At 41.4% G+C, this 62,154-nt stretch overlaps 1 protein-coding gene across 1 annotated transcript; it reads right to left on the bottom strand.

Annotated features, from left to right (window-relative positions):
- Positions 1-1,669: 1,669 nt before the first annotated feature.
- LOC129708039 (mucin-2-like) lies at positions 1,670-42,450 on the bottom strand. The gene is made up of 25 exons (XM_055653580.1): positions 42,349-42,450; positions 39,127-39,162; positions 37,647-37,721; positions 37,322-37,550; positions 35,250-35,367; positions 32,969-33,068; positions 25,963-26,060; positions 21,345-21,522; positions 21,073-21,195; positions 17,533-17,653; positions 17,307-17,445; positions 17,103-17,204; positions 16,953-17,025; positions 16,733-16,870; positions 14,654-14,812; positions 13,719-13,810; positions 12,979-13,105; positions 6,540-6,774; positions 6,395-6,456; positions 6,212-6,304; positions 4,331-4,442; positions 4,101-4,239; positions 2,310-2,498; positions 1,910-1,961; positions 1,670-1,698 (listed from the first exon to the last, which is right to left on the bottom strand). The coding sequence occupies exons 1-25, from the start codon at positions 42,395-42,397 to the stop codon at positions 1,670-1,672; spliced, it is 2,868 nt and encodes a 955-aa protein (XP_055509555.1). The 5' UTR covers positions 42,398-42,450.
- Positions 42,451-62,154: the final 19,704 nt, after the last annotated feature.

Here is a 62,154-nt window from a genome sequence, read left to right as displayed (position 1 = left end):
TCCTATACGACACACACTCGATGACTCAGCACTGGGAGACTGGGCATTATAATCTCTGCATGCGCATCCAGATTCTCCAAACACACAACAGTACGCCTAAGGGGCCTTACACTGTTCCCCTCCACTGCTGGGGGGAGCCGTTACATCGATTATCAAGTACCTTTCACAACACTCTCACAGAGTGCGCATGAATCGCAAGGCTTGGCAGTCACGCCGACGTAGTTGGACCGATGGAATCCCGACACTAACCATGCGGCGCATATACGTGTGGGTATTATATTGTGAAGGGTAACAATCACCTCTTGGGCCTTCATCGGCAGTCTGACCTCAACCCAATGCTCACCACTCGCACTCAATCCGGCCTAGAGTGGCAGCTCTTTTCATCCTATTGAGATCCACAGCGTACGGATTAGGCCCTCTCAATTGGGCGCCACGACCGGGCTCGCCCCCGTGATCTACTAGATTCACAAGCCACAGGTCTAGCAGTTGGGAGATCCGTGTTGATCCCACGTGTGTTGTATCCGTGAAGGCACCGTACAAAGGGCGCTTTACGATGATCCAACTTAACCAACTGAACCACCGCAGGCGCATTTCTTTGAGCACTATGGGACGAGAACACCCCACTACCAGCGGTTCACTCCGCACTGGTCACGCATCAACATCACCCGCAACAACCTCCAGTCTGTAAAACACGCATACAACTCGCGCGACAGAGTCAGCACCCATGGATCAGATTGAAGACCGGTGGTCATCCCTAGCGCTGCGCGCTGGAACACTTCTTACAAAAACTGCACTAGCCGCCTGTCGAACGATCATTGTGTAAATTAACTGGAAATCGTGCTGGGGGTGGCAAAAACACATTCTTTCCACGCTCTGAGGTTTGCAGGACTAAACTAATTACCATACCAGCCACCTCCGATCCACCTGGGGCCTTTTCCACCTCCATCCACACTGGGGACGACACAGCTCCATCGCACACAGGGAATTCCCACCTCGCATGTCCGCACAGGGGACATCCGCCATCAGGATCGGTCCCGCACTGAGTGGCGCTATCCAGCTCTAATATCCTACTATCCGCACTGGGCCTATCCACACTCAAATACGCACTGGGGAAATCCCCGTGCTCAGCACTGAGGCCTACCCCCACTAACGCGCACTGGGGCCTTCCACCGGCAATCGCACTGGGGCCTGTCCACGCTCCATACACACTGGACCTTCCACACGAAGCACCTCCCGAATGCCAACTTGTACTGAAAAACAACCACGAGTAATCTACCTCCTATCCATACACACCGCACTTATTTTTGCTACTTCTCTAAATATCTGAACACTGTGATGGATTAAAACATTTTGACCAGGGGCGGCCCAGTGGTGCAGGCCGTAGAGTGCGGCCTTGAAGTGTCCAGAGACCGGCGTTCGATCCTCCGACGCATTTGTGCTATCTGGACCGGAGTTGAACACACTTCTCTCTGATAGGCCATTGCGAGCTTGACAGACTAAATGTTTTGGTTGGCATGTTAGGCTTATTGGCCCACTGCCTCAGAAACAGTTCAGACCACTGTCGATTGAGTTGATTAATAATTTCTGTACTCATAGAGTACTAGTGTTTAGAATTCTGTGAAACGTTGGGGTCTATGTCTCCTTACACATGCTTAACTCTATGTCGTATTCACAATGTTTCACTGTTCTGATCAGTGGCTAAAGCACAGAGCAAAGTACATAAAATCAGAAATTCTTACACCACCCACCATTACAGAGCTTGTTAGATGTCAAAGACACAGTTTGTAGGCCATCTCCCCTGAACTCTTTGCAAATGGCTCAGCATAGCATAAACATCTTACGTGAGGAGTTGTGGTGATTTTATGCACTCATCAAATATTAATCCAATACTAACCTACCACTCACTTACTTTTCTCCAGATGTATTATTTTTCCATTGATGGCCCGGAAGTTGTAAAGGATCTAAGGGAAATTCATAGGGCATTGAGAAATTGATGTAGAAAATTCATATGTGACATTTTCACCATGTGATCCATATTGATGCATATTTGCTGATTATCCATCTTTCTTCTCAGCCAATATCATCTACGAGGTGTGTTTTGGTTCAGAGAATAATGCTTTATTTTGCTCATAATAGCCTCATCTAATCAAGGCATTTTTCTCCAGGGCATCACATTGCTGACAACTTGTCTGATCGATCTTCATATTATACTCTTCTGTAAGCTTCCAGATTCTCAACTTCCATTTGTCTGGATTGAGGAAAAAGATTCACAAACAAAACAAAATGCTTAAATTCAAAACGTCACCCACCTTCCAGCGTTGATCAAGTGTGACTGAGAACCTTGTGTGCTTGTCCCAAATCATAGTAATACCATTGGAAAATGTCAGGCTTAAATAAAGCCCAATAGTGTGAAGTGAATAAGCATCAACTGTACAACTTGAATTAGAATTTTCATCAGACTCTTTTACTTTCCCATCTTCCAAAATTATTTCTTTTCCCTAAAAGACAAATAAACTCTTGCAAATTAATGGTTAATGATGAGATTGATCATTAATATTCAAAATCAAAAATCTGCATTTTGACAACATTTTTTATCTTTGCCTTAATAGATCAGACAATGGAGTTTAAGAGTCATGGCATCACGTTGCGGTTCTATAGGACGTTGGAGTATTATGTGTGGTTCTGCTTGCTCCACTACAGGAAAGATGAGGAAGCTTTAGAGAGGGTGCAGAGAAGGTTTACCAGAATTCTGTGGGGATTAGAGGGTATTAACTATACAGAGAGATTGGACAAATTTGATTTTTTTTTCCATCTGGAACGTTAGACGTTGAGGGAACACCCTGTTAGAAGTATATAAAAGAAGTAAATGGGGAATAGGTAAAGTAAATATTCAGAACCTTTTTTCTCAGAATTGAAATTTCAAGGACTAGATTTAAGGTCATGGATTTAAGTTGAGGGTTTACAAAGTATAAAGGAGATGTGTGAGGCATGTTTTTTTGACACCGAGTTTGATGTGTGCCTAGAACACGCTTGCCAAGAGTGATGGTGGAGGCAGATATTATAGTGGCATTTAGGTGGTTTTTAGATAGTCACATTCAATATGCAAGAATGGAGGGATATGGATCACAGGCAGGCAGAGGAGATTAGTTTAATTTGGGATCTTTGGCAGACATTGTGGGCCAAAGGGCCTATTCTTGTGCTGTACTCTTCTATGTTTAAGTTATTTTAAGAAAGTAGCAGCAGAAACCAGGAGGAAGGAATCAGCAATGATGGATGAGATGGGCGAGGAGCTAGGCCAGTAGGAGGGGAGAGGGAACTGGGGTCTGGCCTACCATGCCCTTGTGATTTCCTGTGAGGGGAACTCCCTGGGACGGACGAGGAGAAGGACTTGGCATCCAAGGAAGGAGATGATAGGAGACCCGCAACAGCCTGGGACTTGCCAGGAAAAGGCACCACTCATAAGAACTGGAGCATGGACTTTGAAAATGACACCTAAACATAGCGCCTCTTGCATTGCGGGCTTATTAGACTATTTATGTAAACTTCCTAACCATGGATCAGGGGCATGGCAATATTCTACTGGACCATTAGTACGAAAAATAATTTCACTGTGTTAGCACTTCACACAATGTGGCAATAAAAGGCACCATTGGACCATAGAATATAGCTAGTAATAATTGTAAATTAGTAGATACCTCAAAAATAATCTTAATATTTCTTGAACATGTCACTCCATTTTCACAGCAAGGAACATTTTCTATGAGCACTTGAAATGTACCACGTTCTCCTTTGCAATGGTCCTGAATAAAAGATTGTTTTAAATAAATTAATGGAGTGCAGTTTATATTCCTGTAAACAGTTTAGTAATCAACACCAATCTGCATATCAATATAACGAAAAAAATGTACAAAACAATTTTACTCGTAAACAATTAATGTGATTAATGATATAGTCAGGTTGAAGAGGAACTTTAAATGAACTATGTTGTCATTTAGATATTGGTAGAGTATTGTTATATATTTAAATCTTTGTTTAATGTTAAGCAGATTAGATACAAATATATGAATCATTTTCTCTTAAAATAGGTAATTGCAATTTACCTGAACAAATATATATTCACAATTACCCTCGTATGTGAATCGAAAATCATCAAATGTTATGTAATGACCTTCACCATAAACTTGACAGGTCTTTGTGCATGGCTTATCAGTGCAGCTCCATGAACCACCTTGGCATTCGCTGCAATATAAGGAACAGTGAAATTTCTCTCTTTATATCAAGCACCTTTTAATATTTCAGATTTATCAGTTTTACATTTGCTGGGCCTCACCACTGGCTGCAATCAAGTTGGATTTCTGTTCCTATGGCATAACTACTCCCTTCGTATAAACAAGGACAATTTTCAGTCAAAACGCAATTTCCACTGTCATCCTCAGCTTTACCTTCAGGACAAAAACATCCAGGTACACATTCGTTTGGCTGTTGTGCAAAAGAAAAATTAAAATTATTTCTGCAAAATGTTTGTGTCACGATGTCAAAAGATATAAAAGAGCTCTATGAATATATGAAATTATAAAAATTACACAATTGCAACATTGTTTCCCAACGCTTAGAAATAAATCTGAAGAAGTAACCCGATCCAAAACATTGTCTATCCATTTAGTTCTGCAGATGCTGCCCGACCTACTGAATTCTTCTATCACTTGATTTATTGCTCAGAAGTGGAAGGCTCATTGCAGAGAATGAGAAAAAAGCAGAGCTATTAAACAAGTGCATTGGCTCTGTATCACAGAAGGCGAATACTGGTAATTTTCCTGAACTGTCAAGACATCAATAGTTAAAGAACAATTACAGTAATAATGGATACATCAGTTGCATTTTCAAGAATTCTATAAATCATGGAGTCGGTTCTGCTAATTGGATGGCAACTGTAATCCTGCCATTTAAAAAGGGGAGAGAAAACAAAAGAAACTGCAGACGTTACCTGATCATCAATAGAAGGGAAATGTCTAGAGCCTATTACAGAGGATGAGTTAACAGGAAACAACAACAAAAAATGTTCAAATTACATTGTCAACATAAATTTCTATGAAGGATATAGTGTTTTACAAACCTACTGTTTTTTAAAAATATAATTGGTAAGGTGGACAAGGAATAAGCAGTGATGTAAAGTGATTGCATTTTCAAAGGTTTTATAAAAGTCTGACAAAAAAGGATAGCATGCAAAATTGCCACTTTCATTTCACTGCACATCTCGTATGTGTATGTGACAAATAAACTTGACTTGACTTGACTGAATTGTAGTTTTTGGAAGTGACGGACAGGAAATAAGGAAATTGAATAAATAAACACTTTTTGGGGTGACGGGTGATAAAGTGATAAAATCCAACAGGATTATTTGAATTTTTGCTATTCATATATAATTTGGATGAGGGAATAAAATAAAATATTTTGAAGTTTGCGAATGACATTAAGCTGGGTTAAATTGTGAATTGTGAGGAGGATGACTGAGACTGAGTGAGCAGGATTTAGATACATGACACGTACAATATTGTGTGGGCTATCAACTTCACTGGGAAAACTAAAAAGCACAGTATATAATTTAAATAATGTGAGATACTCCAGATGTTTGTTTCTATCTTCCGTATAAACCAGCATCTGCAGTTCCTTCTTACAGAAAGCAAATAGTATGCTGGTTTTCATAGCAAGAACACATAAGTAGAGGAATGATTTGTTGCAATGATGCAGTGTCTTGATGAACTCACATTTGGAATATCGTGCTGTAATCTACTCTTGACTGAAAGGGAGTGAGACAAAGATTGACTACACTGATTCACTCACATTTCTGTGGGTCAGGAATCACAGGAAGTACATTGGATTTCCTTCTATACCTTTGACCAAATGTTGTGACAATTTATTGTCCAATACTGAAATAAGGTTCTTGTTCTGCCTCTGTCTTTGATCATTACTCCAAGCCGCCACATTAATATTACAGTAATGTAACCAATAATTTACAATATCTTGATTGGAAAGGTATGTTTAATTATATTTTGTACAATGATATTGTGTTATGTTGTGTTATAATTAGATTATATTATGTTATAATTATATTTTTGTTTAAATTGAGATAGACAATTTTGTGCTATGGTTCAGTTCTTTCCAGGTATGCAATGTACAATTTGAATCGCTTGTTATATTGGACATCACTTACACAGTTTAATTGCCAGGTTACTGCATTTCTTTCCACAGTGAATCTGATTTTCAGTAGGGGAACAACGAATAAGTTCCTTTTCGCCTGTGCATACTAATGAATTAAACAAAATCTGAAAATTATTTCATGGATATTTCGATGCAGGCCTCTGATTATGACAGCATGTAAAGATACTAAATTTACCTGTGGGTGTAGTCGTGGCTTTAGTAACTGGATTGCAATCAATTGATCCCCCTTGGCAATAGCTGAAGGGACAAAAAAGAAGTTAACTATCTAGTTTCACTTGGTTCATGATTACACTTGAATAGACTTTAACAGGTATGTTTACCAATCATCAACTTTCTCTCCGGGTTGAATATAAATCCCCTTGTGGTAACACGAGCAGTCTTCAGCATTAACACAGGCTCCATTTTCATTCATATATTTGCCCTCTGGGCAGCCACAGCCATAAACTGGAGTATCCTTCACGCCACAGGTGAAATCAGTGTTGGGTAATAATTTACAGTTCCGGTTACAGGTTGTCATTTCATTGTCAAAAATTTGGTTGTTCTTACAGGTTGTATCTGCAAAAAATAAAATAAGAGCAGAGCTGAGAACCAATGAAAGCCACACATCGAGCACTCATAATTATCTTCAGAAAGACGTTTCATGTCAGAAAATCCACCTTGAACAAGACAGGTATAACAGGCCACCAATGCCAAATTCCAGCTGATTTTCTTCACTCTACATAATATCTAAAAAGTGGCTGAGTGTGAACGGTGACAATTGATGCAGAAGATCAGTGTCGTATTGATACCGTTCCTGGCTGTTCAAAAAATGTCTTTGACAGTAGATCTTTCTGATAATGAGGAAGTATGTTAGGGGGACAAAAAGCTGGATTAACTCAGCGGTCAGACAGTTTCTCTAGAGAAAAGGAATTGGTGACGTTTCGGGTCGAGACCTTTCTTCATGTCCTATCGACAAAAAACAGACCAAATCCATTTTGTCCGATTACTGTTCAGTCAGTTTACTTTCAATTGCCAGCAAATTTATGGAAGCTGTTCCTGATAGAGTTGTTTGTCGCTTTGTCATGATCAGCCTATTGATCAATATTCATCTATGGTTCCATCAGACACACCCCACACCTGACCTTCTCCACACATGTATAAATAATAGTAAGAACATTTTATGAGGAGTTACGTCGAGGGATTAGGTGAAGACCCCGCCAGCACGCATGTACGTCAATCTTCAAAGCAGCGGTGTGAAATCACAGACAACAGTAGATGCAATAAACATAGTAAGATAAGAGAACTAGAACTAGAATACCAGTTGACCTTTATGATAAAGGGTGGGCGTGGAGGGCACGTAATCAGTCGACGTAACTCCTCATAAAATAAAGATCAAACTTCAAACTTGTATGTTCTCGTTTAATCTTACTATTTTACTTCAGAGTCATATGAGTGACTACGTGAAGATTTTAAAGATCTGTGATTTCATGCCGTGGAACGAGTCCATGCCTCACACACTGCCGTAGTTGACCAAAGGAGGAAGTATGTTATCGTATTCAGACATGAATCAGAAATTCAAAACAATAGTGAATTTATTTTAACAAAGAATAATAATGATCCCTTCTATTCGGGATAAATCATAATTCAGAACTTAAAATTGATTCTGCAAATACCGCAGGTTTGGTAATCGGCTTATTATAAAATTGCTGGAAGGTCCTCTCCCTAGACCATCCTGCTGTAGCCAGGATGTGGTCCATTGGCACTTTCATTTCCCTTGCTGCCGATGTCGCTGCAGCCCTGGTGGAATGAGATTTGAAAGTGTCAGTATCCACCCCTGCAGCTCCCAAAACCTGTCTGAGCCACCTAGATATGGTTTGCGCCAATACCCTATTATGAGGCTGTTTATGGCTAATCAATAACCCCATTTCGTTGCCTTTAAGATTTTTAGTGGTCATCTATATATTGTAACAGATGTGTCATGGGTTCAGATGCCTGCAACTATGTACCCCCAGATAGAACTGTTTACTGCAGGAACATTCAGTGAGACCCAGTTCTCTGGTGCCATATATTTGGCTGTTGTTTCATTCAACACTTGTTCCTGCAGCTTGTTGAATGAAAGGTATTCAATGCTTGCTGCCAGCTTTGGCTGTAACGGCTGTCCCGTTTGCGCTGGCATCGCAAACGTTGAGACCACCCCGAGCAGCTTTTGTGGATCCTGTACCCCTAGCACACGTGCGGTGTCTTCAGCCAATCCCCTGTCTTTGGGGCCAGCCCAGCCATGGCCCGTAATGCTCCCCTCTGTCGAGGGAGATGCATTATGCAGCCCTTGGTAAGGTGCTGCCATGGGTGTCCCAGGACCCCCATGGTGACAACACTCCATATCGCAGAGCATGTCACGTTGGAGCATCTGCTCCATCAACCGCTCCATGTGGGATATGCGGTCACCTCCGCTGCTCGCCAGCAGCAAGTCTTCCTGGCCCGACTCGTCCGAGTCAGCCGGCCTGGCCGACTTTTGTTTGGCCTTTCCCCCAGTCCCGCGGCGCTGGTTCGGACTGTGCAGGTGCCATGTCAGTCTAGATGCGACCCATTTGGACTTCTTTCCCTTGTCCATTGCTCTCCTTATGTACCGCAGAAACAGAGCACAAAACACAACCTCAGATTAACAAACTTACCTGTAGGTCCCGTTTTTAAATCTTACCGCTGCGGGGGAACGCTTCACCCCGCCAGTCACTGCGCAATGCGTTAGACGCTATGACGCGCATGTGTGCTGGCGGTGTTTTCATGTAGTCACTCACGTGACTCCGAAGTAAAATTTAAATTTCAGCTATGATGTGATTGAGTGCACTTGAGTCAATTGTTGGGGTCATGCATTGCATGTCAGACCTAGGAACAAAGTTGAAGAAATTCCTTCGGGCAATGTCCAAAACCCAAGCTTCTGCAGCTACTTCATCAGGAATAATTTTTCCATCATGTCAGAAGTGAGAATGTTCAATGAAAATTCAAAACCACAGATGCTAGAAATCTGAAATAAGATGCTGGAAACTCAGCAGATCAGTCAGCATCTGTGGAAAGTTAAAGACACTTTATTGAGACATTCGGTTAAGGGTAAATTGGTAGAGGTTAAAGCACATCTCCTTAAAGAGAAAGATGTTCTCTTTAAGGAGATGCACATTAGAACCCGAGAAGATAGGTGCAGGTGTAGGCCATTCGGCCATTCGAACCAGCACCGGCATTCAATATGAGCATGGCTGATCATGCAAAATCAGTACCCCGTTCTTGCTTTCTCCTCATATCCCTTGATTCCGTTAGCTCTAAGAGCTATATCTAACTCTCTCTTGAAAACATCCAGTGAATTGGCCTCCACTCCCCTCTGTGACAAAGAATTCCACAGATTCACAAATCTCTGGGTGAAAAAGCTTTTCCTCATCCCAGTCCTAAATGGCCTACTCTTTATTCTTAAACTGTGACCCCTGGTTCTGGGCTCCCCTAACATCAAGAACATTTTTCCTGCTTCTAGCCTGTCCAATCCCTTAAGAATGTTATATGTTTCTATAAGATCACCTCTCCCTTCTAAATTCCAGTGAATATAAACCCAGTCAATTCATTGTCCTCCCTGTGTAGTGGGGAACTATCCTCATTATTGGATCTATCCAATTCTGGAACTATCCAATATATCCAATTTTAAATACCCGATTTCATCATTATTGAACATTCTCTCACAATAGGTCAGAAAGCATCTTTAAAGAGAGATACATGGTTAACCTATACAGAGTTAATCTACACCAAACTTCTGTATTAAACTCAAATCTTTACGCAGATGCAGTCTGATATTCAATGTTACTGTAATAATTTCTCTCACTTTCAGGATTGTGGATGTCACAAAATTATTTTGATGTTATGAGCAGAAAAATGATTGGTTGTGATTTGTAGTGAGTGGTTCACCTCCTGGCTCATTAAAGTCTTGCACCAACTATAAGGAATCAGTCAGGTACCATGGCTTAGTTAGCGAACTTCACAAACTCATGGTCTCCACTATTTGAAATCAACATTTGGAAACACCAGTGCCCCCACAAGTTGCTCACATCTTAAACTGGAATTACATTAGTGTACTTTCATTGTCATTGCATCAAATTCCTGCAAGCCTAAGCATAACAAGGCAGGCGATGGTTTGGTTCAGGACCCTTCATCAGTCAAAAGAAGGGTTCCAACTCAAAATGCCATCAGTTCATTTCTTTCCATAGAGTTGCCTGACCACAGAGTTTACCCAGCAATTTATTTTTTGCTCAAGGTTCGATCATCAGCAGTCTCTTGTGTCTCCAAAGCAAGGCAGATTATTGAAATGAACATAAGAACTAGCAGCACGGTATACCATTTAATATCATGGCAGAACTGAATGTGAACACAAGTCCACTTCCCATCTATCTGCAGTAACACATGAAAAGTGCTGAGCTGCAGAGAAAAAAATGATAATGTAGTGTACTCTCGATCCATGGCTACTCCAGGATATTATCTTAGGTGATACCATAGCAGCAGAAAAAAGGTACATAATTTCAAGGATGTGAAGAGCAAATTTAGAATAACGTCAGTATACATGTTTTTCAAAGAGGAGTAATTACTGTTGAAATCGAATGTCAGGAAAGACTTCATAAGTCACAATGCTGTATTTGTTTAAGAATCAGCTTCTAATTGCAATGGAAAGTTAGTACAGGTGCACAACCTTTCATCCGAAGATCCAAATAACGAAAACCTCCGAATAGCGACATTTTTTCAGTCCTTGAAAAAAGGTCCTTGAAAACGTTCACCGAGGGCGGCCCGCAGAGGTGACAGAGGAACCTCCGGTCGGTCCTCGAAGAAAGGGGAACTAAATCCCCATCCATAAAAGAGAAGGTGAGGGTATATTGCGCGGGAGGGTTAATAATTGACAATATGCTGCTGTCTGCCCGCTGAGTTAAAAAAGTTCCCACGGTAGACTCACGATACACAGTGTATCGTGAGTCTTGCGTGGGAACTTTTTTAACTCAGCGGGCAGGGAGCTGCAGATTGTCGCTCCCTTCAGTTTCACCCCACCTACACCCTCTGCTTCCCGGCCATGTGTGTGACCCCTTCCCTCCCCTCTCCAGCTCCCCGTGCATTGCACCGGCGTAGGGGTTTGCACTGTCTTCACGTCGGCAATGCCAGTCACCGGAGACGTCAAGACCAACGGAACACCGACCCGCAGGCCCACTGCAAGCACGGAGATCCCAGAGACCCACAGCCAGCAGCAGCCCAGCCCCCGTTCCAACTCCAGAGGAATACTGCAAACTAGCGGGAGACATCAGGACCACCAGAAGCCGCTCCCCGGTGGGCGCTACGGCGACAAGTGGCAGTTCGCTCACAGCCCGAGCTGTGCCAGTCACCGGAGACGTCAGGACCAACAGGACACCGACCCCCAGGCCCACTGCAAGCACGGAGATCCCAGAGATCCACAGCCAGCAGCAGCCCAGCCCCGTTCCAACTCCAGAGGCAAACTGCAAACTAGCGGGAGGCATCGGGACCACCAGGAGCCACTCCCCGATGGGCCGCTACGGCGACAAGTGGCAGTTCGCCCACAGCCCGAGCTGTGCCCCCTCATCGGGACACCGACCCCCAGGCCCACTGCAAGCACGGAGATCCCAGATCAGCAACTCCAGCCCAGCCCCGCTCCAACTCCAGAGGGGCAGAAACTGATGGTGCGCAAGGTGCGTCTTGTTCTTGAGGTCGCGCAGCTCGGGCTGTGGGCGAACTGCCACTTGTCGCCGTAGCGGCCCATCGGGGAGCGGATTCCTCTGGAGTTGGTGGTGGGGGGGGGGGGAGGGGGGTATTGTGCTGTTTTATCGCCCCCTGCTATCCCAGGGACAGGGAGACAGGACGTTCACCGCGGGCGGCCCGCAGAGGTGACAGCGGAACCTCCGGTCGGTCCTCGACGAAAGGGGAACTAAATCCCCATTCATAAAAGAGAAGGTGAGGGTATATTGCGCGGGAGAGTAGGAAGACAAGACAAAGACAAGACCCAAGACAAAGTTGAGTGAGCGTTCACCGAGGGTGGCCCGCAGAGGTGACAGCGGAACCTCGGGTCGGTCCTGGAAGAAAGGGGAACTAAAAAGAGAAGTGGAGGGTATATTGCGCGGGAGGGTATATCGCCTACCTGGAAGAAACCAGACATTTTTTCCAGGATGTCGTCTGCACACCAAAGCTCACGTTTGGCGTCTCTGCTGCACACGGATATAAGAGTGTGAAAATGTCGCCTTAGGCCGCCTAAGGGCACGTAGCCCCGCTAGGGTGACATGAGTGCGGGAGGTGATTCAATGCTGCGGTCACATTTACAAATTCAGGAATTCATTCAACACACTGCATTTCATACAGACATTTATTCTGCAAGAAAAAAACTACACTGAAGACTCAAACTCGCCACCGAGGAACTGCCGGGATCAAGGCGCAAACTCGCGACCTTGCGGATATGAGCCGAGCACTCTACCACTGAGTCAGCCATTAAAATCTACGCTAAAAAATGTCCATTCCGAAGACCGACAAATTCCAAATTACGAAAAGTGTCTGGTCCCAAGGCTGTCGGATAAAAGGTTGTGCACCTGTATAGTTAATATATTGAAAGGGAAAAAAATCAAAATAGAAACAATGTTCACATGGTACTGGGCTCAGATCTCTACGTATCAATAAACTGTAAGTGTTATCCAATGTCATAAACTGCTTTTCGTTAGCAGGAAAGGAGATGAATTTCTATGAAATTTAAAGACCTCAACTTACTGCAAATTGTTCCACTCCAACCCTTCAGTATGACACCTCTTGCAGCACATGCATGAACATAAGCCCCCAGTGCAGCACAGATGCAATGATCAAGATTCTCGCAGTTGCATATGGAAATCTTGCACATCTTTAAAAAAAATGCAAATATAATAATCACTTGTTCATTTAACATTATTAAATTCATGTCAACTGGAATCTAGAGATGACAATACGAAAATACAAGCCATTATACCACTTAAAAACAAAATGGGATCTTATTTAACTAGCAGTAAACATGATTTTTGAGACCTCTTACATCCAAGATTGTGATAAGAGCCGGCCGCCATCAAATCCAATTTACAAGATGCCTCAAAAAAAGGCAGATGACCTTTTTCAGAATGACATTACAGATTTCATCAAGGCAGTAATCATCTTCCGTTGCTTCATCGATGACCTTCCAGCTTAACATCAGAAGTTGCAGGTTATTGCCATTTACCAGCATGGGCTGATAAGTGGTAATTAACATTCATGTGCAGAAATGCCATGCAATGAGAATCTTCGGCAAGAGAGTGGTTAACCATCCTTGCAAGGTAATTTAAGAGATTATGCATGGGACAATAGGACAGGTTATAGTCAGTTTAACTTTTGCCTCTTTTACTGTTTCTTTGCCGCAGATGTTGAATACGGCTGTGTGACTTTTCATTTTACTTACGGAAGGAAAAGTTTCTATTTGTACATATTTACATAATGCTTGTCCGTACCTGATAATATTGAATGTAATCCACTGTGGAATGACATCGAGCAAAAACACCATTTTTTTTCAGTAGAGCACAACGTTCCTTTGCATAGAATTCTACAAAAGAAGTTGGATAAGGTATGGTTGAATGTAGTCTGTGAATATCTTGAATTCAGATATTAGAATCAAACGTAATTTAATACAGATATAGTGAAATAAATTATGCTGGGTCAATGGAGCTGCATGACGTTGCTAGAACGTTGGTTCAGTATGAAACGCAGGTTTTTGGATTTGTGCTCTGCTGTGGACTGTCAACCCCCAGCTTGAAATGAAGTGATTGATCAATGCGGTATCCAATTGAGAAGGGAGCATCCTAAAGTATGTTGGAGTTCAGTGGGGAGGTTATTCATTTTCAGGTTTGGTGGGTCTGACCCTAGGCCTCTTCATGGACTTTGGAGATCTGTTGAGAGAGGAACAGTGAAGATAGACACAAAATGCTGGAGTAACTCGGGGGGGCAGGCAGCATCTCTGGATAGAAGGAATGGGTGACATTTTGGGTTGAGACCCTTCTTCAGCGTTGAAATTGGAAGCTTGGAGTTGTTCCATCATTGAAAACTGTGTAGGCCTGAGAACATAGAGCAGTACAACACAGGAACAGACCCATCAAGCATGACATCAAGACCAATTCTTATCTGCAGGCGCATAATTCATATCCCTCCTTTCCCTACATATCCATGTGTTGATCGAAAAGTATCTTAAATGCCACTATCTTATTAACTTAGGTTTTAAATAGCATCATTGAATTATGTTTGGCCTTCTCTGTTTTCTCATGTGACTCAAACAATCCACTTTTTTTGTGCCAAAATTAACATGGCCATCTAAGTGACCCATGTCAAAAGTATGCCGTTTCAGACTAAATACTTATTGCAGCAAAAAATTGGGGTGAAAACAGTACATTACCTTTTTCTGAACTGACACAAGTTGGACTTTCCTTTTCAGGAGGGCTGCATTTAACGTCAGCAACCCATGAATGAGCAAAATTGACATGTGATGGTTCCACCACATTCTGTACAGAGGTGAAGTCATCAATAGCCTTGCCATTAAAATTGCCACACAAGCCTAGAATGCAAAAAATAGAAAAACTTTGGGAAAATGAATGTATTTAATTCTATTGAGCAGTTGTTTGAATTGAAAAAGATCATAAAATAAGAGCCTGTTTCTTTGAACAGCTTTACAGTATTGCTCAAACACTGAACAATATACCTTCAAACATGTAATCTTTTTCATTGTTAATGCATATCTTGAATTCATTTTTTTCAGTCACTAGTTAACTAGTGCTCCATAATTTTTTTTTATTTCATTGTGATTGTGAATTAATACGTATCAAAATCAAAAATCTTCCTCTTTATAATTGTGATACCTTTTCTCTTTTTGTCCGGTTCAACTTCCCTGCAAATGTTGACAGTCTCTCATAATGTCACCCAACAGAGCTTCAGATTTAGTGTAACCTCTCTTGTTGGCTCTAAAATGAACTGTTGCCACGGTTATCCCTTTTATTGGTTTACTAGTTTTCCCTGCACCATCACCTCCAGATGTCTACAAGGATAATTCCTCCCACTCATTCTGAAGTAAATTTATTTCCTACAGGTTTTTGCAAGCATAGAGTTGGCTTCCAAAGACACATTCACATTTATCTTTCTTCCATTTCAGTTCTAGTTGCCATAAACCTCACTGGCATCCAGATGCTACAATTCTGCACTTCCGTCTGAGTGCAGCCATTCTTATCTAATACTGCACAGGTTTACTCACATTCAACCATCACCTCTTCCAACAACCTCAATATGAACAAGGATAACAAAGATAAGGGTGTCCTTCACAAACTGCGACGTCAACAAACTCTGCAGTAACTCATATAAAATGTCATTCCACTTGGTTATTACTGATCATCAGATTCTTTGTCCATGAACAATTTGATTGGCTTTATTTTGATGCTTGAAGCTGGGCCACAGAACCAAGATAATTTGCCAGGACACAGTGGCTAGATGTCTACGTTACGTATGCCTAAGAATCTAATGCAACAACACCTTTTCATCAGGAGATTACACAGTTGCCCATTTCAGGATAAGATTATCTCAATCAAAAAATTGGATTGGCGTCTAAAGCTTATACAGCATTAGATGTATATGAAATTACAATGCATCGTCTAATGCTGCAGTTTTCAGCCCTATTTTACTAAAACGAGGTAACCCAGATCAGCATAACAAATATCATTTCATAATCACAAAAATAAAGGAGCATCACATGCCAAAATGTTCAAATGAAGATAATTCAATGATCAACATTCCAACCTTAGTGTTTGACAACTTTTTCACATTGTATGAACAACCAGCCTGAGGAGGTAGTTGAGGCTGGGATTATCCCATCGTTTAAGAAACAGTTGGACAAGTACACGGATAGGATTATGCGCCAAGCGCAGGCAAGTGGGACTAGGGTAACCGGAACATTGTTGGCTGGTGTGGGCGAGTTGGGCCGAAGGGCCTGTTTCCACAATCTATGACTACAACTTTACCACAATATCTGATGTACTCAAAATATGCAGACATTTTCTTTACTCCATCATCATTCACAACTTTTTGGCTTTGTTGATCTTTCCGCAGCTCACAGTAATATGGAGCCAATATGGGAATTCAACACAGTTTTGGAGTGCAAGGAAGATGGCCACACACATTAAAGGTTTCAGTGCCTTCAATGCCTCAGCAATGTTTTGAACAGTTGGTGTATTGCTGCATCGTCAATGTGATCTCTCAGTTTTGGCAAATTTCCTCACACACTACTGGACAAACCCTTGACAATAGCCATGAATTTCTACAGCTCCCTCTGGGAAATGGGTACTTTGTTTTTACTTCAGTTCAAAAAAATCGCAATGTCAATTTGAATTGCAATGACTGTTATGATTAGTTGGGGTTATATGAAGTAGTGCTTCTATTCAACTCGAGGAGATTGAATCTTGTCCACTTCTAAGTAGTAATTTAACCTTACCTCCTAAACTTTGTTTATTACCATCCAACAACGAAACGTAAAGCTGCATAATGGGAGAAATCTGTATCTGCATTTTCAACCCGTGTGTTGTTTCAAGTTGAATAAAATGTGAAGATGGTTTAAATATTATAATTCCATCTATGAAATAAAAAAATATTAATTTAATATAATTATAACTTCATCCTTAAGGGAACTTAATTTCCTTTAATTTTGTTCATACCCCTTTGCAATGGAAGTACAACAATTTCTCCATTCAAGGTAACGTCACCATTATTATTGAATTCATATTTGGTCTATAAAAAAAAAAGATTTGTTTCAAATATCATTCAAAATCATAACAAAAGTATTACAGCAACTGATAAACTCCTACCTCGCCTGAGGAAAATATAATACGGCGTAAGCAAATATGTTTAGTTGCTTTGTGACATTCACGCATCTCAATGATCACTTTCCAGAGATCCTCCTCAAGAGTCTACAAAAAAAGGACATTAAAGTTTAGAACTATTAGCTTAACTTCAATGGTTAATATCAGTGACCATCTAAACTGCGAGTTGCAGCAAAATGTCTCACTTACTGAAACTGCAATGTATGTGCAATCTCCTCTCAAATTATAGTATTTCCCATCAAATGTTGTAATATGTGTTCCTTCTTCCACTTTGCAACTTCTGGAACAATTATGATGAGAACATTCCCATAGTCCTCCTTTGCAAACACTGAGAAAAAGAAGACCAATATTGTTAGTAAAGTATTTGATGAGAGTGGATGAATGATCCACAATAGGATGAATTAGAAGCTGTTACCATGTTTCACATGAAGTGTTCCTTTTGCCTCCTGCATCATAAATGGTTCCACTGTATTCACAAGGACACTCTGATTTTCTGATGCATTTGTTCTCATGTCTTATGTTATCAAGAAGAGTGCCTGAAGTTGAACAGAACACCTGCTTCAGTGTATTGTTTCATGAACAGGATTATGTTTAAGATTTTCACAATTGAAGAATTTACCAGAACATTCTTGTCTGGTATTTTGAACTCATTAAACAAAGGGAATTACCATTCATGGAAAATAAGTTGTTTCTGAGTTAGATGGCAATGAAGGAAAGCAAAAATATAACATTTGAAGATGGAATTGTGCTTTGCATTCATCATGACTGCTCCATTATTCAATAACGTTAAGGCCGACAACTTACTTTGATGCCTAAGAAGCTCAGAGGCTGGCAGCATTACTGGAGAACATGGATAGTTGATAATTCGGATTGGGACCCTTCTTCAGAATGTTGGGGGTGGAGGTGGAGAAAGAAAGCTGAAGGAGAGGTGGGCAGGATAAAGCCTGGCAAGGAATAGGTGGATACGGGTGAGGGGGTGGGAACATAGATGATAGGCAAGTGGTTGGACAATGGCCAGAGATGAAAAAACAGAGGTGTGGGACAAAAGGATTAAAGAGTTGTGAATTGTGAAGCTAGAGGACGGTATGCAGGTGGAAAGGAAGGTGGTAGGGCAAAAAATATGTGTCCAAGTGGGGGCACAGGAGGGAAATGGGGCAGGAAAAGAAATGGGGGGTGGGAAGAAGGGAAGGGCATGAGTTCATAGCCTTGTTGTATGCTACTGTATCTAAGTGGAATATGTTGCTCCTCCAATTTGTGTGTACCCTCACTCTGGCAATGGAGGAAGCACAGGGCAGAGAGGTCAGTATGAGAATGGAAGAGGACTTAAAAGGGTTAGCAACTGGATGATCCAATAGGCATTGTCTATCCTGATCTCACCAATGGACAGGAGGCTGCATCGAGAACATCGGCTGTAGTAGATGAGGTTGGAGGAGGTGCACCAGGATCTCTGTTTCACCTGGAAGACTGTCTGGATGAAAGTAAGGGAAGAGGTACAAGGACAGGTGTTACATCTCCTGTCCCTGTGGAAAGTATCTGAAGAGTTGTGGAGGGAGCAGTTTGTGGAAAATGTGGAAAGCCGTGGGGATGGGAAGATCTGACTCGTGGTGGGATCGCGTTGGAGGTGACAGAAATGACAGAGGATGATGTGTTGGATACGGAGGCTGGTGGGGTGAAAGGTGAAGACCATGGGAACTCTATCGTTATTCCATCTGTGGGAGAGAGGGAGAGCAAAACTATGGGACGCAGAGGATGATACATCTATGACTACAGAAGGGAAATTTTTAACGTCTGGTTTTCGAGAAAATACGTTTCAAAGACAAAATCTCTCTGTCACACACACACACATGATATGATGATAATATATAATAGATGCCCCTATGCAACTAAATAAGCACTTTATTTTGCCATAAACATTTGTGCAAACAATGAAGATATTCATCTAGATTGATCCTCACAGTCTGATGTGATCTATATCAGATTATTGAGAAAGACAAGAGGGGAGATCATAGAAGCCTTGATGAAGATCTTTGTGTCTTTAGTCACAGACAGGATCCCGGCTGATTACAGAGTATCTAATGTTAGTCCTTTGTTTAAGAAGAGAAGTAGAGAGAATCCACGGAATTATAGGCCGGTGAGCCTCATGTCAGTGATGATGAAGCTATTAGGGAGGATTATTCGAGATAAGATATATTCCCATTTGGAAGAGACTGGTTTAATTAGGGATAGTCAGTATGGTTTTGTGTGTGGCAGGTCATGTCTTAGTAACTTGATTGAGTTTTTTGAGGAGGTGATGAAAGCGATCAATGACGATTGATGTCTACGTGTATTTCTGTATGGCATTTGACAAAGTCCCCTGTTGTAGGCAGGTCCAGAATATTAAGATGCTCGTGATTCACAGCAATATGGTTTATATGGAGGAAGGCTGTCAAAAAAATGACAGATTGAGTTTAATACCTGCAAGTGTGAGATGTTGCACTTTGGGGGGGGGGGTTAAGTGAAAGGGGAAAATATATAACTAATGTTGACCCTTAACATCATTGATATATAGAGTAGGTATGTTACAAAACTTACCTTCAGCGGCACTGCAGTTCTGCCACTGGCCATATGCGCGACTTTGGCGCCTTTGACGGGGGGGGTTAAAATGCGATTTTCTCCTGCCCATCCGAGATATATTTTCTCGGGCTGCTAGCTGATGCTGAAGAATTGTTCCGTCTGCCATTCTGTGATTTTTTTTTAAACCGCGGACAATTTCAGCTGGAGTAAAATAAAAATCCGCTTCTAATGCCGTCAACGCCGACAACGGGATGGATCTCCCGTACGGGACTGCTAAAGGTAAGCTGTTTATTTTACATATAAACGTGCTTCTTAGGATTACCTTAATCCAAATTTTACGTTGCGGAAAGGTGATTTAGACCCCATACGAACTGGCAGTGTTTTTACTGCTGATATGGGGTTTAAATTCACCGCAAACCTCAACGTTCCAATCGATCACATTCCACAAAATCTCACTCGCAAGATGATTTAAATGGCCATTAATTTACGGGAAATAAACACTAAATTCCTTCCATTTTGCCTATAAATTCATAACAATGAGATTTTAAAATCATGTTATGTTGTGAATTCTTGTGTGAATGTTATTTGGACACTTAGGCTATTTGAAAATGTTAATCTTTTCTTAAGAAATGGATAGGTGTTTAGATCTAGTAATTGAATTTTGAAATTAGCTACAAGTAGGTAACTAACTAATTAGATGCTTTAATCTCAGGTCCTCCAAGTATGATTGTTTCTTATTTGTTTCAGAATGCTTCAATCTACAACTGAACATTTATTTCAGTTCTTTTAATTTTTAAGAAAGTTATGGGCCTTTGTCCTCGATCACAGCTTTTGTGTTAAGTCAATCGAAAAGCAATAGGGAACAAGATGCTAATTTCCGAGTATGAAAATGGTCATAACGTTTTTAATACTGAAGATATGAAAGTGAATTAGGCGTCAAATTAAACTTCTTTTTATGCTTTATCTGACGGGATAAATTGCAGACTTGATTTTTTAAATCTCAAAATTTTGTAACATTGCTATATAGAGTCATCTCGCAGCTCCAAATTTCAAGAAAAAAATTGAAAACATACTAAGCTATTGCCAGTTAATTAAGAATGTAAATATAGTGAAATAAAGAAAAGATTAGGAAAAAAAAAATTACAGAAACCTACATTTCTAATTAAAGTTGCCAGACATAAAATGTATCCAGTCACTCAGCCAACCAATTCCAGGGGTAAATTTGAACATGGAATTGAATGAAAGGTCAGATGCAATAGCACATTATAAACATCTGCATTGCAGCCTATAGTTATTGACTCTGGAATGCAATGTAGCAGTCCTCGAGAGACGTGCTGGTTACCCATCAGCATATTCTCCAAGTTCAACATAATGAATCTATCTTAGTTAAAAGTATTGTTACCTTTTGGACATTCACAAGTATTTTCAAGAGCATCTTTCTGTTGAGGATCTGGATCAGTACAAGTTGGAATAAATGATTGACCAAAATCACTGTAGATCTGATTCCTAGGGCATTCAGGTTTCTCTAAAATAAGAAAATTAATGCATTTCACATTATCAGTTATTATTAAGTTCAAAGGCACAACTGTGTTTTGTGTTATTTCTGAATGAAAATATTTGGTAGCTCTAAACTTAAACTGTTTATTTATTTTCTCTATGTGGAGAAAATCGTACCGCATCCTGAGATCTTTCTCCAATCGTCCTGAATTTGGCAATGTCGTGCAAATTCTTTTATACTCGGGCAGTGACCTTGATTTTTATTGGGGAAAGCACTGGTGTCCATTACACACAATTTAAAGAAGGTGTCAGCACACGTAGAACCCAAAAGTGGTGAGAAGGTCTCTGTGCAAGCCTAATAAGTAAAACATAAACAGCAAAATCACAGTTATTAAACATGTGGATGAACATGAAATCTACTCTAAAAATTAAAAGTTTCAAATTAGGCCCTTACACTTGCTGTAATTTTAAGCAATTATATTTAACAAGTTATTATGTTTTCTAAAGAAAGGCATTACACTTCTAAAGGCATTACACTTCCTTCGCTCCATAGATGCTGCCTCATCCGTTGAGTTTCCCCAGCATTTTTGTCTACCTTTGATTTTTCCAGCATCTGCAGTTCTTTCTTTAACACTTCTAAAGGAGAGCATTTTTATCCATTGTTAGATCTATGTAGCTGAACTTCTAAAGCATGGAAGAAATGGATCAAATCTTTACCATTTTTTAATTTAATGTCTGATAACTGGTTACAAATGTGAAACAGAATAGATGGGAAGTTTGAGATTAAATGTTTAGCTTGCCAGCTGCACCTTGCAGAATTTATCATAGTTTATCATATTTTTGTTGAAATTAAATTTTTTTTTTTTAAAAATAGGATTTTAAATCGTATAACAACAATGACTGATCAATCTGCAGAAAATACTCATGAAAAGACATCAAACTGAAATGTTAACTCTGATTTTCTCTTCGCAAGTACTGACAGACCTGTTGAATATTTCTAGTATTTTGATGAATCTGAAATGGTATCATTTCATGCTGGCTGTAATAAATTAATCAAAAAGTCTGTTCCATTTATTTATGTCATAAAAATGTAGAGGCTTAGCACTAAGTTCTGTGGAAACCTCCTGTAAGTAAAATTATTTTTGTCTGTTTCACCCTGTTTTCTATCACTGAACCAGTTTCACTTGGATGAAAGATCATTACAGGCTTGATAAGTCTACTATATAATACTTTGCACAAAGATCTACCCTCCTCAACACACATTGCCCAAACAATTTAATAGCTAGACATGACATTCCCTTAAGGGCCTGTCCCACTTGGCTGTCATTTGCGCGTAATTTATGCGACATCATTTACGTGTCTTGACACACGACGAGCGCATCGTGACACGCGCGTGATTTGCACATAGTGCGCATTACGCGTGCATGGTGCCTTAGGCAATGACGTGCGGTCGCACGTGGCATCCCAGGATTTTGGGATGTACAAAATCTTTGTGCACCATCTGCGTGACGCGCAAATGACGGCCAAGTGGAACAGGCCTTTTAACAAATCCACACTAATAGCTTTTGATCAATCTTTGCCTCACAAAGATTTGATCAATCTTTGCCATCCTTCACAGCTTATACAACAATTTTCTACCATTAATTTCAGGCTTACAGGCCGACAGATACAAGAGGCTGCAGATGCTGGAAGCTTGAGTAAAATAAATGTTGGAGCTCAGCAGATCATTCAGCATCTGTAGAAGGAAATGGACAGGTGATACTTTGGGTCGGGGTCCTTCTTCTGATACATATGGACAAATAATTTTGAATCAGACGAATAGTCCCAACCCAAAATGTCTCCATTTCTCTCCATAAATGCTGCCTGACCTGATGAGTTGCTCCAGAACTTTCTTACTAGCCTGCAGTGTGTTCGCTTTCCACCATTTAAAATAACAATATCTTATTGGTAAGTTTCCAGCCCTGTCCATAACCAAACAACATTAGAAAATGAAAATATGTGTCTTAGACTTTATTAAGCGCATGGAATACATTTTGTTCATTTTAAAAAATGGCAACACATTAATATGTACCCACATTCTACGTTTATCACTTACAATAATTCATATCTCTTCCTTAATGACAATGGCTAAACCATTCCCGACTTCCATGTGCAGATACAAAGAATGCAATCTGAATTTTATAAATCCTCCAACTTCACAGGAAGACTGCCAATTTGGTTTTTCAAGGGAGTAATCCTTTATCCTTAGCATTTTTCCAGAACACATTTTGGTTTTCAATCCGTTTACCTACCACATTATTTTCATACCACCCTCTTTGGTATCCTAAGTGTGATGACAAGAGCTCAGGTCATGTTATAGTAGTGGCCACAGGATCTGGGGTTCGGAGGAACTGAAGAAAATCCACATTAGGTAGGAAATGGTGTTGAGTAGACTGATGGGACTGAAGGCTGATAAATCCCCACGGCCTGATGGTCTGCATCCCATGGTACTTAAGGAAGTGGCTCTAGAAATCATGGATGCATTGGTGATAATTTTCCAATGTTCCATAGATTCAGGATCAGTTCCTCTGGATTGGAGGGTAGCTAATGTTATCCCACTTTTTAAGATGCTGGAATCAATTATAAAAGATGAAATAGCCGCACATTTGGATAGCAGTAAATGGATCGGTCCGAGTCAACATGGATTTACGATGGGGAAATCATGCTTGACTAATCTTGTGAAATTTTTTGAAGATGTAACTAGGAAAATGGTCAAGGGAGAGCCAGTGGATGTAGTGTACCTGGACTTTCAGAAAACATTTGATAAGGTCCCACATAGGAGAATAGTGGGGAAAATTAGGGCACATGGTAATGAGGGTAGAGTGCTGACATGGATAGAAAATTGGTTGGCAGACAGGAAACAAAGAGTAGGGATTAACGGGTCCCTTTCAGAATGGCAGGCAGTGACTAGCGGAGTACCGCAAGGCTCGGTGCTGGGACCGCAGCTATTTACAATATACATCAATGATTTGGATGAAGGGATTCAAAGTAACATTAGCAAATTTGCAGTTGACACAAACCTGGGTGGATAAAGCTAATGTGGATAGACGTGAGGTTATCCACTTTGGTATAAAAAACAGGAAGGCAGATTACTATCAAGTTGGGAAAAGGGGAAGTACAACGGGATCTGGGGGTCCTTGTTCATCAGTCTATGAAAGTAAGTATGCAGGTACAGCAGGCAGTGAAGAAAACGAATGGCATGTTGGCCTTTATAACAAGAGTAGTCGAGTATAGGAGCAAATAGGTCCTTCTGCAGTTGTACAGGGCCCTAGTGAGACCACACCTGGAGTATTGTGTGCAGTTTTGGTCGCCTAATTTGAGGAAGGACATTCTTGCTATTGAGGGAGTGCAGCGTAGGTTTACAAGGTAAATTCCCGCGATGGCTGGAATGTCATATGCTGAGAGAATGGAGCGGCTGGGCTTGTACACTCTGGAGTTTAGAAGGATGAGGGGATCTTATTGAGCCATATAAGATTGTTAAGGGTTTAGACACGCTAGAGGCAGGAAACATGTTCCCTATGTTGGGGGAGTCCAGAACCAGGGGCCACAGTTTCAGAATAAGGAGTAAGCCATTCAGAACGGAGATGGGAAAACACTTTTACTCACAGAGAGTTGTGAGTCTGTGGAATTCTCTGCCTCAGATGGCAGTGGAGGCCAGTTCTTTGGATACTTTCAAGAGAGAGCTAGATAGGGCTCTTAAAGATAGCGGAGTCAGGGGAAATTGGGGGAAGGCAGGAACGAGGTACTGATTGGGGATGATCAGCCATGATCACATTGAATGGCCATGCTGGCTCGAAGGGCTGAATAGTCTACTCCTGTACCTATTGTCTTTTGTCTATTGTCATGCATGTTCCTGGTGGACCAAAGAACAAGGCAGGTGGGAGTAAGGATGCTTGGTTGATGAGGGAAATTAAAGCACCAGTCAAGAAAAAGAAGACAAAGGACAGATATAGGTAGGTGGGATCAAGTGTATCCCTGGAGGAGTTTGGGGAACTGAGAAGCATACTTAAGAAGGAAATCAAGAGGGAAAAAAGTGAGATGGAGGTAGCTCTGGCTATTTCCAATCCTTGCCCTATCCTAACCCAGAATATTCTTCAACAGCCAAGGATGTCCCAAATTGGGAGCTTCCCCTTTTCTTCCAATGACCATGTGCCTGTTCTGATCCCTCAGTCTTCAGCTCACATTCGCAACACTTAGGACAGAGATGAGAAGGAAATTATTCTTTCAGTATTTCTGATTTTTTTAAAAACTTTTTACCCTTGAGAGCTGTGTTTGCCTAGTTATAGATTGTCAATATTAACATATATAGGGAACCAAGGGATAAGGATTAAAAGTAAATTTTACGTGAATGTTCAGCCTTGATCTTATTGAATGATGCATTCTCATGTTCCTTATGTTCTTCTAACAGAATTGTGAAATTGAACAGAACTCAGGCATATTATATGCAAAATCTGATGGTTTCGGCCCGAAACATTGCCTATTTCCTTCGCTCCATAGATGCTGCTGCACCCGCTGAGCTTTTCCAGCATTTTTGTGTACCTTCGATTTTCCAGCATCTGCAGTTCCTTCTTAATTTATTTGTTGCTGATTTAGCTTAACATTGTCTTCACTGGCACATATTAATAAGCATGTATTCCTGGTTAGAAGTTTGATTATAATTGTATTTAAATGAAATATTAATATTTAATATTAATTAATATTTATTATTGCAATATGGTTGGAGTAATATGAAATTGTGTAGAAATGCAAAACTTACCTGGAATAATTGGATATTCGTTAATTGGTCAGCTGCAGGTACGCTGATTGGACAATTACCAGGTGTAATAGAGTTACCACGAAGAGAGATAGGTGTCACTAGAAAGGAGTGAGAAAGTAACATTGCATTTTGAAATGCAGCTAATTTTATAGTTGCAGCAATTCTTGTGTCCAGTTCACATTTCTATTCCTTCATTTGCCAATTTATCTTTATAGTGCATTCTGATTTCTATACATGATTCATGTGGATTAGAAGGTGAATTAGGTCCCAAAATAGTGCAGACAATCATAGTCATACAGCATGGAAACAGGCCTTTCGGACCTAGATACCCCTATGCCTCTACGCTAGTCCCACCTGCCTCAGTTTGGCCCATATCCCTCTATATCTTTCCTATCCTTGTACCAGTCCAAATGTATTTTAAGTGGTGTTATAATACCTGCCTCAAATGCCTCCTGTGGCAGTACATTCTATGTACCCACCATCATCTGTGTGAACTAATTTCCCCTCAGGTTTCCATTAAATCTGTCTCCCCTCATCTCAAATCTATCTCTAGTTCTTGATTTCCGTACTCTGGGTAAAAGGCTCTGTTCATCTACCCTATCTATTCCCCTCGTGATCTTATACACCACTGTAATATCACCCCTCATCCTCCTGCGCTTCAAGGATTAAAGTCTTTGCCTGCCCAATCGCATCCTATAGCTCAGGCCCTCATGTTGCGGCAACATCCTCATAAATATCTACTCTTTCCAGCTTAACAATACATTTCCTGTAGCAGGGTGACTAAAACTGAACACAATACTCCAAATGTGGCCTCACCAACATCGTGTACAACTATAATATAGCATCACAACTTCTATACTCAAAATCCTGACTGCTGAAGGCCAATGTAACAAAAGCTTACATTACATCTCTATCTACCTGTGGCGCCACTTTCACAGAACAATGTACCTGCACTCCTAGATCCCTCTATTCCACAACACTCTCCAGAGACATGCCATTCACTGTGAAGGTCCTGTTCTGGTTTGACATCCCAAAATGCAGCAGCTTACTCTAATCTGTATTAAACTCCATTAACTATTCCTTGGCCCACTTGCACAACTACTAAAGATCCTGCTGGAATCATTTATGTCGAGTGAATGTCAGCCATGGAAACATTTTGTGAGATTCAACCAGAACAGCTATGTCTGTTGAAAGATAGACACAAAGAGCTGGAGTAACTCATCGGGTCGGGCAACATCTCTGGAAGGAAAAGGTAACGTTTCAGGTCGAGACCCTTCTTCAGACTGAGAGTTAGGGGAAAGGGATACAAGAGATATAGACGGTTATATAGAGTATGCAAAAAGAGAGATATAGAATAAATTAATTCTATTATTGGTCTGGGGAACTGTCTATAATGTACTGATGTAATTATTAGGTTTGATTGGATTGTAAAGAGACCACCCCATTGTAGTTCAGCCCCTCAAGGTTCAGGGACCTATAAAAGGCAGCCCCCACGAGGTCCTTTGTCGATCTTCTGGAAGAGCGCTTGGGACTGCGTGACCTAAGGGCTTGGCCAGGCAGATACAAGGATCGGACCCGCGGTGGTTTAGGTATCTAGGGGAATTCGTTGTCCAATCCAAAAATAAAGATTAGTTGTTCCAGTGCTTGACTCAGGGCTTTTTTGACTGAACTAGACTGGTGGGAAGCTTAGAAGAGATTATTTTCAGAACCGCAATTACTTCGCGGCATTTACCACATCAGCACATCCCAAAGTCCTATACAACCAATAATTGGTGTTTTAAACTGCAGTAATTTCTACATTGCAGAAAACAAGACAATCAGTTAACATGTTAGTGCCGACGGGCGAAATAATCCATCTTTAGTGCTGCTGACTGATGGATATGTATTTGTCAATATTCTGTGAATAAAATTGGTACCATGCCAATTTGTAGCACTGATTCCTAGCCACGTACACAGATTTTGTAACTCAACATCCCAATTCATCCTCTCCCAGATTTTGTGTAGACATTGAATTTCACTTTTCTAGTGTACTACAAAATTAGCTACACACATGTATGCAGAAGTATGAATGGCATTTCCACCGAAAAGGATATGCTACATGGCAATCTGCATGGATACTGGATATGAAATTCTCCATTTTTTGCAGATGCCAGCAATTTACCATGAATTCCTCACAATAGCACACTGTCCCCCCGTGATGCAGCATTTTATATTGTAGAAAGCTGAAGAAAGTTGAAAGAGACACAGAAAGATCACCAAGATCTCCAAGAGAGACATTGAGATGCTGCTGGATGTAATACATGACCAAAATGAGAATCTACGAGGCAATGCCAATAAAGGATCTCCATTAGGGCAGATATTATCAGGAGGCATGAATGAGGTTATCTGAACTGAACAGGTGTTTCCTTGTGCCCAGACCAACACCATGCTGAAGGAAAGCATTATTCTCATAGTCATAAAGCATGGAAATGGCTCTTCAGCCCAACTCAACCATGGCAACCGAGATACCCCATCTAGGCTAGTCCCATTTGTATTTGTTTAGACCATACCACTCTAAGCCTTTCCCGTGTATGTATCTTTCCTGATGTATTTTAAATAATATTCCGCTTGGGTAGTTTACAATCCAATAGTACGAACATTGAATTCACCAATTTTAGATAATATTGAAGTATCCCTCCAAGCCCCATCTGCTTTTATCCCCCCCCCCCCCCCCATCCCTGTGCCCCACCTGGACGTGTGCCTTTTTCTCTCCCCCCCCTCCTGCTACTTTGCCTTCACAATCCGCAAGTCTTCAATCCTGTTTCGCACCTTCTGCTTTTACCTCTGACCTTTGTTCCAAACATCTGCCTATCAAACCCCCTCTTGCCTGTGTCCACCTATTACCTGCCACACTTTGTCCTGCATCTCATCTTTTCCAGCTTCCCAACCCCCACAATCAATCTGAAGAAGAGTGTCGATCCCAAACCTCACCTACCCATGTTCTCCAGATCTCAGTTTTCTCCAAGATCTTCGGTTTCCTCCCACACTCCAAAGACTTACAGTTTTGTAGGTTAATTGGCTTGGTGAATGTAAACATTTTCCATAGTGGGTGTGTAGGATCGTATTAATGTGTGGGGATTGCTGGTTGGCTCAAGGGCCTGTTTCCACGCTGTATCTCTAAACTCAACTAAACTACCAGACCTGCTGAGTTACTCCAGCACTTTGTCTCCTTTTGTATCTTTTAAATGTTATTAGTGTACATGCCCCAACAACTTCCTCTGGCAGCTCGTTCCATATACCCACTACACAAAAGGACTGCATTCACCCTATCTATTCCCCTTATGGCTTTTTATACCTCTGTAAGAGCACCCCTCAGCCTCCTAAGCTCCAAGGAATAAATTCCTCAAGTTTTAGCCTGCCCAACCTCTCCCTTTTGCTCAGACCCATGGTTACATCTTGTAAACTTTGTAAAACATTTCTGCACCCTTTCCAGATCAATGGCATCATTCCTATAGCAGAGCTGAACACAATATACCAAGTGTAGCCTCACCAATGCCTTGCACAACTGAAACATAACGTCCCAATTTCTATACTCAATTTCCTGACTAATGAAGGGCAGCATGGCAAACGTTTTTTTCCCTATCCACCTGTGACGTCATAGTCAGGGAAATATGTACTTCTACTCCTAGATCCTTCTGCTCTTCAACACTCACCAGGGCCCCACTGTTCACTGTGAAGGTCCTGTCCTGGTTTGACTTTTCAAAATGCAACATCTCACATTTATCTGAATTATACTCCATTAGCCATTCCTTAGACCACTTGCCCAGTTGATCAAATTCTCTATGTAATTCTTGATAACCATCTTCACTGTCCATGATACCACCTATTTTAGTGTAATGTGCAAACTTAAGGGCCTGTCCCACGAGCATGTGACTCCATGCGGCAAGCGTGATTAAAAGGGCCTGTCCCAGGAGCATGCGACTGCATGTGGCAAGCGCAACCAAACCAGAAGTGGGGGCCGCGCGGAGATCGAGTGAGTGACATGAAGCTCAAGCAAAGTCCGCGGGAAGTTTGCACGTGATGTACGGCATCAAGGCGGAGCGTACGGCTTCGTGGCGGCTGCGGGCCGATAGGCCGTTGCCGCGCGGAATTTTTGAACATGGTCTGTTTTTCGGAGCCCCGCGCAATGTCGGGACCAGCTTCGCACAACTCCATACGACTCCGGCGATCGAAGTGGGACCGGCCCCACGAGCTGTACGGCTCAAGCGACCACATTAGGTCGTGCTTGCTGCATGGAGTCGCATGCTCGTGGGACAGGCCCTTTACGTCGTGCTTGCCGCATGGAGTAACATGGTCGTGGGACAGGCCCTTTACTAATAACGCCTTGTACATTCTCACCCAAATTGTTGATGTAAACCACAAACAACAATGGGCCCAGCACATCACTAAGGCACACCAGTGGTCCCAAACCTCCAGCCTGACAAAAATCCTTATATCTCCACACTCTGCTTTCTCCAATTAAGTCAATCCTTTATTCCGTTAGCTAGCTCTCCTTGGATTTCATGCAATTCAATCTTCCGTGGAAGCCTATCATGCGGAACCTTGTCAAAGGCCTTGCAGAAAACCATATAGCCTATGTACATGATGCTGCCCCCATCAACTTTCTTAGTTACTTCAAAAAGATCAATCAAATTCATGAGACACAATCTACCATGCACAAAATCATGTTGCCTCTCCCTAATTAACCCTTGTATTTCACAAATTCCCATATCTCTTAATCCTTAGAATCCTCTCCAGAAACTTTCTTATCATGGATGTTAGGCTTACAGTTTCTATGGTCACAGGGGTTAATTTTTTCAAGAAGCACACTTTTCTAGTTTGAGCAAAGTATCGTCACCCTGGCAGATATTTAGAGCTGTCTGATCCAATGTCCTGTTACATAGAAACATAGAAACATAGAAAATAGGTGCAGGAGTAGGCCATTCGTCCCTTCGAGCTTGCACCGCCATTCAATATGATCATGGCTGATCATCCAACTCAGTATCCTGTTCCTGCCTTCTCTCCATACCCCCTGATCCCTTTAGCCACAAGGGCCACATCTAAATCCCTCTTAAATATAGCCAATGAACTGGCCTCAACTACCTTCTGTGGCAGAGAATTCCAGAGATTCACCACTCTCTGTGTGAAAAACGTTTTCCTCATCTCGGTCCTAAAAGATTTCCCCCTTTTCCTTAAACTGTGACCCCTTGTTCTGGACTTCCCCAACATCGAGAACAATCTTCCTGCATCTAGCCTGTCCAACCCCTTAAGAATTTTGTAAGTTTCTATAAGATCCCCCCTCAATCTTCTAAAATCTAGCGAGTACAAACTGAGTCTATCCAGTCTTTCTTCATATGAAAGTCCTGACATCACAGGAATCAGTCTGGTGAACCTTCTCTATACTCCCTCTATGGCAAGAATGTCTTTCCTCAGATTTGGAGACCAAAACTGTACTCAATACTCCAGGTGTGGTCTCACCAAGACCCTGTACAAATGCAGTAGAACCTCCCTGCTCCTATATTCAAATCCGTTTGCTATGAAAGCCTTTTGCTGTTGTGAGCATAATAAAACTTTAAATAATATCTGCACATTAAAGTCAATAGATTGGGATTGCTTAGTCTAGCAACTGGATTTCACTGTATTTTTGCTGAGCTGAGGCACCATTGCCAAATCAGGTACCTCATAAGAGTAATCACAAATTGGACTGCAAAAGGATTGGAAGACAATTAGGGTGTGGAAGTATTCATTTAAGATCTGCCCATGAACCAATAAAAGGATGTCAGCTGTTAAGGATACTTCACCCCCACAGGCACACAAAGACCAAAAACATTGTAGTAAACGTCCGTCTCAGTGAGCTGCATGGATGAGCACCAAAGTTTCAAAGAGAAACGTTAAAATGTTGGTGAATGAAATACAATGGAGCCATACAGGTGCATCTCCACAGCATCAAAATTGTGCTTTAGGATCCGTGTACACACATGTACTCACATATAGCCTATTCTCCTGCACACACCACAGTCAGTTCTCCAACAAATGTGCAATGAGATGTTTATTTAAATCAAATAAACTGTCAGGAATAGTAGGGAATCTACCCGAATAGGTCTTAGAGCCCTCCTTTGTGTGGGCAGTGGGATCATTGAGGCACTTATCAGCAAATAACTTTGCCAGTAGATCATTAAAATGCACTGCCCATGAGTTTGATCACATTGTATACTTTGGGAGGTTCGTGAACAGTCTTTAGTGATACTTGTAGTGGCTTTGTGGAGTGCCTGTTGTAAGCCGAGTGTCACTTTAAATAGTGTGTAGATGTTGAATTCTATGCATTTTGCAATACCATAGTTCTTTGCGAGACCTAGTTGCTCCACTGTATGAGAGGAACGTTGCAAACAAAAAGGAGGGCTGTAAGACCAATTCGGGTGGATTCCCTACTCTTCCTGACAGTTTATTTGATTTAAATAACCATCTTATGCAATGCATGGCAACTGATATCTGAGTATGTGTATAGCAGTGGGATAACATTAATAGACTAAAGCAGATCTCATCAGGGAGTGTCTATCCTAAAATTGGATAAGATCACTTCTGGATTGAAGTGATCCTATCCAGAAATATTCCTTCATGCCTTGTACTCCCAGTGTGTCTTAATTTAGGATTGCTTAGCCGTGACCAAGCCAGCACAATGCAATCCATTTTCTAGGTATCCATGTTCTCTCTATCACAAGCGCTGCCGAGTTCTTTCTATCTGCTTATTTCATCATTCAGTTCACCATGTTTCATCATGGGGCTTTCATGTGCAATAAGAACATTTTAATATTTTACTAGACAGAGTACATCCAGAAATAAATTACTTTCAATCAATAGACAACATGGTTTTTGCACTTACATTCCTATATTCATGTAAAATTACATTTTCTGTACTTCACTTTGAGAATAATGTCAAATTGTACTAGGAAAATGAATGCTAACTCACATACTAAAAAATTATACTTACCCGTTTTCAATGTCAGATTTTTATTTATTTTATTTCTCATCTTTGCAAATTTTCCACAAAGTCCACAGACATGTCCACTGTACCTAGGGTGCAGTTTTAGCTGAAGACAAAAATGTATGCTCAAAATCATTTGCATTTGCATAAGTTAGTTTTCTCACAGAAACATCATCACCTTAACCAAATGATCTAAAACTAAATTCATTCTTTGCTGATCATTTACACATCCTGTAATTATTATGATTTTATTACAACACTCATAAAAACATTTAGATTGAAAATGGAAAGCATGTCAGAAGTATCTCTTGAAGACATTGTAAACCAACAACCAAAACAAAGAAGTGCTTTGAGGTAACCATAAGGATTGTCCATGATAAGGATGTCAGAGATTAAGACAAATAGACAGCAGTATGAATGAGTTGGCATTTAACTGAATCCATAAGTTAGAGGCATAAGGAACCGCAGACACTGGAATCTTGAGCCAAAGACAATGTGCTGCAGTAACTCAGCGGGTCAGAATCCTTCTTCTGAGTGGAGAAAGAGAGGTGGGAGTGAGCCAAATCCTGACAAGTGGGTGAATGCAGATGAAGGGGGGTTGATTTGTTTCATTCCAGTTTAGATGCTGTGCACACGGCAGCCAGCGACCAGTCGCTTGTCTTTTTCTTTTTTTTCACTTTTAATTTCAGGTTTTTGTGTTTCTGGTTGTGTGTTGTGACTGTTGGCTGACCAATTTCCCTCTGGGGATAAATAAAGTTTATTGTATCGTAAAATGACATACAAGGGATTATGAGACAAATTTAGAATGCAAGTTGTTGAGGATAATGCACTGGTAAGGACTGGGCATTGGATAATGGGTAGAGAAACAAAAGTGGCAATAAAGAGATCAGTTTGGGTTGGGAGTTGCCATGAATCTGCATCAATGATTTAGAAAAGGAGAGGATAGGAATGGATGGGCCAAACGCAAATAGGTGGGTCCGGTGTAGATGGGCACCTTGATCAGTGTGGACAAGTTGGGCCACAGGTCCTATATCCGGCTGTCTGACTATGATTATGACTCTACGAGAGTATCAAGTGCATTATAATCCAAGTTTGCTGATGAGCAAAAGTGAGGTGGCAAGTGCAGTGTGTGCAGTTTCAGAGATGTTTGGGATGATATTGACAAACAAATGAGTAGGCAAATCTGTTGGGAATATATGTGGCAAAAGGAATAAAATATGTAATAATATTCAGTAGAAAAAATAGAAAAGCAGAGTATTCTTAAATGGTGAGAGGTAAAACAAACTGTTTAGAGGTAGCTAGCTGGCTGTCTTTATACGTTCAGCACTGAAAGTTAACATGCAGGTCCACCATGCAATTCAGAAGCCAAACAGTATTTGACCTCTATTGCAAGAAGAGTGAGGCTGCATTTGAACATTTTGCACATTAATGATCAGTCTATCTTTCTTTAGACATGGTCGAAGCAGTGCACCCCAAGTTCATCAGACATAAAATGTGTTTGCTCAGATATAGGAAATATTTGTTCCTAAAGCTTTTCCCACTGAGAGTAGGGAAGATTCAAACAAGGGGACATGACTTGAGAATTAAGGGACAGAAGTTTAGGGGTAACACGAGGGGGAACTTCTTTACTCAGAGAGTGGTGGCTGTGTGGAATGAGCCTCCAATGAAGGTGGTGGAGGCAGGTTCGTTTGTATCATTTAAAAATAAATTGGATAGTTATATGGACGGGAAAGGAATGGAGGGTTATGGTCTGAGCGCAGGTATATGGGACTAGGGGAGAATACATGTTCGGCACGGACTAGAAGGGTCAAGATGGCCTGTTTCCATGCTGTAATTGTTGTATGGTTATATGGTTATAAAGGGTGTAATTTAAGCGATAGATTTATATGATTGATAAAATGGTAGTTTCTCTGAGGTGGCACAGAGCATTTTTGAGAAATCTGATTTCACCTTCATTTGCCTCTGAGAGAAACCATACAGGTGAGCTGCATGTTGTGAAGATTCACACTTACACAATTCACAAATGTGGGCTTAAATTCACTCCACTGGAACTTATATGGAAAACGAGTGAATAAATCAACACAAAATATAGTTTGGTTCTGCTCACAGTTCTTGACGAGTGTACAGCTTCACGTTATGGAACCTGCAATAGGTGCCATTTTCAGAGAACACAACCACCTCCACTTAATGCAGCCATCGTTTATATCCCATTAAAGCAGATTGAAACATAATTCATGGTGTCATTGCTTACTTGTTAAGAAGGAAGATTACATTTAAAATATCTCACCGATAATGTATTGTTACCGTTCCAGATGAGGGAAATTGAATGCTTCTTGTTTGAAAATTTAATATTAACTCCATTGCTATGAATATTGATCATCTTGTTGTCAAATGGCAAAGTTACTCTATAAATAATGGTGACATGAAAGTTGGGTTAAAAATACTTTTGCAACAAATCTTAAAGTCTTTTTAATCCCTTAAAATGAAATGGGCCAAATTGTACTTGATTCAGGACCCAATCTTCCTCAGTCTCCAAATCCCAGTGTCAGGCATTAAGGAATGACCACCTGGGTAAATAAGCCTCAGCTGGCACGTCAGCCCTCCAGAGTCAGTCTTGTGAACAGTATTCACAAATCTCTGATAAATGCATTAAAAGTATTGTAAAAACTTGAATAGTATTTTAAAAAATCCTTAAAATGCATTGATTACTGATATATAATTAAAAATATTAAAATTCACAGTACCTCAAGTACTAATCTGTACTTACCTTTCGCCTCAAGGGCAGTGACCTCATTCATCGAAGGTCTTTATCCACATACCAGCCCCTCTGTTGACAGCCCTTCTTATTGTAAAACTAAGTGTCTCAAGGAAGTCCAAAACATAATGAATATTGAAAAGCCGATAATCTACAGAACTGCCAGCTATCGGTAAGCATCAAGCTGATGCTGGAATAACACATTTCCTATTGATGCCTGAACAAAGGGCTGTATCTCTAAAACTAAAAATGACAAGAGTAAGATAAAATCAATCAATAACTTTGGTATTTCACGTTTTCACGGCAAAGCAGTGGCCATTCAGCCCATCGTGTTTTTTGCCAGATCTCTGAGCAATCTCATCAATTCCATTCCCCCATTTATTTCCTTGCAACCAATTTTCTCTCACAATCCCCAATACTACATCCTTATTCTCCTGCCACCTATCTACACATGAAATAAGTTACTGTAAACATCAAATCCATCAACCAGCAGGTTTTGGGGACATGGGAGGAAACTAGAGCACTCACAGGAAAGTCACACAATGTTAGGAACTTGCCTGTTCTGCACAGACAGCACTAGAATCTGGAATTGAAGCTGGGTTGTTTGAAACTTGAGGCCCAGCACTAAGTGTTTTGCCACTGTGGCACACAGATTTTGGGTCAACAAACCAAATTAATTTGCATTGAAGTATACAACAGATTACATAATGATTGACGCAGAGCAATTGTTTAACAGAACAATATTTCTGCAACTGCAAAGTTTGCTTTCCCCCAAGGCTGCAATAAGAATTTAATAACCTGACGTGTTAGTCAAATCTACCCTTTAGCAGTGTGGTATTGTCATCTTGTGGTACTTTTAAGTAATAATCGATGACCCTCCAGACAAAGGAATAGATCACAAGAAATTAACAATCAAATTACAAATCTAGTTTTATCTTGGTGTTATTCAGTTTAATATTCTGCAATTGGGAACACATTCAGGAATCAATATTGTGTAATAGCATCAAATATCTATCAGAAAGCTACACTATAATTGCAAATTGTTTTCCTATATCAATCCCAAGACAATCAGTGTAGCTTTTACTTGTTAAAGGAAGTACTATATTATTCCAAGTTTTGAAAATATTTTTCATCATCACAAAGAGCATTGCAGTTACTTTAAAATATATTCAAAATTTGGAGATAAGGATTTGGAGGTATGGTGCATACAGATAAGTTATGTGTAAATCACAGGGAGTCACGGTGGTGGAGCTGTAGAGCTGCTGCCTTACAGCACAAGAGCCCTGGGTTCAATCCTGACCTTGAGTGCTGTTTGTGTGGAGTTTGCATATTCGCCCTGTGATTGTGTGGGTTTCCTCTGGGTTTCCCGGTTTCCTCCCATACTCCAAAGACGTGCAGGTTTCTAGGTTAATTGGCCTCTGTACATTGTCCTTAATGTGTAGTGAGTGAGTGAGAAAGCGGAATAACATGGAACTAGTATCAATGGGTGATAGATGATCGGCTTTGTCCCATGTGCTGAAAAGTTTGTTTCCATGCTGTATTTCTCTAAATTAACTGAAGTTTTAAAATGACAATCAAAAGCAATCCTGCAGAATTCAACTTACATTTGGTTTTTAACCTTAATTACTCCATTAGTCACAACAATCGTATTGGTATCAATTTTAATGAATATATTCTCCAGGTCTCCAGATGATCCACGGCGGATTTTCACCTCATAATCATCAAGCCCTTCCTCGCATAGCCTGCTCATGAAGAAGTCACAGGTTGATTTAAAGTAGAAAGCTTCATTGTTAAATGCCTTGAAAGACCCTGTTCCCCATGTTTTGCAGGTATCTGGAAGAAAAGATGAACCTCTGTCACAACAGCAAAAGATTAAAATCAATGTAAATGTAATTGATCAATCAAATATTCTGAACATAATGTACTTACGATGATTATCTCGTGGTTTAGAGACATCTTGGATTGAACGCTTGAACACTTGGGTGAGGGCATCCTGACTCAGATCTTATACAAAATAATATTTAAACATTACCACTTATAGAATATACAATGCTAGTATGCAGTTTATTTTTGTTGGAGCAAATGGAAAGGCCATGTGGAGTTGGTGTTCAAGGTCATGAGCGATTTATTAAACTGGTGTGCACCAGGAGACCAGTCAAAGCTGATCTCCTGAGCACGACTTTCGTACAACGTTTACATTCTTAGCTGACAAGATTACACAGTAACTAGATTAACAATAAAATTAGGTCTTGATTACAGAATGGAAGTTACCAAAAAGCTTAATTAGATAACCAACGGTCTTAATTACAGAATACAATGATTATTCACAATTCTAACTTAGCTGACAGTAGATCCAATTTTCTGTTACAACAATGGGTGTACACTATAACATAATCAATGAAGTTCCTGAAACTTGGTTGTCGTCACTGCTGCTTTCCATGTCGCTATTTTTAGGCTTTGTCTGCAGTTCCCTGTCACCATATTAGCACATATCTTTCACCTATAACAATTTTCAATATTATGTTTGTGTTTATATCCTGTTTTATTAAATTACAACCTGAAATCATTCTATTTTCAAAAATGTTGCATTGATCATTAAGTTCAGCCATGAACAAATATAAAATGTGTATAAATATAAATTATTTTTCAAATAGTTTTAGAATTTGTTTTAATTTTTGAACAAGCATTGACAAAATAAATCCGTACGATTTGAACTGGCAATTTATTGTGATGCATTGGAATTGCCATTATTTATGGTTTTAAGAACAATATTTTATGGGGTTTGGAATCTCTAATTATTTCCATCTGTGGATTTGTCATCCTTTATGATAGGAACATGCCTTTTCTCATTCAGGATTGATACAAATTGTTTAATGTTAAGTTACATTTTAGCTATGTTATTTGCAGTTTTGGTTGACTATAAATTTTGTGGAGTTCGTCGATAATGGGTAGCTTTTATATTTCACATGGGAGATATGAATAGATTAAAGGCTAATCCTTTACTGAGGCATGACAAAAGATTTGAATTTTCATGGGGGTACCCTTGACTTATTGCTGAAATATACATGAAAATGGGGAAATGGTGTAAAGGAATGCCCAGAGGCTTAACCACAAAGGTTTATATTATGAGGGATTGACAGAAACAGGAGTGAGTGTAATGGGCAGGGGACCAGCCATTAAGGACTTCAAGTGCGATTAACCTGTTAACCAAACTGACAAGTGAAAGGGTATGAAAGACGGAAATATGTTTCATCATTAAAAAAAAAACTAATTAGAAGATAATTCCAGTAAGATATATATGACAAATCTTTCAAAGAAAAAAGGTAGAAACATTTCTACTAGTACCTCAATACAACTTTTTTTCACCACATTGCAAAAATGATTCAATTGCTTGCTGAAGTTAACTTACCAAAAGTGTTCATGGAATAGTCACTGCCAGATGAGTCTGTGATAGAAAAGTAACAAATATGGAAAATAATTAACTTGAAAGGTTTATTTCTTCTGCAAACCGCTGGTTATTCGTGACATTCAAATATTGTAGGTCAACAGTTATTTTGATTATGAGTAAAATATTTAATTCTCACTAATTAACGTAGTTCATATCAGATTTGAAACACAGTTAAATTCAAAAGCAGACTTCCAAGATGTTGATTAGTTGGGCAAATGTGCTGAGGAATGGTTAATGGAGATTAATGCAAATAAGTGAGAGGTGTTCCATTTTGGGAAGTCAAACCAGGATCTTTAGAACATAGAACAGTGCAGAACAGGAACGGGTCCTTTAGCCCCCAATTTTTGTGCCGAAGATGATGCCTAGATGAACTGATCTCATCTGGAGGCACATGATCCATATCTATCTATTCCCTGCATTTTCATGCGCCGAAAAGCATCTCAAATGGAAATATCATATATGCCTCTCAAACCACCCCTGGCAATGTGTTCCAGGTCCTCACCATCCTCTGTGCAAAAACCTTCCCCTCTCATCTTATAGCTATGTCCTCTACTGCTGGACATTTACACCCCAGGAAAAAGGCTCTGACTGTCGACCCTATGCCTCTCATAATCTATATTACTAAACGTCTGATCTTGACCACTTCCAGTTGCCTTGCCTAATTAAGTTGCCTTGCCCAATTAATTTGCCTTGCCTAATTAAAGTTATCTATCTATCTATCTATCTATCTATCTATCTATCTATCTATCTATCTATCTATCTATCTATCTATCTATCTGCAGTACCGGTCCCTTCCTGCCTTTCGATTCGTTCCCGCCGTGCGATGTCACAATGCCCGATGCTCGCGGACGTCCAATCGGAATGGATCCATTTGCATGTACGGCTTTCCGGCCGCGTTTCTTCCTTTGATTCTCCGCAACTCCGAAACCGGACGCAGAATCGCCGACGTCTTTTCCATTTCGGTAGAGATTTCGCTTTTCTTTCTAAGTATCCGCTCCTCATTACATTTCGTCGTGTTTAGGTACACTTTTTTAATCAAATCCTTCCCCCCCCCCCCTCCCCACCACCTCAATATTTCAAAAATAAACTGGATTCTCACCCACACAAGCATCACCAGCCCATGGTGAATGTTCCATCGTGTGATGTCACAATGCCCAATGTTCACATATGTCCAATCGGAATGGATTCATTTACATATGCCTTTCCAGGAGCCCAGCCCATGGTGAACGTTCCATCGTGTGATGTCACAATGCCCAATGCTCAAATACATTGTTGCCATAGAGAACGCTCAGTGATTATTCAAATTCTTCACTAACTGTCATTCTGGTTTTGCTTGTGAAGTGAAAAGTCCTGAATTGCATTTGTCTGATGCAGGAAGATTGTTCCAGATGTTGGGGAAGTCCAGGACACGCGGGACACAGTTTAAGGATAAAGGGGAAATCCTTTAGTACTGAGATGAGGGAAACATTTTTCACACAGATAGTGGTGAGTCTCTGGAACTCTCTGCCACAGAAGGTAGTTGAGGCCAGTTCATTGGCTATATTTAAGAGGGAGTTAGATGTGGCCCTTGTGGCTAAAGGGATCAGGGGGTATGGAGAGAAGGCAGTTACGGGATACTGAGCTGGATGATTAGAGTAAAGAGTGCAAAGAGTAGGAGTAAACGGGTCCTTTTCACAATGGCAGGCAGTGACTAGTGGGGTACCGTAAGGCTCAGTGCTGGGACCCCAGCTATTTACAATATATATTAATGATCTGGATGAGGGAATTGAAGGCAATATCTCCAAGTTTGCGGATGACACTAAGCTGGGGGGCAGTGTTAGCTGTGAGGAGGATGCTAGGAGACTGCAAGGTGACTTGGATAGGCTGGGTGTGGGCAAATGTTTGGCAGATGCATTAGAATGTGGATAAATGTGAGGTTATCCATTTTGGTGGCAAAAACGGGAAAGCAGACTATTACCTAAATGGTGGCCGATTGGGAAAGGGGGAGATGCAGCGAGACCTGGGTGTCATGGTACACCAGTCATTGAAGGTAGACATGCAGGTGGAGCAGGCAGTAAAGAAAGCGAATGGTATGTTAGCTTTCATTGCAAAAGGATTTGAGTATAGGAGCAGGGAGGTTCTACTGCAGTTGTACAGGGTCTTGGTGAGACCACACCTGGAGTATTGCGTACAGTTTTGGTCTCCAAATCTGAGGAAGGACATTATTGCCATAGAGGGAGTGCAGAGACGGTTCACCAGACTGATTCCTGGGATGTCAGGACTGTCTTATGAAGAAAGACTGGATAGACTTGGTTTATACTCTCTAGAATTTAGGAGACTGAGAGGGGATCTTATAGAAACTTACAAAATTCTTAAGGGGTTGGACAGGCTAGATGCAGGAAGATTGTTCCCGATGTTAGGGAAGTCCAGGACAAGGGGTCACAGCTTAAGGATAAGGGGGAAATCCTTTAAAACCGAGATGAGAAGAACTTTTTTCACACATAGAGTGGTGAATCTCTGGAACTCTCTGCCACAGAGGGTAGTTGAGGCCAGTTCATTGGCTATATTTAAGAGGGAGTTAGATGTGGCCCTTGTGGCTAAGGGGATCAGGGGGTATGGAGAGAAGTACGGGATACTGAGTTGGATGATCAGCCATGATCATATTGAATGGCGGTGCAGGCTCGAAGGGCCGAATGGCCTACTCCTGCACCTTGTTTCTATGTATATAGAAATAGACTCACATCAATCAGGCAAATTAAGCTACATTGCAAATGTCACATGTGCTAAGACAGAGTGCAACACTGTACAAGATGGGAGGAAATAGAAAAAAAAATTTAATTATGGAAATTGTGAAAGAAATAAAGATGAAAGGCTTAAAAACTATTAAAGGAATTAATTCTTATTATTGATTTCTGTGCTGTCATTATTGCCTGTAATTGGTGACCATTCACGATGAGCATTGGAGAAGTGAGCAGAGGGACCAATGCTTACTTACTTGTACTAAATTCCAGCAGCTGTTCGTTATCAATCACCATTATGCATAAATAGAAGCATAAGTAACCAGGTAAAATGATTAACTAACTTGCAATACAAAAGTTATAATTATCACCAATTACTTGGAATAATATACTATAACTTAATCAATTTGTTCCAAAGGTTAAACATTTCAATGGAAATCCTGCAAAAACACTTTAAAAGTTTTACCTTTAATGAGGGTAAGAACCCAGATCACAACCAATAGATTGTACTTCATGGTTGTTGGTGCTGCTGGCAAGCTTATGTCCCTTTGAATGGTTTTTATAGTTAAGATCTGATATGCTGATATGCAAATATACTGATATGCAAATCAAAGGCGGAAGTGAAAACTGGAAATATTGGCTTCCAGTAATTAAATCTGGAATTGTAAAGGACCAATGCACCTCCTTATTGCAACTGTATAAACAATTTGCTTTCTTATTCTAAAGAAAAAGATTGCAAATTAAATAAATACATTGAAATTAAATTACTGCATTTGGTCTCTTGTATGTTCATATACTTGGTCTTCCCAGCCCTGCTTCCACGACCTAATGCAATCAGATAGACACAAAATGCTGGAGTAACTCAGCAGGTCAGGCAGTATCTCTGGAAAAATTATCTGCTCGGCAATCGGCACACAAGGGTGCAGGAAAGTTAAGTTTCACGAATCATTCAGAGATGCCCCATTAATTATTGTGGTGAAACTATTGGAAAACTAAAGATAAAACAAAAACCATTACTCAAAGCCTTGCTACGACCATAATTCAGGCAAGTAGCCCATTTTAATTTTTTTACATGATGTAACATATTGAGAACCAAGATAAGATTGAACAAACTTATACTAACTTAAAACCGTATACATCATATTGTATTAAAGGAATTGAGGCTGCCTTTCAGAGGAGAAATAAAAAGCTATGTTTGAGATCCTTAAATTGATCATAATTTAATTACTTTGAAGTTAATTTCATTTGAAAAATACTCTTTAGACTCAAAATGTATGAAAAAAAAAAACATAAAGCATATGCCAAATAATTCAGATGTTAGAAACACACGACATTTAATAAAAAGGAACAGCAGATTTGGTTTTATACCAAAGATACACACAAAATGCTGCAGTAACTCAGCGGGTCTGGCAACATCTTCAGAGAAAATGGATAGGAGACGATTAAGGTCGAGACCCTTCATCAGACATTTATTCTCAGACCTTAATATTAAAATATTACAGTCTAGGGAGCCTGAATTATACCATTTATTACACAAGAATGTACCCATTGGGTCTAATTTAAAAGGCAGTGAGCAACAATTAAGGTTTGTGGCAATAATTATAGCCATTGCCTATAGTTCTTAAGGATGAAGTGCTCACTGCCTGCGCCCAATGGTTTAAGACATTTCATATTCTGGAAGTTTCAAAGAAATCATGGAAAGGATGAAAAAAATAGTCACCACTCTAAAAAAGTAATTATGAGACTTGACATCACCTCCAGGATTCACAGGCAGCTGAAGAGTTCAGTCTGATATAGGAGCAAATTTAAATCTGTTTCACTAATCTATTGATTTCTCAGAACTCGGGTGTTCTTGAAGGGCCAGCATTTATTGCCTATTCATATTTGGCTTTATGAACATATGGTGAACAAGCTTCTTAAAATGCTGCACTCCTACTGGTGAAGGGTCTCCCACAAAGCTGTGCGGAAGGGAGCTTGAGCAATTAGACCCAGTTCCATTGGCCACACTTGGTTCAATGCCTTCTACACCTTGGTGATTCAAGTGCCCATACTGATAATTCTTAGTTGTTGTGCGAATAACTACTTTTACTCAGTGATGAGGGTTGTACGACAACAAATAATTCAGCAGTAATGAATGGAATACTTGAAAATCTGATTCCCTGCCTTTCTCAATATGTTCAAACAACCCAGTATCATCTTAACTGCTCAAAGAATCTCCAAAATTATAATAGAATGGAATAGTACAGATTAAGTCATTTTGCCCCCTATGTCTGTGCTGGCTTGTGGAAAATTATTGAAATTTACTTCTTACTATAAATCATTGCATCCACCCCCTTTCAAACTTCCATTTCAAACAACATGTTTATCTCTGGTGTCCTCTGGTTACCCATTGAATGTAATTCCACAATGAACTTATACAGCTCCAATAATTAAAACTATACTTTACATTACGAAGTTTTAGCTGCAGAGCTTTCCTTTCTTAAGTTTTGTCTGAGGTGCAATTATTGTTCCAGTTTTAGTATTTGACTGAACCAACTGGGACCCGTTGGATCCCTGTCACACGGGAGGCCTGTTCCCCAACGCAATATTGCACCACTAACCGGTAGCTCCCACGAGAAGCATGGTCCCCCAACTCAACCTGTTGCTGAACGTAAGATTCCAGCACTACTCTACCTCCCCCAGCATTGGACATAAAAAAAATTGAAATTGCACTTCCCCAATTGCAATACCAATTCACCCTCCCCACCTGACCTGCCAGGAGCTGGAGTAAGTGTTGTATGATGGCAACATTGTTGCAAATATCGGGTAGAGGACTGTAATATCCTATTCAGGTGAAAAGATGGTGGAAGCACTGAGCTTTCCTTTTTAGCCACTTTGTATCGCAGTTTTTTTGGAAGCTGGCAGGAAGGATTTTAACAGTACAAAATCTTGTTAAAGTTAGCTATTTTAAAGCTATACATATCAATAATGTGAAATATAACATAAAATGTGAAGAAACTTGATACGAACGACCATGGGGGAAAAAAGCTGAGTAAGATTCTTCAAAAAATGTTCATGTTATTGTGTACCGTTTTGGCATAGCTCCTGAGATCACAGACAAACAAGTCGAGACTTTTAACAATATATAGATGAGCTGACTCAGATTTTGGAATTTAATCCTTCAAGTAAGCCCAATAAGTTAATATGCTTGATGGACACTTTTTCTCGGAGTTGACAACAAAGCAAATATATTACATGATTCCAATTGTTGGAATCATGTAACTGCCAGTATCATTTTACCATTTATTGTACAACTAAATAAATGGTAAAATGATACTTAGGGTGTTTTAGTAAGGGTGACTGTCCGTGTTACAAACTGGGGGAAGGGGAGTGGAGCTGCGGAATTTCGAGGAGACCCTAGTGAGGGCCTCATCCATAAAGGAAGAGGTGAGCCCCTGTTCCTTGCAGAATGAGGACATCTCCGATGAACTGGTAAGGAATCCTAAAGAATGAGGACATCTCCAATTACCTGCTATGGAATCGCCTTGCAACCTCCATGGCTCTTATGCCCTGACAAATGAAGGTCACAATCCTTAATACCACAATCACCACATTATTTACCTTTTGCTGTCACCATTAGTGATCTGTTGACGTACTTTGAGGTACTTCTGTTTTTACTTCTGTTCTTTCTATTAATCCCTAAAATCACAGCATTCTTATTAATTCTTCCCACATGCATCTCCTTGAATTTAAGGAATTAAATTTAATCTATTCTTGCTTCGCCTAGCTGATCAATATTGTTTTGTAATCTAAGACTTTTGTCCTATCACCACTACCACCAATGTTTGTCTCACTTCAAACTCACTAATCATACACCTTACATTCATATGCAAATCATTAATGTGCAGCGAGGATCATGATACATTATTGATTTGAATATGAACACAGTAAATAGGGAGGGTATCAACACTGATATATTTGGTACATCACTTTTCACAGCCTTCCATTCACTAAAGCAACCCACCATCATCATCCGCTCTTTCCTATTACCAAACAAACATTGGATCCAATTTTCAACCTGCCTTAAATCCATAGTGTAGGAAAGAACTGCAGATGCTAGTTTAAACAAAGATAGACACAAAATGCTGGAGAAACTCAGCGGGACAGGTAGCATCTCTGGAGAGAAGGAATGGGCGACGCAAAATGTCAGCCAGAGATGCTGCCTGTCCCACTGAGTTACTCCAGCACTTTGAATCCAATAGTCTATGACCTTCCAAGTGGATACATATCAAAGGTCTTATTGAAGTCCATGCACATTACATTGTCCCCTTCAAAACCTCATTTAACAAATTGTTCAGATAGGATCTCCCACTTGCAAAGCCGTGCTTATTACTCCTGATCAGCTCCTGATTTCCTTGTGTAGATTCATCCTTTCCCTCAGAATTTTTACCAGTATCTCCCTTGCCACTGATGACAGACTTGCTTATTCCTGCTGTCCTTATTGAATAAAAGATAGCACATTTGATATCCTCTGGTCATCTCACATCTCACTTAAAGGGCCTGTCCCACTTTCCCGAGTTATTCATGAATTCTCCTGAGTTCCCAAATTCTCCCGAGTTTTCAAACTCACAGAATGTTCGTAACGAGTCAGTAGGAATCCGCATGAGTCCATGGATATATCGTAGCAGCTCGTTCTTGGCCATTTCTTTTACTCGTGGACATTTTTCATCATGCTGAAAAAACGTCCCGACTTACCTGATGCCCCGTGTATCTACGGCCGTTGCCAGACTATTGTGGCAGATCTTATCATTTGATTGTTAAATTGACCTTCCTATAATTTAGGATCTTAATTTCCGAGTCATCCTTATCGCTTTGTATAACTACCTGGAAGCAGGGCCAGCCTTAATCTAATTGGACCAATTGCTCCCAATTGGGCCCCGCACCTCCTGAGGCCGGCCATGCCTGGAAGCTTGCCATGTATGATTACTACCCCTAATAAGGTCAATCACAAGCACTTCAACAACTTGACAGATTTCATTTCCCATGATTACTGTCCCTTTTCCAGGAGGCCCATCTACCTACTGGTTTAAAATGGTTTCCCGAATACGCCTTTAAAAATTCCAATCCCTTCAAACCTTTCAGACTAAGGCAATCCCAGTTAATATTGAGGAAGGTGAAATCTCTCGTGACTACAATCTTAGTGCTCTTATACCACTTTGTGATTTATGTCCTGCTGAGTGTTTGGTAGCCTGTACTTTATAATGCTCAATTTTTTAATTCTTAGCTCTACCCACATGGCCTCAATTTAAGAGCCGTCTAAAACATCCTTCTTCATCACCACAACGATCTCCTCATTAACCCCTTCTCTTCACTTCCTCATCCATCACGACTGATGCTTGTCTACTCTGTAACACTGAGATGCATCCTTGCCCTTCTTTCAACAATATCTCTGCAATTGCAACCATATCATGTTTCGATTTGGTGATAAACACCGAGTTCAAATGCTTTACGAGTTATGCACCTTGCATTAAAACCGATGTAATTTGGCCATCAAATTCTCCAAATCATCTTTGTATGCCTATGATAGACACATGTCTAGTCCTGGTCTGTCTAATGAAATTAGTTTTTCTGCTATATTTTACTGTATCTCCCAGGCTCCAACCATTCACCTTTTCTGTGCACCATTTCATTCCCATAGTGATTTAAATTCTCCCAAACAGCACAACCAAAACTCCCTGCAGGGCTGTGGGCTCTATTTTGGTTCAGGTGCATCCTACTTTTACAAGTTCCACAACTACCAAAAACTGTCCTGGTGATTGAAAAATCTAAAGCCCTATGGGTGATCATTGGTTGGCTCAGACTCAGTGGGCCGAAAGGCCTGTTTCCACACTGTATCTCTAAAACTAAACCTAAACCCTACCTCCTGCCCTGACCTTTTAGCCGCTCATTCATCTGACCCTTATTGCAAAACTCACTGGGATTTGACATCAAAAAGTAATCCAGAAATTACAACTTTTGATGTCCTGCTCTTCAACCTAGGGGTTAGCTCTATAAATCTGTGCTGCAGAACCTCGTGCATTTGCCTGTTCCATTAGTACCAATGTGGGCCATGACCTCTGGCTATCTACTCTCTCTTACAGAATGTCCTGCAGCTGCTCTGAGGTGTCTCTGACTCAGGCTCCAGGGAGGCAACATACCATTCAAGAATCCCATTTACAGTTGCAGAAACCCCTATCTGCTCACCTTACCATCAAATCCCTTATCACTATGTGTAGGGAGGAACTGCAGATGCTGGTTTAAATCGAAGATAGGCACAAAATGCTGGAGTAACTCAGCGGGGCAGATAGCATCTTTGGAGAGAAGGAACCAGAAGGATCCAGTATTTTGTGTCTATCTTCCCTTTTCACTATAGCTTTCTTAGTCTATTACCACACTTCTCAGCAGATGAACCAGCCAAAGTGTCACTAACAAGGCTGTTTGGTTCTTTCCCCCAAGAGGCCATACACCCCCTTGGTGTCCAAAATTATTTATCTTGATAGAGAGGGATGGTCACAGAGGAGCCAATAACCTTATGGTGATCAGCTCACCCATCAACATTTGTAATCGCCTTCCCGGTTGTTTCAATTAGTGCAACATAAATGAATGTGACCATATTGTGATTCAAAATCATCAAGTCATTGGAAGGAGAGTGTATAAACACAGCTATGCTCTGGATTATGAAATAAAATGGCTGAAACATCAGTACAGGAAAAACAAGGAGAAATAAAAATGTTAGACTTAGTAAAAGTAGTAAAAAAAAGTAATGGAGAAAATAGTGTCACTTAAAATACTTAAATTTCAGGACATGATGATTTGCATAGAAATTACCCATCCATTGATCACAACTTTCCAAAGTTCATTATTCAGTGATTGGGGCGATGGTACCATAGTGCCAGCAAGGCCCTCAATTGAGATAGGCAGATTTTGGATGCATCAGGTGGGAACTTGCTGGGATTGACTGGGTGAATCAGCTTGCAGGTAAGATGATGACTGGCTAGTGGGAGGCTTTCGAAAGTGAGATGGCAAAAGTATAGGGCAGCATAGTCCTGTTCGGGTGAAGAATAAAACTCACAATGGAAGAAGTCATCAAAGAATTGTTGCAGAGCATTGTTTTTCCGATTAGAGTCTAGGGAATCGGCATGAGTCCACTGATTTTTGTTATCTACATTAACAATTTGGATGGCAATGTAGGACGAGCCCGGCATGCCATCCGGGTCAGCATGGACAAGTTGGGCCGAAGAACATATTTCCCTGCTGTGTTGCTCTTTGACTATATTTCTGTCACTCGTTATTTACAAGGAAGTATAGTTGAAATAAAATAATTCTAGAAATGCCAATTACATTCTAATCCCATGACTTTCATCAGAAACAGAAAGTCTGGCTATTTGACAGATATAAGATAACAAGGGGAGTCTCCACAAACGTTGTAACAGGTTGGTCTTGTTTGACTAATTAAGTGATTGCGTGAGGAAGTTATTTCCATAATGAGATTGACTGATCCTTGGCTAGGCAGACATTGTGAAATAAGGAAAATTACCGTATGCATAGAAACATAGAAACATAGAAATTAGGTGCAGGAGTAGGCCATTCGGCCCTTCGAGCCTGCACCGCCATTCAATATGATCATGGCTGATCATCCAACTCAGTATCCCGTACCTGCCTTCTCTCCATACCCCCTGATCCCCTTAGCCACAAGGGCCACATCTAACTCCCTCTTAAATATAGCCAATGAACTGGCCTCAACTACCCTCTGTGGCAGAGAGTTCCAGAGATTCACCACTCTCTGTGTGAAAAATGTTCTTCTCATCTCGGTTTTAAAGGATTTCCCCTTTATCCTTAACCTGTGACCCCTTGTCCTGGACTTCCCCAACATCGGGAACAATCTTCCTGCATCTAGCCTGTCCAACCCCTTAAGAATTTTGTAAGTTTCTATAAGATCCCCTCTCAATCTTCTAAATTCTAGAGAGTATAAACCAAGTCTATCCAGTCTTTCTTCATAAGACAGTCCTGACATCCCAGGAATCAGTCTGGTGAACCGTCTCTGCACTCCCTCTATGGCAATAATGTCCTTCCTAAGATTTGGAGACCAAAACTGTACGCAATACTCCAGGTGTGGTCTCACCAAGACCCTGTACAACTGCATTAGAACCTCTCTGCTCCTATACTCAAATCCTTTTGCAATGAAAGCTAACATACCATTCGCTTTCTTTACTGCCTGCTGCACCTGCATGCCTACCTTCAATGACTGGTGTACCATGACACCCAGGTCTCGCTGCATCGCCCCCTTTCCCAATCGGCCACCATTTAGATAATAGTCTGCTTTCCTGTTTTTGCCACCAAAATGGATAACCTCACATTTATGCATGGTGATTAAAAGCTTTTGTGCTTTATTATATAAATTATGCTCTAATTAAAATAGACAATTTTTTTGAAGCCTTTCATTGTATTTGCCATAACAAATATGTAAAGTCCATATGATTCCTTTAAAATAATACTAGAGCCTCGATAGCACTCCAGGATGGATGTAGCCCTCCAGGATGAATTCTCAATGATTTTCCGAGTCCAGTAGTAGTATTTTGAAACTTTTAATTTAGTTTAGTTTAATGAAACTGCATGGAAACAGTCCCTTAGGCCCATCGAGTCTGTGCTGACCAGCGATCCCAGCACACTAACACTATCCTACACACACTAAAGACAATTTACAATTATACCACGCCAAGTAGCTGACAAGAGTGTACATCACATTACCCTCTTCAAAACCTATTTTAACAAATTGTTCAGATAGGATCTCCCACCTGCAAAGCTGTGCTGATTACTCCTGATCTGTCCTGATTTCCTTGTGTAGATTCATCTTTTCCCTCAAAATTTTTACCAGTAGCTCCATTATCACTGATGATAGACTCGCTTATTCCTTCTGCCCTTATTGAATAAAGATAGCACATTTGATATCCTCTGGTCATCAGGCATCTCGCTTAAGGACAGTGAAGGTTGAAGGATCTTTATCAGGCACTCGGCAATCTCCCGCTTTGCCACCTAGGGATTTATCCAACTTTTAATGCTCATTAAGATATCTAATATCTGCTTTTTAATTATAACGTGCTCCAGAATAACCCCATCCAATGTCCTTGAAATCTGCAACTATGCTGCCGTTTTCCTTAGTGAATACCACCGTGATGTTTGCATTTTTAACCACAACAACTTTGCCTCCAGACCTTATTTTTCATTATCAAATCCTTATCAGTCACTTCTACAGAAAGAAGTTAACCCTGAACTAACACTATTTCGCTTTTAAAAGACTACAATTTGTCAGATTCAGCTGCAATTAGCCACTGCCAGACTATTTTGGCAGATTTATCATCTGATTTTTCACTTGTTGTATGTGACGGCTGGTGGGGTGAAAGGTGAGGACTCGGGGGACTCTGCCCTTGTTGCGAGTGGGGGGATGGGGAGAGAGAGCAGTTTTGCGGGGTATGGAAGAGACCCTGGTGCGAGCCTCATCTATGGTGGAGGAGGGGAACCCCCGTTCCCTGGAGAATGAGAACATTTTACATGCTTGCCTTCATTGGGAAGTGTATTGCGTATAAAATTGGGACATCATGATACAGCTGTACAAGTCGTTGGAGTTCTAGTTGCCCAGCTGGAGGAAAGAAGTCATTAAGTTGTAGTAGGTGCAGATGATATTCAGCAGTATGTTGGCTGAACTTGTGGGCTTTATAGATAGTCTGAAGGGAGGTCGAAGGAGGTCGTCTTCACTCTATACTATTCAGTGTCCAATTTTCCAGAAGTTAATCGTAGCAAGTCGAAGCTGATCTTCAACGTGGTCGAATGAGTTAGAAGGAGGTCTTCTACATAGTGGAAGGAGGTCTTCAACATGTCATTCCTGTGTTTACATTGTCGACAGCTATGGAAGGTTAGATCACAGGGTTCCAAAGAGTGAGCTGAATGGATAGAAAATTGGCTTAATTGGAGGAAGCAGACGGTGATGGTGGAACGTTGCTTCTTGGACTGGAGGCCTGTGACTGGTGGTGCACCTTAAGGTTCGGTGCTGAGCCCGTTAGTGTTTGACATCTACATCTATGATTTGGATGAGAACATACATATCAAGATTAGCAAGTTTGCTAATGATACAAAAGTGGGTGGTATTGCAGATAGTGAAGATGGTTGCGAAAAATTGCAGCAGGGTCTTGATCGATTGGCCAGGTGGGCTGAGGAACAGTTGATGGAATTTAATACAGAGAAACATGAGGAGTTGCATTTTAGGAAGTCTAACATGGGCAGGACCTACACAGCGAATGGTAGGGCTCTGGGGAGTATTGTAGAGCAGAGGGATCTAGGAGTGCTGGTGCAGGGTTCCTTGAAGGTTAAGTCGCAGGTAGATAAGATTCTACAACTCCAGGGATTAAGCTTATGGTGAGAGGGAAGAGGTTTAAGAAAGAACTCGGGGTAACTTTTGTTTCACCCTCTGGTTAGTTTGAACTGGAATGAGCTGTTGGAGGAAGATATAGAGGCAGATACAACTTTCAAAATATATTTGGACAGATGAAGGATAGGATGGGTTTATAAGAATAAGGCCAAATGCATGCAACTGGGACGAGCCCAGCATGCAATCTTGGTAAGCATGGACAAGTTGGGCCGAAGAACATATTTCCCTACTGTGTAGCTCTTTGGCGCTATATTGATTCTATTATTTTCAAGGAAGTACAGTAGAAATAAAATAATTTTAGAAAAGCCAATTACATTTAAATACCATGACTGGAATCCCTCATCCGAAACAGAATGTCATTGTATTTGACAGATCTCATCTTATTTCAATAAGATGCCATGGGAGAGAGTCTACAAATATTGTAACAGGTTGGCCTTGTTTGACTGGTCTAAGTGATTGCGTAATTGACCTAATTGGTGAATTTAGAAGAGTTTGAAAAAATGACATGTTGAAGACCTCCTTCGACTATGTAGAAGACCTCCTTCTAACTCATTCGACCACGTTGAAGATCAGCTTCGACTAGCTACGATTAACTTCTGGAAAATTGGACACTGAATAGAATAGAGTGAAGACGACCTCCTTCGACCTCCCTTCAGACTATCTATAACTACCTTTGATTACCGTCCACTACCCTCAATTACCTACGACTAACATGCCGACCTACTACAACCTACTACGACTAAAACTACGAGTAAAAAAATATATAGATTTTTTCAATGGCAACCTTTTTTTACACGCGGGCAATTTTTAACATATTGAAAAAAACCGCTGCAACCTAGCTGAGGCCTCGAGTACGTGGAGACCACTCTAGAGCATGAAGGAGTGTTACGAAGACCTCCTACGACCTTGTGTCGACTATGCTGCGAGTATGTCGAGGGCAAACTCACCAGAACTCGCTGATTAGGTCGCCCAAGTGGGACAGGCCCTTAAGGAAATTACTTCCACAATGAGTTTGACTGATCCTTGGCTAAGCAGACATTGTAAAATAAGGAAAATTGACATATGCCTGGTGAATAAAAGCTTGTGTACTTTATTATAAAATAGCCAATTTTTTTCAAGCCTTTCATTGTATTTGTCATAATAAATATGTAAAGTCCATAAGATTCCTTTAAAATAATAACTGCACCTCAATAACCCTCCAGGATAGATATAGGATCATTGAATTATCAATGATTTGCCGAGTCCAGTGGTAGTATTTTAAAACGTTTAGTTTAGTTTAGTTTAGTTTAGAGAAACTGTACGGAAACAGTCCCTTAGGCCAATCGAGTCTGTGCTGATCAGCGATCCCTGCACATCAACACTATCGTACACACACTAAAGACAATTAAAAATTATACAAGGCCAATTAGCTGACACACTTGTACGTCTTTGGCAGGAAACAGATCCCGGAGAAACCAGGTCACAGGGAGAATGTACAAACTGTGTACAGACAGCATCTGTAGTCAGGATCAAACCTGGGTCTTTGGCAGTGTAAGGCAGCGACTCGATCGCTGCGCCACTGTGCCGCTCACATTTATTCAACCACAACGTTTATGCGCCATCAGAACAAAACATTAAAGTATTTGCAGACCTTAACTAAAATCTGAACATATCATGACTAACAAATCAAAGAAACTATGGAACTGTAACTGAAGGACTGAAGATTGAACATGGTGAAAGACAAAAGATATTCAATTAACACTTTAACAGAACAGATACAGAATACAATGCTGAAATACAAGCTTCCTTAATTTTGGCCGGCATGGTGGTGCAGCGATTGAGTTGCTGCCTTAAAGTGCCAGAGACCTAGGTTCGATCATGACTATGGGTGCTGTCTGTATGAAGTTTGCACGTTCTCCCTCTGAATCACATCGGTTTTCTCTGGCTGCTAGTTTTCTGTCACACTACAAAGACGTAGAGGTTTGTAGGGTAAATGGCTTCGGTAAAAACTGTAAATTGACCCTAATATCAAATGGGTATTTATTTATTTATTGTCACATATGCAAATAAACATTACATTTGCTGACAGGGGTGGAAATCCCGGGGGGGCAGGTGGGACACGTCCCCCCCCCCTATTTTGAGAGGTGTGGTACGATCCCCCCCCATTTCTTTGTAATCCGGATTTTAAAACCCGGTGAAATCTCCGCTTTCCGCGAGACAGTGGGGGTGGGACTGATGATCGAGGGAGCCGATTGGACGAGAGAGACGTCGGTCAGCAGGCAATGGGGGCAGGACATGATAATTTAGCACGATCATTGGAGGAGGGAGGTGTCGGTCAGAGGCAGAAGTAGGGGGGTGAGACTGAGGATAGAGCGCAGTGATTGGAGGAGGGAGACATGCCAAAACACTTTCGACACAGACCTGTGCCTCATCCGCAGCCAGGATTGATTCCAGCTCTCCGGCGCTGTCCCGAGTGCCCCCCCCCCCCCCCACCCGAGTGGCCCCACACATGCCCCCAGGGGGGACAGAGACGTTAGGAGTCAGATGGGAGCTGTGGCCCCAGGCCCACAGCCAGCGCAGAGAAGCAGCGCTAAACCCAGCTCAACTCTGCCTGTCCCACCAGGTTAACTTATAGACCTGCCTGGACTTGCGGGAAATATGGCCCAGGTGTACAGCCAGCGCGGAGAAGCAGCGCTGGTGTCCTGTCAGTCCAGGCAGGGCTGTAGGTTAACCTGGCGAGACAGGCAGAGTTGAGCTGCATTTAGCGCTGGATTGAGCCTCCGAAGACTCGCGTGTGTGTGAGAGTGTGTGCATGCACGCGCGGCCGCCAATAATGGTGTCCCCCGTCCCCCGGTCCCACGGTCCTCTCCATATTTTGATAGCGATTTCCATGCCTGCATTTGCAAATAATGCAAGCTGTTTGGTGCCCTTTCATCAAGTTAAATGCCCCGGCCTGGCCATGGTTAGTGTTGGTGTCCTCCGCCGCTGCTTCACCACTACAGTCCACGTCTGATCCATGTGCTCGGCCACTTGGATCAGCCGCAGGCTGTTGCAGGGCCTCCAGCAGCCCAACCCACCTTCAAGGCACTGTACTGTTTCCCACAGTCGATCTGCTTACCAGCCCTCCATTCCACACCTTATACTCTGGGAAGGCAGGTTGGGCCTCCAGGCTGGTTCCACGCCCACAGCACTGGTCCTAGTGAGGTGGGCCTCAAGGGGTGTCTTCCGTCCACAGCTGGCAATTCCCCAGTCTGAAGAAGGGTTTCGGCCCGAAACGTCGCCTATTTCCTTCGCTCCATGGATGCTGCTGCACCCGCTGAGTTTCTCCAGCAATTTTGTGTACCTTTAACCCTGAACTAACACTATTTCGCTTTTAAAAGACTACAATTTGTCAGATTCAGCTGCAATTAGCCACTGCCAGACTATTTTGGCAGATTTATCATCTGATTTTTCACTTGTTGTATGTGACGGCTGGTGGGGTGAAAGGTGAGGACTCGGGGGACTCTGCCCTTGTTGCGAGTGGGGGGATGGGGAGAGAGAGCAGTTTTGCGGGGTATGGAAGAGACCCTGGTGCGAGCCTCATCTATGGTGGAGGAGGGGAACCCCCGTTCCCTGGAGAATGAGAACATTTTACATGCTTGCCTTCATTGGGAAGTGTATTGCATATAAAATTGGGACATCATGATACAGCTGTACAAGTCGTTGGAGTTCTAGTTGAGCTGGAGGAAAGAAGTCATTAAGTTGTAATAGGTGCAGATGATATTCAGCAGTATGTTGGCTGAACTTGTGGGCTTTATAGATAGTCTGAAGGGAGGTCGAAGGAGGTCGTCTTCACTCTATACTATTCAGTGTCCAATTTTCCAGATGTTAATCGTAGCAAGTCGAAGCTGATCTTCAACGTGGTCGAATGAGTTAGAAGGAGGTCTTCTACATAGTCGAAGGAGGTCTTCAACATGTCATTCCTGTGTTTACATTGTCGGCAGCTATGGAAGGTTAGATCACAGGGTTCCAAAGAGAGAGCTGAATGGATAGAAAATTGGCTTAATTGGAGGAAGCAGACGGTGATGGTGGAACCACCATCACAGGCTTCTTGGACTGGAGGCCTGTGACTGGTGGTGCACCTTAAGGTTCGGTGCTGACCCCGTTAGTGTTTGACATCTACATGTATGATTTGGATGAGAACATACATATCAAGATTAGCTGTACAAGTCGTTGGAGTTCTAGTTGCCCAGCTGGAGGAAATAAGTCATTAAGTTGTAATAGGTGCAGATGATATTCAGCAGTATGTTGGCTGAACTTGTGGGCTTTAGTGTAGGAGACATGATAGGGTGGGACAACGGAGACTGAGGGGTGAGCTGTTTGAGTCGTGAAAAAGAAAGAGGGAATGGGTTATGTTCACAGTCTTTTTTTCCCAGGGTAGATGATTCTACAACTCCAGGGATTAAGCTTATGGTGAGAGGGAAGAGGTTTAAGAAAGAACTCGGGGTAACTTTTTTTTCACCCTCTGGGTAGTTTGAACTGGAATGAGCTGTTGGAGGAAGATATAGAGGCATATACAACTTTCAAAATATATTTGGACAGATGGAAGGATAGGATGGGTTTATGAGAATAAGGCCAAATGCATGCAACTGGGAGGAGCCCAGCATGCCATCTTGGTCAGCAGGCGAGCTGGGCCTCCATGGCAGGTACCGGTCTGTGACGCGGGTCATCTGTCCACTTCTGGCGAGTCAGGCCTACCGGATGGATCCTCCATCCATGGCGGGTGAGTACCTGGTCTCCAGCAGGCAAAATTTACGGGGTGACATTTACAGGTTGAAATTTACGAATCGTCTTTAAATACAGGAAGACTGGAGGGTGGCCAATGTTGTGCCACTATTCAAGAAGGGCTGCAGGGAAAATACTGGGAACTCCCCTCTATAAGACGAGTGAGCTTAACATCTGTAGTTGAAAAGTTACTTGAGGTTGTTCGAAGGGCCGAATGGCCTACTCCTGCACCTATTTTCTATGTTTCTATATTTACATTGTCGGCAGCTATGGAAGGTTAGATCACAGGGTTCCAAAGAGAGAGCTGAATGGATAGAAAATTGGCTTAATTGGAGGAAGCAGACGGTGATGGTGGAACGTTGCTTCTTGGACTGGAGGCCTGTGACTGGTGGTGCACCTTAAGGTTCGGTGCTGAGCCCGTTAGTGTTTGACATCTACATCTTTGATTTGGATGAGAACATACATATCAAGATTAGCAAGTTTGCTAATGATACAAAAGTGGGTGGTATTGCAGATAGTGACGATGGTTGCAAAAAATTGCAGCAGGATCTTGATCAATTGGCCAGGTGGGCTGAGGAACAGTTGATGGAATTTAATACAGAGAAACATGAGGAGTTGCATTTTAGGAAGTCTAACATGGGCAGGACCTACACAGCGAATGGTAGGGCATGGGGAGTGTTGTAGAGCAGAGGGATCTAGGAGTGCTGGTGCAGGTTTCCTTGAAGGTCAAGTCGCAGGTAGATAAGATGGTAAAAAAGGTTTTTGGTACATTGGCCTTCATCAGTCAGAGTATTGAGTATAGACGTTGGGCGGTCATGTTGCAGTTATACAAGACATTGCTGAGATCACATTTAGAGTATTGTGTTCAGTTCTGGGCACCATGTTATAAGCTGGAAAGGGTACAGAGAAGATATCCAAGGATGTTGCCAGGACTAGAGTGTCTGAGCTATAGCGATAGGTTGAGTATGCTTGGATTCTATTCCCTGGGGCACAGGAGGATGAGGGGTGATGGAAGGGCCTGTTTCCACACTGTATCACTAATTTCTCCGTGGAAGATATAACACTTTTTCAGTGAAGATCAAAACCATACACAAAACTCCAGGTTTGATTTCACCAATTCAAAAATGTCACCAACTAGTCTTCACAAACAGAATATTTTTGTTGGTAAACCAAACATTTTATTTTTGTAGAAAGTTTTAGAGTTGTTCATGTTTTCAAAATATTTCAAATTGCAGAGTCCTATACATGGGCACAAATACACAGTGTAGCCGAGCCCCACAATTTGCATCTGGTCCATCTAAAATGTTTTGAATTCTCCAAAGTCTAGCCTTAGTGCAACAGCATTCAAATTAATAAAGGCACATCACGGTTAAGTTTAAACATCTTATTCAATATTTTGCCCGTGAATACATTTTCTTTTAGCAAGAAAACTGATTAGCCATTAATGCAATATCTAAAAACACCAGCAACAAAGTATGCCTGTCTCCGGATAACATTAGGCATGATTCCCCATACATGACATATCAGTAATGTACAAGGACAGCTATATTTTTCTGCAAAGATTTGTTAATTGCATTGTAACTGCAAATTATCGGAATTATAATTCTTTGAGGACATAAGTGTTGGAGTAACTCAGCAGGTCAGGAAGCATTGCTGGAGAACATTGACAGGTGTCTTTCAGGTCGAGACCCTTCTTCAGAATAGGATATACATCTGGGCAAACTACCAACTTGTATTGGGAAGTCAGCAGTAAATCAACTAGTGGCACAGTGACTGGCATGGAAGTTATTTTGCAATCTCTCTGGTGTGGATTTCCCCTTATGTTATGAGAGGTTCTGGGAAATTAAATGCATCAAAGATTTCTCAGAGATAGCAAAGAGGAAATAAATAGCACAAATACAATTAAAAAAGTTGAGACTGATCTACAGATTAAATAGCGAACATATTCCATCAGAACATGGTGGAAAGTCACATTTCTCGAAATCAGGCTGATAAGTAGCCTTCCACTACAGGAAACCTGCACTGCACCAGCAGACCTACTCATCCAAGGATTTATTAGAGAGAAAAACATTACCTTGGACACAGGGCATTTCTGGGAATTGTGTTCTTAGACCAGTAGCAATAAAGTGTTTATAATCAGTGGCATTGTGTCTTGCCTGTAATTGTAAACATGGCAATCTTGAATGCTGGCAACGGCAACGAGATGTGGTTTGCTGTAGTTGTAATGGTGGCTGTGAAGAAACTGAACACTGAAAGACTTAGACTAGGTTATTATAACAATCTAGATGTTTTTTTGTTGTTGCTACAGCTTCAGCCCCATGATCTAGGAGTTGGCATTCTCGCCGTTGGCATTCTCGCCATTGCGTGGGCGGCGCGGCCGACGTCGCAACGGACTCTGCAGTATGTCTGTGTATTTTTTATTTTTTTGTCCTGTTGAGGGTTTAGTTTGTAGCGGGTTTTTAAATATGTATATGTGGGGGGTGGGTGGGGGAACTTTTAAATCTCTTCCCTGCATGGAGACCCGACCTTTTCCCTGTCGGGTCTCCGTTGCCGTTGGGGCCTAGCGCCGTGGAGCGGCCTCCAACCGGAACGACCTGGAGGCTCAAGTCACGGAGCCTGCGGAACTGTGGAGTGGAGCTGCGGAGCTGCGGAGCTACCTCCGTGGAGCTGTGGAGCTGCGGACCTACCTCCGTAGAGCTGGCCATCTTCGGAGCGTGGAGAGCTGTGGTGGCGCGCTGCTGCGACCCGACTCCGGTGGATGGTGACACCGGGAGCTCGCGGGTCCCCGGTGGGAGACTGCTTTGCGGGGCCTTCTCCCGCCCGAATTGCGGGATTGAGAGTGACCTGGAGCGGGGCCTTACAACGCCCGGCGCGACTTTGATTTGCCGCGGACTTGCTAGCGCCCGCCGGGGGCTCCAACACCAAGTCCCGGGGCAGGGCCTTACATCGCCCAGCGTGGCTTTGAGTGGCCGCGGACATGCTAGCACCCGCCGGGGGCTTGGACCTCGACTTCGGGAGAGGAATGGAGAGCAGGGGAGAGACAAGACTTTGCCTTCCATCACAGTGAGGAGGAGACTCACTGTGATGGATGTTTGTGTAAATTGTGACACTAAAGTGGGTGGTATTGTAGATAGTGAAGATGGTTATCAAAAAGTACAGCAAGATCTTGATCGGTTGGTAAAGTGGGCTGAGGAATGGTTAATGGAGTTTCATACATTTGTATCTGAGGTGTTGTATTTTTGGAAGCCAAACCAGGGCAAGACCCTCACCGTAAATGACAGGACTCTGGGGAGTGTTGTAGACCAGAGGGATTTGGAACTGCAGGTACATTGTTCCTTGAAATTGATGTCAGAATGACTGGTCAAGAAGACTTTCTCACAATGACCTTCATCAGTCAAGCAGTTAACTATAGAAGTAGGGATGTTATGTTACAGATGTACAAGACATTGGTGAAGCCATATTTGGAGTATTGTGTTCAGTTTTGGTCACTCTGCTCTTGGAAAGCTACAAAGCTGGAGAGCGTGCAGATATTTATGAGGATGTTGCCAGAACATGAGGGTCTGACTAACCTGTGTGACTAGTGATTATACAAATATCTCTGCCAGAGGCCTCAGAACATTTTAAGATACACGATCTTATCACAGCCATCTTCAGAGATCCCTTTCCGAGTTTATCACTGGATTTCTGACATCCCTGTGTGGGATAATCTATGGCTGCAGATTTACAGGTTCTAAAACCCCTTTCCTGCCTGTCATATCTCCATGGATATGAATAAGTGCAGGCTTGCTGCTCCGTGCAGGTTACAGCTTGCTGCGCACTCGTTTGTTCCTTCCAGTTTCCCAGCCCCTTCTCTGCTAGCCAGTCAGGTTCTTGTTTTGATCCCCAGTTGTTGCCTTCTTGGACACACAGGGCAGCAACGCTTCGTAATCCACTGTCCTTTGTGGACCTTCCTCACTGCACCAATTTGTAGACAGAATGAATTCACCTGGAGTCTAAAGGTTCACCTTCAGAACAAACTATCCTTATTACAAGTTGGACAACTTGGGAGACGACTATCTTTGGGGAAGTACTCTCTAAGCTAAGGCTGACATTACTTTTACACTCTTATTTATCTATTCATCTCAACCCTACCGGTTATCTCTACCATATGTGTACTGTGAGTTCATAGGATAATGTAAGTTGTTTTGGCTGCACTATGCTCTAGCATGTTGTGTGCTACATAAGCTGTGTTCAGTTCTGCTTTTACCATGTAGGTACAATTATATGTTCCCACCCTGGTGTCTGACTACTGGTTGCTATGTGGTATGCTTTTAGTTTGCTGCAAGAAGTTGGGAGTGGTATTATCCAGGCTCAACCAGTTGTCTAGTGAGTCCTATTGCCCAGCCCACTGTCTCCATTTACATTAGATTGACGTACTCTTAATTCTATCACCTTCAATTATTTTCTTCTTATACTTTAATGCTATTTTGCACCAGCCTGCTGGTGTGTACATGTTGGTGTATTTACCATTACTGCATGCATACTCTGTAACCGTCATGTGAATAAGGAATTTCATTGCACCCTCGTATATATGGCAATGAACTAATGACATTTAATAGGTTTCCATGAAATCCCCTCTCATTCTTCTGAACTCCTGTGAATATACTGTAAACTTAACGTACCCATTCTTCCAGAAATCAGCCGAGTAAATTTTCATTGCTCTCCCTCCATGGCAAGAATTTCCTTCCTCAAACAAGAAAAACAAAATTACACACCAAACTCCATAAGTGGGCCCTGTACATGTACAACAAGGTTTACTTGTTCCTGTAATGAGAACCTCAAGGACAAATACCATTTCCCATCCTAATTGCTTATAGCCATTGGTACCCTTTTCTCAACTTATCACTACTTAGATTAGAATATGCCTTTCTGTTTTTAGAATCGAGGTGGATAATTACACATCTATTCACGTTAGACTGTAACAGTCCTGTAACTTGTTTAAATCACAATAGACCCTCTGTGCATCCTCCACAGAGCTCATTCTCCCTCCCAGTTTTGTATCATCTGCAAACTTGAATTGTTACATTTATATTTATCATCCAAATTATT

The sequence above is a fragment of the Leucoraja erinacea genome, chromosome 22 (genome assembly GCF_028641065.1).
Source record: "Leucoraja erinacea ecotype New England chromosome 22, Leri_hhj_1, whole genome shotgun sequence".
Lineage (NCBI taxonomy): Eukaryota > Metazoa > Chordata > Chondrichthyes > Rajiformes > Rajidae > Leucoraja > Leucoraja erinaceus.
The sequence above is the reverse complement of the archived record's forward strand: the minus strand, read 5'-3'. Positions and strand labels throughout refer to the sequence as shown.

What these genes read in the sequence shown, in the direction of transcription:
- LOC129708039 (XM_055653580.1), bottom strand. Translation starts at nt 42,397, where the DNA reads ATGAAGTACAATCTATTGGTTGTGATCTGGGTTCTTACCCTCATTAAA. An exon ending in TTGGAGTGGAACAATTTGCA is followed by an intron (nt 6,775 to 12,978) that starts GTAAGTTGAGGT and finishes TATTTTTTGCAG; the next exon opens with ATACAACCTGTAAGAACAAC. An exon ending in GTGAATATATATTTGTTCAG is followed by an intron (nt 2,499 to 4,100) that starts GTAAATTGCAAT and finishes TTTGTCTTTTAG; the next exon opens with GGAAAAGAAATAATTTTGGA.